Source organism: Lissotriton vulgaris, chromosome 3_1 (assembly GCF_964263255.1).
Source record: "Lissotriton vulgaris chromosome 3_1, aLisVul1.2, whole genome shotgun sequence".
NCBI lineage: Eukaryota > Metazoa > Chordata > Amphibia > Caudata > Salamandridae > Lissotriton > Lissotriton vulgaris.
Genome location: NC_141689.1, coordinates 880,111,759 through 880,183,847, shown reverse-complemented (window position 1 = coordinate 880,183,847; position 72,089 = coordinate 880,111,759).

The window sequence follows — 72,089 nt, the reverse complement described above, 5'->3', positions numbered from 1 at the left end:
ATCATCATTTGTCTATATGAAGTTTTTCAGTAGATTGCTTGGGTATTTTCTTCCTCAGTGCATATGTGTTTCAGAGGTTTTCTAAACGTTCAAATTGCATTCATTAGCTTTGTCAAAGTGATTTGCCTTACCCAACAGAATCACTACTGGTTTGACGCTTGGGCCACATGTGAATTCTGCCCTGGATTGTTGCGTACAGTGTTGGTCTGCCCAGTTGTGTGCCTCTTCAGTTTTTGTGAAGAAGATGGTAGCTCCATTATGGATAATTTTGAGGCAGGCAGGGAATATTGTATAGTGTTCAACCGCAAGCGATGTTTGACTTCCAGGAAAGAAGACCTTTTTTGCTGCACTGCTCGCGCGTAATCGGGGAATATCATTATCTGTTTGTTGTCGACATGCAAGGGGCCTGCTTGTCTGGTGGCTCAAAGTATCGCATCCCGGTCATGGAAATGTAAGAATTTCGCCAGCATCGGTCTGGGGCGGACCCTAGTGGAGGTTTGAGTGCTGGGACCCTGTAGGCAAGTTCTATGGAGAAGAATGCTGTCCGGCCTGCTGCAAGAGTGTAGGATCTCACCCATGTTTCTACGTACTCCAGTGGGTTCGGACCTTCAATTCCCTCTGGGATACCCAGTATGCGGATGTTACAGTGCCTTGAACGCCGTTCTAAATTGTCCGCCCGCTCCTCCATGGTGGTCAGACGGCGCAGGACATCTTGGAGCACCGTTTGGTGCGCCTTGATGGCGGGTTGTAGGTCGGCTAGTGTCTTCTCCCCGTCCTTCACTTTGTCGGACAATTTTTGATGGTCATCCCGGATGAGGGTGATATCCGTTGTCAGGGTGCCAAGTCGTTTCTCCATAGACACCCTGGAGAGTTCAAAGGCTGCCAATACCTGATCCAGTTTGTCCGAGATTGACGAGTCAGCTTGAGACGCGGTAGCCTTGGCCCATGTCCTGGTGTTCGGCATGTTCTCCGGTGCAGTCTCGGGTACTATGGTATGTTGTGATGCTCTCGGCTTCCCCATTGTGGTGATTGAGGGGGTCCCTCATGCAGCGAGCGTTGTCAGTAGCTGAGCCCTGTTGGAGCGGCTCAGTGCCTGGCTTGATAGTCCCACGGGTAACTTACACTCACCAGGTGCTGCATGAGGGTTGCAGCAGGCCCGTAAGGGTCTAGGCGGGAAGATACCTGCATGCCAGTCGTTCCCTGAAGAGGCCCGCTTCCCTGCAATTTTGGTAGAGGGCCAGGAGGGGTGAGAACTGCGTGCGTTGTGTAGGAAAAGGTTCTTTGCAGGGGTCTTAGCCGGGGTGGCAGGCGCGCCCCACCTGGAACTGGGCCTGTAGGCCTATGCAGGCACGACGTGGATCACTGGATCATGGAGCCGCCATGTTGGGGTCAGGCATCATCCATCCCAGGTGCGCTCAGTTCCTGCAGTGATGGGAGGGGGGTCGCCTTAACATTGCCTGCCGATTCAGGAGGAGTCGCCTCTCACCTCTGTCTCATTGGCGCTTTGTGCTCTGGTGGTGCAGATGAGTCAGTTGCTCAATATTAGTCCCGTTGTCTGCCTTGGTCTCTGGCCATCATTTTGAGGTCAGGCGGCCCCGGCTGTGGATCGTCCCATGAGTTGCAGTAAGGTTGGGGTGGCAATCAGCTCCCCTCCTCTGGGTCGCTGGAATCAGGGGCTCATGGGCTGTCACCCTCCGGTCCCACTCGGTTGAGGCACAGGTCTGAGGGTCTGTCTGAGCAGGGCTGCCGTGTCCTAAATGGTGGGCCGTTTCTAGTCACCGCCGCTTGTGTTCGTCTCTGTGTGCATATTTGGGGCGAACGTCAAGAATCTCTGATGCCGGGCTGTTCCCTCGCTGCCACCTTGGTCCTGGGATGGTTGGTTCACAGTACCCGTCTCCGGTGTATGACTCTAGTTCGATCTCCTTCGGTTTGCCGTCAGGAGCGGGCGGGCGCCATCTTGCCTCCGAGGCTTGGGCCCCAATATTTTGGTGTTCCGTCGGGAATAAGCTTAATTGTTAGAGTAATGAGGCACCACAGGGTGTTGTGGATGTTCCTACACCTGGATGCAGGCTCAGTGGTCCGCTATGATGCATATAAAAGGGCAATGCGCTGACCCTATCGTGGAGCCTCAGCAGGACACGTCTGCCATCGCAGCCTGCTTGGCCACGCCCTAGTGTTGGGATATATATAGACCTGCATCAGTTTATACGCAGTTTAAAATTGCGAAAGCAATTCTTCAATGTTCGAGAAAAAACACCAGACAAACCCTATGATGATGGAAAATCATGTCATTCATGAGGGAAATGGCAGTGATGGACAATGATGAAGAGAATGTGTGTTAAATACAGAAGAAGCAGCATCACGGGCAGGAGTCAATCTGTACATGACGACCCGACCCCATTTAAACCAAAATCCGTATTCAGTCCAATCATGCCCAAAAACAATATCGATATCTTTTCAGACAAAGTAACTAAAGATCTCAAAGAGATGGCCATCGAAAGCAGTCAGGACTTCATGAAATTGAAATACAACCAAAGAATGGAATATTCGGCTGTGATGAAAAAGATCAAAGAACGCACAGATATATTGGTGAGATGGTCTGACAAAGGGGGCAATGTGGTCCTTTGGCCTCTAGAGATGTATCACAGAGAGGCAATGATGCAACTACAAGATAAAAATTGTTATGTCCGTATCAGTACTACGAACATTGTCAGCATACAGGAAAGATTTCACAGAAGCCTATATGACTGGAGAACAGCAGGGTTACTTTCTAAAAATGAATTTGAATTTTTGAAGAACAATTACCCAGTCACGCCGCAGCTGTACCTGATCCCCAAAGTACATAAGAATGCGCAGTGCCCTCCGGGGAGACCAATTATATCAAACATAGGCGGACTCTTTGAAAACACGAGCAAATACATTGACTTTTTTCTGCAGCCGTTTGTAAAAACTTTACCTGCTTACATAAGTAACACAGGAGATTTCCTGACAAAAAAATCTTTGATTGTAATTGGCAAAATGATTATGTGTTTATGACTCTTGACGTACAATGTCTTTACACAAGCATCAGGCACACGGATGGCCTTAATGCAACAAAACACTATTTAAGCACCCGAGATATAGGCCTGTACCAGCACACTATGATGTTATTACAGATGACTGAATGGTGTTTAGACAATAACATCTTCATGTTTGACAGACTTCAGTAGAAACAAACACAGGGCACAGCCATGGGTACTTGCTTCGCCCCCAGCTATGCTAATTTGCAAATGGGCTGGTGGGAGGAACAAGTACTCATGAGGACACACAACCTCCAAATGTCTGAGAATGTAGTCCTGTACTACCGCAACATTGATGACATCTCCGTCTTATGGAAGGGCAGTGAGCAGAGCGCCATTGATTTTGCTAAAGAGATCAATGACAATGCGCTCAATCTAAGGTTCACCTGCACCACCAGCATAACTTCCATTGTCTTTCTAGATTTGGAACTTTACATCTGTAATAATAAAGTACAATCCCAGACTTACAGGAAACCAACATCAGGGAATGCTATTTTGCACGCCGAGTGCTTTCACCCCACTAGCCTAATAGCAAGCATACCATATGCGGAATGCTTAAGAATGAAGCGCAATTGCAGAACGAAAGAAGGCTATACCAAATCCAAAGAGGGCCTATTCAGCAGACTGAGGGACAGGGGATATAAGAAACACACCCTAGAGACAGCAGAACAGAAATGCCTCATTAAGAACAGAGAAGATCTGATTGACAAAAGCAATGCCTCAAAGTAAAAACCAAACAAACAAAATGAAGGCACACCTAGGTTGATCACATGTTACAGTACATACCATTCCAATCTTCGCAGGATCCTCTACAAACACTGGCCAATTGTCCGTACCGACCCTACCATAGGGGCCTCTTGTGCCAAACTTCCTTAATTAACATTCAGACGAGCTAAGTCTATGAAACAGGAGTTAGTGATCAATGCACCTATACATGAGAAAGGTTCCACCTGGCTAAAATCCCAGAATGGCTTCTATAAGTGCACTAAATGCAAAGCCTGCAGGCACGGCATCAACACAAAGAAAGTCACCTTACCTCTCAGAAAGACCCCACTTGAAATCAGGGAGCACTATATGTGCAAAACAGAATTTGGAGTCTACGTACTGGGTTGCACTTGCAACAAGCACTATGTGGGCAGCACTATTCACCCCGCACATGTGAGGATCCTTCAACATCTACGGGCAATTGCCAATGACGATCCACCTACCCAGTAGCCTGCCACTTTAATACACATCATGGAGGTAGAACGGAAGACCTGTCTTATTTTGTCATAGACAGTGTCAAAAAGAACATCAGGGGTGGCAATCGTCAACTGGCACTAGGAAGATTAGAGTCCAGATACATATTTCTTCTGGACTGCAAAACACCTAACGGCCTGAATGCTGATGAGTCAATGAGTGTCCATCTCTGAGTAACATTCATGCAACTGAAACTGAGTATAGCAGCACCCTCCGCATCCTTAACCCGCTCCCCTAAACATCAAACTCACATTAGGCACTTTTTCACATAATCATTTCCAAAATTTTGTTTTCTGAAAATTTGGACACTCACGTACCTTTTTTTTTTTTTCGTACTTTTTTTTTTCAAGTTTTTATTATTGCAGGAAGAACATCTTCATCAAATTTAAATACAAAAAGAAAGAAAATACAATATCTCCTTTAACAGCTAAAGCAGAGAATAGACTTATATAATTCTAAAAATACTTTTTAGCAAGGCGTAGTTACAAAAACAGATTTAACACTGGTCTCTAAACATATTTACAGTTCAAAAAATGTTCCCCCAAATTTTTTCTTTCTTTTTCAAGGCGTTGGGTCCTCTAAGTCTTGCTAAAGAGAGTTCCATAACATTAATTTCATTTATCAAACTCCACCATTCCATTACACTAGGAGGATCTTTAAGATCCAGGATCTAGCTATGACTAGCCTAGCACATGCATATACTATAGTTAGTAGATCCCTATGCTGACTAAGGTTATCTTAAAAGTCGAGTAAGATCAGCTGTGGCGATATCGGCGGAGTATTAATTTGTTTCCTTGACAGAACATCAGTTTTCCCATTCCAAAATATAGATAACTTTGGACATAAAACCAACATATGCTCGATACCTGCTGCTTCCATATCGCATTTCGGACACTTGGTACAATCATTAGTCTGGTTGCCACGTGTCCAGCTAAATATTCTTTGTGGAGTATAGTATAGCTGAGTAACTGTTCGATATAGCTGGAGCCTCAAATTGGAGGATTGGACTACCCGGTTTATTTGGCATAATGAGGCTGAGATCTGTTTAGGGTTGATGTTAACTCCTAGTCTGGATGACCATTTAGCCGCTAGTTTCCCACTATCGTCCATTTTGCTTGCAATCAAATGACCATAGCTTAGGCTTATAAGGGATTTAACTTTATCTGAGTAGAGACATGTTAAAGAGTCTGAATGTGATACTTCTACAATCTTCATCTTGCGGAGTAGAAAATCATTTGGATATATTTGAAATAAATATCATCATTTAATTCAAAAATAAGTTTAAGTATGCCAAAATCTAGAAAACCATTCGGGCCATAAAGGTCTCCCAGAGTGGTAATTCCATGCCTAGCCCATGTCTTCCCTAAACCGTCTGAAAAAATACCAGGTAGCCCAGGATTACCCCACAGTCTAAGCTCAGCATTGTAATAAGAAATTTTTCCTAAAGTCATGATTTGGTCCCAGATTTTCTTGATATGCCTAGCGGTCTTAAATTTAACTCTTTTGAAGTAATTAGGATCGTGTACATGAAATAAGAATTGGTTGCAGTCAAGTCCCAGCATGTAGTGGTGGTAAAATAAAGAACTCTCATTTTTCAGCAAGCTTAGTATACGTTGAAAAAAAGTAGCGAAATAATATAGTCTTAAATCAGGAAACATCAAGCCTCCCTTTTCGATTGGTAACTCCAATAATTTGATAGATCTACGCGCTTTTTTATAGCCCCACACAAAGCTACTACAAATGCCTTCTAGTTTCTTAAAGAAAAATTTGTTAATTTGCAAGGGGATTGATCTAAATAAATATAATAATTTGGGCAGGATCTTCATTTTAATTAAATTGATACGCCCACTAGGCTGAGCGGTATCGTGTGCCATTTTTTTAAGAGTAACATAATTTCCTTTAACATGGAGTCATAGTTAATAGTTATCACCTTGTCTATGTTAGCTGCCAACTTGATTCCAAGATAGGTCGCGCTTTGACATAAACCCAGAATTGGTTCCGATGGTTTATAGTTATCAATAGCTTGTGTCTTGCTTACATTAAGTTTATAGCCGGACACATCTCCAAAATTTCCGGCCTCTTGTATTATTGCTGGAATTGCTGTAACCAAGTCAGTAGTGTATATCGCTATATCATCTGCAAAAGCAGTTATCTTCAGACTTTTACCACCGTGTTGTGCAGGTATAATACTATCCTGAGCTGTCAATGCATTTAAAAAAGGCTCCAAAGATAGCGCAAAAAGTAGAGGGGACAGAGGGCAGCCTTGCCTTGTTCCCCTCTCTATCAAAAACGTAGCTGACTCCGTTCCCCCATAACTGATCTTCGCCCGTGGTGTATCGTAAAGCGAGCATACCCAATCAAGATAGGGGCCCTCGATACCAATCTTCTTCAAAACCTCCCACAAATACTCCCACCCCACTCGGTCGAATGCCTTTTCCACATCTAACATTACCATCCCGAGTGGGGTGAGAGTAGTTGAGGCGACATCAAAGGCTGTGATTGCCATATTTACAATGGCTGTGGTATCTCTCCCTGTCACAAAACCATGTTGCTGGAAGTTAACTAAAACTGGCATTATAGGGGCTAAACGTTTAGCCAAGATTTTGGCATTTTTTTTTACATCGGAGTTAATCAAAGAAATCGGCCGATAAGAGCCGCATTAATCCGGGGGCTTGTTTTTCTTTAAAAATAAAGCAATTTTAGCAATTTTCCAGGACATGGGAGCCTTTCTAGACTCCGTTATAGAGTCCATCACTGTTTCCAGAAGAGGGAGTAGTTCTTGTGCACATACTTTATATAACTATAGGCAAGCTATCCTCTCCTGCCGCTTTACCAGAGGGTAGGGCGAGAGTTGCCTCATTTATTTCAGACACTGTTATTCTAGAATTAAGCTACTGCACAGCTTCAGTATCTATAGGTGTAGGCATATACTCATCGAGATACTGAAGTATTTTGGCTGTAGTAGGGATGTTGTCGGGTGTGTATAGTTTGCGATAGTATTTAGTGAATTGGTCAAGAATCTGATCTGTTTGTTCATAATTGCATAGATCTGGACCTTTAATTTGTTTAATTCTAGTTCTGGCTTTCTTATCAGCAACTTTGTATGCAAGTACTTTGCCAATTCTGTCTCCTCCCTCATACTGAGCCAATTTATATTTATGGATTTTAGCACTGTACCCTTCTCTTAGTGACTTTTTAATGGAAGATTGTAGTTTTAACAGCGCCATTCATAGTAGTTCAATATTTGGTGTTTTTTGAGTGGCAGCTTCTGCTAATTGTTGCTCAACCCACAAAATATTAGAGATGGTTAGCTTAGTTTCTCTACGACTTTCAGCGTTTTCCTAAAAATATACTGTTGGGCAAAGCCCCTAATGCTGCACTTACAAGCATCCCAAACTGTATTTATCAGAGCCGTGTTGATGTTTAAGTCTATATATTCCTTAATTTGTTCCTTTAAAAGTAAAACAAATTGTGAGTCGCTAAACAAATACCTTGAAAATGTAAAAAGTTGAGCAACCGGACGTTGCTCAGTAATTTTAAGTTCCATTGGTATCGGGTTGTGATCCAAAGTAACCCTCGGGCATAGTTCTATAGTGCAATTTTCTATTATATGATCAGAAGCCCACACCATATCAATTCTAGAACAAGATCGATGAGGCGCAGAATAATAAGTGAAACCACCTAGTTTTGAGTGTTTTGAGCGCCATATGTCTTTCAAATTATGAATTCTACCCAACTCCGATAGACCATCCTTTTCTTATAACTATGAGCACACTCAATTCATACCACTGGTGGTAACTCATTAGCTTGAGGTCACTTTTGCGGTAGATACCACTATGCCCACTTGGGCTCAATGTCCTTTCCTTATGTGGAACCTTTGCGCAACAAACATCAGTGCCGGCAGGTCAGCAATCAGGATTAATTTTCCACGCAAATGCGAAGATGTCTGACTGTACACTTATAGATCAACACATACAAGACACTGCTCTTAAAACGGCACAGTATGTATACATGCGGCCTCGCACACGCACTAGACAATAGATCAAGCCAGGGGAGTAACACCCTAACACACAGTGTACAAGTGGGCTCATGAATAAATATCACATAACTCCTATACATACAACATTGTTGATTGGTGGTATGTTCTACTTTTTCTCTAAATATCATTTTGTACAGGTTTGTGCTTTATTAACAAACAAATGTAAATATTTATATGATTTGGTTCTTCTAAAGGATATATAGACATTTAGAAGAAACATTGCACAAACTCAACATGACCAGCGTTTTTTCATTGTATGTATTTCTTCTATGTCCTTGGTCACGGAGGTGGTTGCTATGACAATTCACTTTCGTTCACACTAAGTTGTTTACCATATAATGCACTTCACTGCAGTGAGATCTGATGTTGTGAGCAAGGCGGACACGTCCACCGAAACGCGTCGTCCATCACGTTTGGAATAAAAACCTATCCTTGAAAGCACCGCAAACCCATGGAGTCAGCGCCTGTTTACTATTGTTTAACCAGGATTGGCATTAATAAACATATATATATATATATATAGTTATAGTTAGGACCTATTATGCATAGGAAATCTGCAACATTCTATTGACAATAACTTTGGCGCTGATTGATGAATCTGCGTTGAAGTTTCCAAACTTTCGGCCAGCTCAGTTCCGCTCCTTCCCTGAAAGTTTGAGGGTGATTGGTCAAGCGGGGGATGAGAAAAACGTGTTTTCCCCAAGCAATTTCCCATAGGACCTTTAGCCACAGCTACAGCCCGAACGGCTGAACGGAACTACACCTAAATTGGCAAAGAGGTAGTTCTCAGTTCAGACACGTGCCTTTAGCTTATTTGGTGTAAATCTGTTTAGTAGTTTCTGAGAAAATGACATTTATATGTACATATATATCTATTGGTTTAAAGGGTCAGCGTACTTTACGCGGAGCCTGCACGCACCCTGCCGTGCACGAGCTGCTTTTTATTTGGCTGTCAACACTCCAAATCAGGAAGTGTTGGAAGCCATCTTGTGCCTCGATAGAACCGAGGCACAAGAAACCAAACAAAAAACGCGAAAAGGGGGCAGGGTAGACACACCCTGACCCCCTAGGCCTGCTTAGGGGGACCCACAAGGAACGCATCCTAGCGATATAAAAAAAAAGAAATGTGGTCTCCCGTAGTAAATATGTTAATTTGCCCCCAGGGGGGCCAAATCCTAGGGGTATTATTGAAAAAATAGTGTGGGGTCCCAATATCCCCCACACCGCCCCAGGGACCGCCACCCTGGGGCTCTAATTTAATATATGCGGGGGGCTCACAGGGCCCCTCGCAGCCACGGGGACCGCCTCCCCCAGGGCTTCTTCAAATAGGGTGGGGGGGCTCTCAGGACCCCCCAGCCCCGGGGACCGCCACCCGCGGGGCTCGATTTTTATGTATGCGGGTGGCTCACGGGGCCCCCCGCAGCCCTGGGGACTGACACCCCCCAGGGCTATTTTGAAATGGGTGGGTGGGCTCACAGGCCCCCCCAGCCCCGGGGACCGCCACCCCCTGGGGCAAGAATGTAATGTATGCGGGGGGCTCACGGGGCCCCCCGCATACCTGGGGACCACAACCCCCGGGGCTTCAAACAAATGGGTGGGGGGGCTCTCAGACCCCCCAGCCCCGGGGACCGCCCGGGGCTTAAGAAAATTGGGTGGGGACTCTGAGGCCCCCCAGATCCGGGGACCGCCACCCCCATGGCTTCTCAAAAATGTGGGAGGGGGGCTGAGCAGCCCCCTCCTGTAGCCCTCGATGGCACTGGGGACCTCCACCCCCCAGGGCCGGCTCCTGCAGTGTCCCGGGGTGCCCACCCCCGTGACACTGCTGTTTGCAATGGCAGGGCGGGATCCTCGCGGCTCCCACTGTGTCATTGCGAACTGCTTTCCTATTTGGAAGAGAGACCAGGAAACCTGGTCTCTCTTCCAAATAGAAAAGCAGATTGCTTTTCCATATGGGGAGCAGCATGTTAGCTGGTCTCCATATGGAAAAGCAATGCCGGCTCCCGCAGTATGCGGGGAGTCGGCTTTGACCGTGGGGGATTGGGGACTCCCCATGGTCCCCAATGGAGTGGGCCAGCCCCGGGGGATGGGGTCCCCGGGGCTATTAGTGGCCCGGGAGAGGGGCCACGCGGCCCCCCTCCACCCAAATTAAAAGAAATAAAATTAAAATTAAAAAAAGGGCCGGCCCCGGGGGATGGGGTCCCCGAGGCCAAAAGTGGCCACAGGAGGGGGGCAAGGCAGCCGCCTCCTAATAATTTTTTTTTAAAAAGGCCCATGCCCTGGGGATGGGGTCACCAGGGCCAAAAAATTATTAAAAGAATTGGCTACACAGCCCCCCTTATTAAAAAAAAAAATTAAAAAAAGAATTATGGCCGGAGGCCACGCCCCCTTATTGCACCACTCTGCAAACGCGCCCCCTGGTGTATTTGCAGAGGGGGAACAAATTCCCCTTGAATATTGGGGGTCCCTGGGGGCCAAATAGCCCACCAGGTACCTCCAGTATGTGTCAGGGGGCTGCGTCGCAGAGAGGTGTTCTGAGGCCACTCCCCTTTTTACACCTCTCTGCAACGCATTTCTGTGGCGCTTACTGGAGGTAGCTGGTGGGCTAGTTGCACCCCAGGGACCCTCAAGATTCAAGGGGAGTTAATCCTCCAACTTAAAACGCGCCATGGGGCGCGTTTGCACAGAGGTGAAGGGAGGTGGTGGGGCCTGAGGTGACATGTGTGCAAACACGCCTGTGGCACGTTTTAAGTTGCGGGATTAAGTGCCCTTGAATCCTGAGGTCTCCTGGGGGTCATCTAGCCCATCAGGTACCTCTAGTAAGCGCAACGGAGCTGCGTTGCAGAGTGTTGTAAAAAGGGGCGTGGCCTCAGAACACCTCTTTGCAATGCAGCCCCCTGGCGCATACTAGATGTACCTGATGGGCTAGTTGGCCCCCAGGGGACCTCAGGATTCAAGGGAACTTAATCCTGCAACTTAAAACATGCCACAGGGCGAGTTTGCACAAATGTCACCTCAGGCCCCTTCCTTCACCATTGTACAAATATTCCTATAAAATCAGCCGAACTACAAATTCCGATTTACTCACCTGTTATCAGGAGAGAACCCAGTGCCGGATCTTTTAGCCCAGCACTGACCCTGAAAAGTAATTCTAAGCGTACTTACAGTAACTTGTATTTTCTTCCATAGGAATCCATTGTATGGTTTTCAGCAGAAAAGTTTCGAAGTGTTGATTTTTGAAACGTACAAATATTCCTGTAAAATCAGCCGAACTACGAATTCCGATTTACTCACCTGTTCTCAGGAAAGAACCCAGTGCTGCATCTTTTAGCCCAGCACTGACCCTGAAAAGTAATTCTAGGCGTACTTACCAGTAACTTGTATTTCCTTCCATAGGAATCCATTGTGTGGTTTTCAGCAGAAAAGTTTCTAAGGGACACATGCATCAATATTGCATTTTGCGATTCCTTAATTGCGAAAAATAAGGAATCACAATTAAGGAATTGCAAACTGCAATGCATCAAGAAATCGCTAAAAAAATTGCGATTTCTAAAAATTCCTTAATTGCGATTCTCTAATTGAGAATCGCAATTAAGGAATACCTCCCCATCCATTCCTATGGGCCTAGAGGCCCATAGGAATGAATGGGAAGACATTCTTAATTTGCGATTCACCATTAGAAATTCGCAAATTGAGAATGCAATTTCAAGGGTGCAGGGGTATCCAAAGGACACCCTGTTGCACCCCTTAAATCTGCCTATAAGTACATTTTGCACACACACATGCCCCAAGGGCATGTGTGGGTGTAAAATGGAACTTTGAAAAATGCACTTTAGTGCATTTTTCAAAGTTTTCGCAAATTACTATGAAGGTCAACTTCATGGTAATTTGCTCCCCTTATTTGCGAATTCGCACATTTTTAAAGTTTGATGCATTGCATTTAAGGAATCTCAATTTGAGATTCCTTAAATGCAATCGCAATTTAAGAAATCGCAATTTTGCGATTTCTTAAATTGCGAAATTACAAAAATGATAATGCATCCCAAAAATTGGAATTGCATTCGCAAACAGCCGAATTTTGCGATTCGCACCATTTGCGAATGCAATTTCCATTGATGCATGTGCCCCTAAATGTTAATTTTTGAAACATACAAATATTCCTCTAAAATCAGCTGAACTACAAATTCCGATTTACCCACCTGTTATCAGGAGAGACATCAGTGTTGCATCTTTGAGCCCAGTACAGACCATGAAAAGTAATTCTAATCGTACTTACCAGTTACTTGAATTTCCTTCCTTAGGCGAACATTGACTACTTTCACTTGGAAATTCTTCTAAGTGTGGAGTTTTTGAACTTTAAAAAATTCCTATAAAATCAGCAGAACTACGAATTCCACTTTACTCACCTGCTATCAGGAGTGACCTCAGTGCTGCTTCTTTGAGCCCAGTACTGATCCTGAAAAGTAATTCTAACTATACTTAGGTCACCAAGGGTGTCCCGCAAGGATCAGTGCTCTCTCCTCAGCTCTTTAACATCTACATGGAACCGCTCGCCAAATTACTCAGGAACGCCAACATCCACTTCCACCTCTACGCGGATGACACGCAGATTTACCTGGAAACCTCTTCTCTTAAAGACATCCACAGACTTAACGATGTCCTAAATGAAGTTCAAGACTGGCTGACAAAGAATCACCTGAAACTCAACCCCGACAAGACAGAAACACTCCTCATCTCAAACAAAGAAGACAACCCTCAAATCACCGAGTGGCTAAAATCGATCGATGCTCTCAAAGGCAACCTCACGCTAGCCGACTCCGTTAAATCCCTGGGCTTCACCCTAGACCCCAAACTAACCCTGACAAACCACATCAAGAACTCGGCGAAAAGCGCATTTCTCAACCTCAGACTTCTGAACAAAATCAAACCTTACATTCCCAACAAGGACCTCAAACTAGCCACGCAATCTCTAGTTCTTTCAAGACTGGACTATGGGAACTCAATCCTAACAGGCATCCCCAAATCGCACCTGGCCCCTCTAAAAACAACACTTCATGCGGCAGCGAGAATGATCACAGGCTGCAAAAAATCTGACCACATCTCCCCGGCACTCAAAGAACTCGAATGGCTCCCTGTGGAAATGCGGAGCACCTTCAGAACGGCCTGCCTCACCCACAAGGCCCTCCACACCGGCAAACCGGAATATTTGGCAAACAAGCTCAAAAAAGCAGGCCAAGCCAGAAGCTTGAGAAGCTCCAACTCCCTGCTGCTCATCCTACCAAAAACTAGAAAGAAGAGAACTGCGGACTGCTCGTTCTCAGGAAATGCTCCCAAAATATGGAACGCCATCCCCCCGCACATCAGAACTATACCGTCCTATTCAGAATTCAAGAGCCAACTCAAATCCTTGTGCCTGATCCGTTCCCTTGGTTGCGGGTAACCTGGATCAGCAAGCGTCCCCTGAACCCATGCAGTAACATTGAATCCTGCTACCAAGAAGTCCTGCTGTCCGAACTTTTCCGCATTCCAAATTGTCGCTCGCTGATCGCTTTATTGGATTTGTGTCATGTTGTTCTCTTTTCATTCCCTCTATTGTAAAGCGCTCTGCTACCTTCGGGTCTTGTTAGCGCTATAGAAAACTTCTAAATAATAAATAAATAATAACTTACCAGTAACTTGTATTTTCTTCCGTAGGAATCCATTGTGTGGTTTTCACCAGACAAGTTTCTAAGTGTCTATTTTCACAAACTAAAAATATTCCTAAAAAATTACCTGTATGACTTAAACGCATTTGTTTGACTGTTTACAGGAGATGCACGCGTGCTGGAACCAGGATCCACCACTGAGTAAGAAAAAGTAACGTTAACACTACTTACCTGATAAGTGAATTTCCTCCCATAGGATAACATTGGTGATTCTATGGGAAAAAGTTCTGTCATCTTTTAAAATACAATAAAATTCCTTAAAAATCACTACTGTAACCAAAACGCCTTTACTCAACTGTTTACAGGTGATGTCTCAGGACTGAATTTAGGATCCATGTCCTATGGTTAGAAAAGTAATCCAAAAAGTAATTAATTACATTTAACTAGAAATTCACATTGACCTCAATGTTGCATTGTGTTTGAAATTGAGTTGCCCATTGCAACAACTGTAACTACTGTACTTAAAAGTCTATTGCCTATTTGCAAAGTATTTAAACTAAAGTAATTCACTCTGAGAAAGTATATTTTGTAATGTAATGTATATTGTAATTTAAAAAATAAAATATCTAAAAATCTGTTTAAAAAAATGTAGAAAATCAGTATAAGAAATAAAAATAACAATAAATACATTTAAAAATTGTCATTTACAAAACCTTTGAAATTCACTGAAAAAACATAGGTTTCAGACATGTTATAGTTAGGAATTAGCATTGAAAAAACCTTTGCAATTCACTGAAAAAAACATAGGTTTGAGGCCTGTTATAGTTACGAATTAGCATTTAAAAAACCTTAGAAATTCACAGAAAAAACCATAGGTTTCAGACATGTTGTAGTTTAGGAATTAGCATTTAAAAAACCTTAGAAATTCACAGAAAAAAACATAGGTTTTAGGGGTGTTATAGGTGGACATTTCACTCGTACAAAACCATTGAAATTCCCACGTTATAGTTAGTTGTACTAACTATAACTCGCGCGCCCGCAATCCACTGCTGATGACGTCACATATTACATCATTCATGAATGATGTAATATGTTACATCATCAGCAGTGGATTGCAGGCGCGCGAGTTATAGTTCGTACAACTAACTATAACATGGGAATTTCAATGGTTTTGTATGAGTGAAATGTCCAACTAACTATAACACCCCTAAAACCTATGGTTTTTTCAGTGAATATATATATATATATCACCAACAGAGTCGCAGATCTCTCTGCCACTTCTGACGGCGGGCTCGAGTGAGGTCGCAAACCACTAATACTCGTCTCTCCACTCTCGTACGTCCGCCGAAAGTTAAACTCGAGCCCAGATTCTTCAAGCATGAACGTTTATTCAAATAAACATGAAGCAAGCAAAACACCCGACGCGTTTTGGTGCAGCCGCACCTTGGTCGCGGGTAAGGAACGTTTGTTCAATCACACAACATATAGTGCAAAATGTATCAAAATAAAGTTAGGACTACTTATTCACAGAAATTGATCACCATCTTGGAATGGTCGAGTGAAATGCATTACCAGCAACAATCACTACATTGTTTCATGAAAATAAACCAATTCATGATGCAAAGAGTATTTTTATATGAAATAATCAAATCACCATTAATCAAAACAACATTAATTGTGGGTAGTTGGCTAATATATTATCATATTAACAATACCTAGTGGTATATAGCAATTGATCTTGAGAGGATGAGTGGTAGTCATTTCAGGCCAAGATGGAGATCAATTTCTCTTGACATGTGGGTAAGTAGTCCTACCTTTATTTTGATGAATTTTGCACTATATGTTGTGTGATTGAACAAACGTTCCTTACCTGTGACCAAGGTGCGGCTGCACTGAAACGCATCGGGCGTTTTGCTTGCTTCATGTTTATTTGCATAAACTTTCATGCTTGAAGAATCTGGGCTCGAGTTTAACTTTCGGCGGACGTATAAGAGTGGAGAGACGAGTATTAGAGGTCCGCGACCTCACTCGAGCCCGCCGTCAGAAGTGTCAGAGAGATCAGCGACTGTGTTGGTGGTTTTGTTTCTATTGAGAAAAAACCTCTCTGCCCGCATCAAATTCAAGGCAACCGGGACAAAAAGAAGAGTCTCGATATTCCCTACTTCCGGGAGATCCGGGGCGGTCGGGGGACAGTCGCGCATCGGCGAAGGACAGGAAATCTTTAAGAGTCAGCACAAGTCCGTAAACAGTATTTCCAGGAACCCGGGGGCGGACGGAACCAACGCGGCTACAAAGCAAAGCTGCAGCTGAGGAGAAGAGCGTGAACGGTTGGTTAGCGGTTAACTACGGGATTGAAGAACCACATCTCCCATAATCCCAGAACATGATTTCAGCAAGCAGGAAAGCTTTCAGAAGGGAAGCGGCAGAAATGCTGTTTATACCTCTGAACAAAACAACCATGCACATTGATAGATCAGGCAACACTACAGCCAAGGACTCTTTTAATAAGAAAGAACTTTGGGACAAACTCTGGAAGAGTGCCAAAATAGAACAGGTGAAGTGGTGGGAGGCTACCCCTCTCCAAAAATAAGTGGATTGTGGACAAGTTCCGCGGAGATTGCGCATTTTTGTAACGCCAACTTTCAGTGACCCCGATCCGGACTTAATTGAGGAATGGGTGGAAAATAATCATCAGTGTTCAACAGTTATGTTGAAATTATTAATTGAATATGCATTAAAAGATACAGCAAAGCTAGCAGAGGAAATCGAGAAATTAACCTTTCAACTCAAGGCAATGTACCCAGAGAGCGAATTTGAAATTGAATTAAAGAAAATAACTTTGAGGCTTGAAAAGTCTTAGGAAGAAATTACATTAAAAAAATAAAGAAAATTCTATAGAGACCAACTCGATTAGGAACTGGGCCAGATCTTTACCTTTGGCCAAAAATTTGATCAGTTGAGAGAACAAAATCAGACCAAGGGTACACCTGGACTCCCAACAAGTGAGAATATTAATAATGTATTGGAAGAGGCAAGGATGGAAAATGGCAATCCAGACACTACGGCAAGGCCTGAAATGGATGGGGCATTGTCAGTAGCCCAGAATGAAAAAGAAAAAGAACAAGAAGGAGTAAAAACCAAAATTTTAAAGGAATTCTCACTAATGGTCCAAGGCAGACAGGGTTCAGCAATCCCAGGACCACAAGACACGCCAAATCGAGGTCGCAGTGCCAGAGAAGGAAGCAGAAAAGGCGCAAAGAAGCAGAGATCATTGGACGCCTATATGTGAATGACAACAAGAGGCAAGACAGCTACAAAATGAAGGACACACTCACAGTGGTCAATCTTTCCAATATTCACTTAACTCTAGACCAAATAGATGTTTTATCGTTAGGGCTAACATTTTGTCCCACCGGCAAGTTCAACTATACACAAGGCAGAATGACCTATTCCATTTCGTTAGAAAATTGAAGTTGAAAAAACGGTTTGACACTAAATTCAGAGAGATTAATGTTATACCTCCCACCAGCAGTAGTCATTTACCTATTGGTGATATTGATTTGTTAAAAACCATGACATCTTTGAAAAGTGGGGTGGAGAATGTTGATACTATTTCAGAGTTGGCAACTGATGAAATGTTGGATATTGTGAGGATGAGTGGTAGTCATTTCTGGCCTAAATCTAAATGTATGCCCCACATCCACAATGAGGCAATTGAGGTTTTTGAGAAGGTTGTGATTTCTGACTTCAAGAAACTAGGCAAATGTACTGTTAAACCATGCAGCAATCTAACCCTTAAACAATCTACAGCAGTTAAAGAACTGCAGGAAAATAGAAAGATAGTTATAAAACAATCTGACAAGGGTGGGAACATTGTTATTTGGCAGAGGCAAATGTATTTAGATGAGGGCAAACGACAAATGGAAGATGTAGAAAGTTATCATGTGAGCAATGGACTCAATTATGAAAAAAGTAATGAGATATTTTCTTCTCAATTGTTAAGGTGGAGAAATGAAAAACTATTATCAGAGGATGAATACATGTATCTTAAATGTGATCATCCGAAATTGCCGGTAATGTACTTATTGCCGAAAATACACAAGGACAACCGAGTACCACCAGGGAGTCCGATTGTGTCTTCAATTGGCAGTACATATGAAAACACATCAAATTACATTGATTTTGTTTACGCCCATTTGTACAGGCACTACTGTCTTTTATTCAAGACACTAGGGATATCCTATCGGTGATTGAGAAAGTTAACTGGACTGAGGGAATGTTGCTAATGACATTAGATGTCAATAGCTTGTATACCTGTATACCACACACTCGCAGCGAATCAACATTTTTTACAACAGAGAGATGTAGTTTATTTTAAACACACTGAAATGTGGCTCGCTATGATGAACACTTGCTTGACCAATAACTACTTTCTGTTTAATCATGTCATCTATTGCCAAACCCGGGGGACCACAATGGGAATTTGATACGCCCCCAGTTACGCGGGTCTTTACCTGGGTTGGTGGGAGGAGCAGGTGGCCAGTAACATTGTGGCCTTTACCCATAATGTGATCCTCTGGGTAAGGTACATGGATGATGTGTTTTGTGTCTGGAAAGGAACTGAATTGGAGGCAGCACCGTTAATGTTAATGTTAAAAAAGCTTGTATAGCGCATGGCTACCCCAGCAACGGGCCGTCCCAGCGCTTGCAGACAGTTTGAAGCAAAGCAGCTTGGCCCCAAGAGAGGACATGTAGCGTTACTTGAATACTTTAGGTAGAAGGAAACAGCCACGTTTTAATTTGCTTTCTAAATGACAGGTAGTTGTTTGTAGCACGCACCTCCGGGGGGATCGAATTCCACAGTTTCGGAGCCAAATACCTGAAGGAACGGCTCTGCTCCTTCTCCTTCTGATTTTAATGGTACAGGCAAGATGGAGGTCCGCTGAACGGAGGGCACGTGTGGGAACATAAGAGGAACAAAAACTCTGCAAGATTGGGGGACCAGAGCAATGGAGGATTTTATGAAGTAGGCAGAGGGCCTTAAATTGAATGCGTTGTGTCACCGGAAGCCAGTGTAAACGCCGCAGAATGTGAGACGTGTGACAGTGTTTGAGCAGAGCAAACAAAATACGGGCCGCTGCATTTTGGGCCCTTTGGAGTCTGTCACCGTTCGTGGACACACTAAACAGTTGTCAATATAACTTGAAGTTTACCACTGCAGTACACCAGGAAAGTATTGAATTCTTGGATGTGAAAATTGATGTACTGGAAAACAAATTAACCAGCAGACTGTTTCGCAAATCAACGGCAGGCAACAGCCTGCTCCACGCTAGGAGCTGTCATCCAAAAAACCTGATCAACAGCATACCTTATGGCGAGCTTTTGCGGGCCAAAAGGAACTATAGCTCAGACCAGACCTTCAAACTGGAAGTAGAACACATGTCTGAAAGATTTTTGGCAAGAGGCTAAAAACGGTCAAACAAGCCTGTGAAAAAGTATTGACCATTGATAGAGCAGATACACTCAAAGTGAAAGAAAAGGATAAAAATGTTGAAGAACCTTTAAAATACAAAACTACCTACAACAATAGAGCGTGGGAGATTAGAAGAAGTTCAAGCAAATTTTGGCATGTGCTTAAAACTGATTCAGCATTGTGCAAACACATAGGTACTCAACAACAAATAACGTACAGAAAACGTACAGCATTAAAAGATGTTCTGTGCAGTAATACACTAAAAGATGAGGGAGATCCCAATCCAGTACAAGGTTTTTATACCTGCAGATCTTGTAAAGCGTGCAGGAACAGTTCCAAACGTTTGGAATTAGTATTATCCAAAGAACAGAAAGCGTTTGAGATAACTAAGCATCTCACCTGTAAATCTGACTTTTGCATATATGCTTTGAGTTGCCCTTGCTCACTTGTATATATAGGAAGTACTATCCATCCAGTAAAAAAACGTATTATGGAACACATGAGGGCAATTGATAAAGAGGATAAACAATACCCGGTGTCAAGACACTTCAAAGAGTTCCACTGTAAAAACACCGATTTGTTGCAATTTTGTGTTTTGGACATAATTCCTAAATCTGAAAAAGGAGGAAACAGAGTGAAGGAACTGAGGTGTCCAAATTTATCATGAAATACGATACAGCACATCCAAAGGGATTAAACAAGGATGAGGAGATGTGGGTCCATTTGGGTTCAGATTATCCTAGTGTATTGCGGTATGAAAATAGGCCTGATTTATTCTATTGTGCATGTAATATGTAATTTGGAAGCTTTGTTTGTTTGTTTTTCTATATTTTGAACAAATATTTATTGCACTATTTAAATTTTTTGTAGGAGACAGAATTATCAGCTTGTCAGGTTGAAGAAATGCATCAGATCGTGTAACACCAATGTGACATTTTTAAGTGAGCTGACAGGATGCTACAGACATTTTTTTGATTAGAACACAATGCAATCAACAATGTGTTCTAGGAGGAGCTTCGCGGGCAACCAAGATGGCCGCGTAAGCTCGGAGCTCCGCGGACCTTCCGATCCTCCGCAATCATCCTGCCCGTAATCCTGATCCACGTGGGTGGATATTTGTTGCCGATGGTCTACTGAGGCGAGAACCGTTTTCAGATCCCGAATCGGTGTCTCCTACGCTGAGCTACGTCGAGTGGGACTCCGTGCCAGTGCAGTGCCATTGTCTCTCCGGACTTCACCACTACGCACGACCGATCTGCGGAGTACCCGCCTGCTTTCACCAACGGCGAGGTGAACTGGACAGCGGAGCGGCCCTGTGACGGCATTCTACAGTCTGTCCCGGACGAATCTCCGGGTCCCTGGGCCCGGACTTGCCTGGCATAGCCCTTTGTTCTTTGGACCTAATATGGCGGGCAAAGGGGACCCCGATAAGACATCGAACAGAGGCGTCCGCGGCAAATCACAGCAACAACAGAACAGGATTGAGCGCTATACCCAACTAAAGACATCGCCTGTTACTGGGCCCTCTACCAAGGACACCCCGCACTCGGGCTCGCCGGCCGGCTCTGAGCCCACTTTGAGTGACATTATGGGGGCCATTACAAGTTTCCGGGCGGATATGCAGCAGCAGCATGAAGTCCTTACGCATAAGGTGGATGGCATGGCCGTCGATCTGACTCTCATTAGAGCCGACTTGGGTAAAACTAATGATCGAGTCAAGAATTTGGACATCAAGACGTCCAGTCTGACGGGAGACGTCTCGGACTTACAAACTGAAGTCCGGAACCTGCAGAGAACGGCGGAGCAATTCGCAAGGCGGCTGGATGACTTTGAGAGCCGTGCCAGGCGGCAGAACGTCCGCATTGTCGGTGTACCGGAGGGTTCGGAGGAGGCAGCTACGGACCTCCTCGTAGAAGACCTGATCAAGACTCATCTGGCGCCGCCTGGACTCAGCAACTTTTTCTCGGTGGAGCGAGCCCACCGAGTGCCGGGTGGCCCGCCGAAGTCGGGCGTGGCACCCAGACCCATCGTAGCCCGGCTGCTCAATTTCCGTGACAGAGACGCTGTCCTGCAGGCTTCCAGACGACATGGACCGCTTAAATTCCAGAATGCCGATGTCCATTTCTATCCGGACTTCAGCAGGACGGTTCAGCGACAACGCCAGAGCTACGCAGGGGTGAAGCGAAGACTGCGGGACCTGGGGTTCAAGTATTCCATGATGTTCCCTGCCAAGCTCCGGATCGAGCACGAGGGTCGTGCCCTTTTCTTTGACTTTGCTGAGAATGTAAGTGACTGGCTGGACACTTTATCGACGCGCCGAGACGCGCAGGAGGACCATGAAGGTGGCGCTGCTGGCGGTCCGGACCTATGAGACTTGGCTCTATAGTGGGTGATTCCTCGTCTGTTATATTTGCCTCGATTGACTATCGAATGTAGCGTTTGATTGCCGTATTACCTTTCCTGTCAGTACATGAAGGGTGGCGGGGGGTGTTCGCGGAGATTCCTCACTCCTCTGGGTGTCTTCTTGTAGAGTAGTTATGGGGCGACAGGCACACTGCTGGTTGGGGGGGCTTTTTAGTCATATGCAGGGGTGCAGGGTGGGGGGTGCAACTATGCAAGTTTTATTGTTTGTTTGTTCTTTCTCTATTTCTTTCTTGAGGCAATGGACTGTGTGTTTTACTGTGCAATTGATAATTGAGTTGGTTGTATTCGGGTGGGGCGGGTTGCTGGATGATGGGGGGTAGGAAATTGAAAGTACTTAGCTGGAATGTCAATGGACTAGGTGACCGGGTTAAGAGAGGGGTGGTAATTCAATTGATAAAGAGGCACATGCCTGATGTTGTGCTTTTGCAAGAAACGCACTTGGTGGGAAACTCCTGTAGGGCCCTCAATCGTAAGGGTTACAAAATGGTTGCCCACTCTGGGTTCTCCTCGGGTTCCCGGGGGGCGGGCATCCTTGTGCGTGCGTCCCTTCCTCTCGAAATAGACGTCACACTGCTTGATGACAGAGGACGCTACGCAGCTGTGGCGGGGAGATGGGAGGGGCGTTCCTTAGCGCTGCTTTCGGTTTATGTTCCCCCAGGCCTCCAATCTAGCACCTTCCAGGACCTTGGTGGCGCCATCTTGTCCCTGCCTTCGGGCCTATTGATCCTGGGGGGCGATTTCAACTCAGTCTGCTCTGGCACCCTTGATCGTCAGCCGCCGAGGGACCTCCTGGGCTCCCAAATGTGGCTGCCGACCTTCCTTGACTCTATGGGTTTGGTGGATTGTTGGCGGCTACTGCATCCTGCGCTCCGCCAGTTTTCGTTCCTTTCCGGTGGCCATGGGAGCCTTTCCCGTATAGATTATGTTCTCACCCTGGCGGCGCAATCGCCTGCCGTTTCCGAGGCCCGTTTTCTGGCGAGGGGCGTCTCTGATCACTCGCCGTTGTGGGTCTCCTTCGACTTTGGTGTCGCCCTGTCCAGCTGTCCGGCAGCGGTGAATCCTTGGTACTTCCGCAACCATAAAACACGAGCACTCCTGGCTAAGGTCATCGACCTATATTTCACTGAAAATGTGGGCTCCGTTGGCTCGGCGGTCACCCTGTGGGAGGCATTCAAGACTGTGTTGCGGGGTGAAGCTCTAGCTCTCATTGCAGAGGCTAAGCGAGCTCGTGATGCCGACCTTCTGCATGTTGAAGAGGAAGTCTTGGATCTCGAGTCCCGATTGGGGCCTGAGCCTGACCCTTCTCTCCTACACGAACTCTCCCTGAAACAGTCGGAGTATCATGATCTCGCTACGAATGCTGCCCTGGTTTTGGCCAAGGAGCAGCAGGGCCGCATTTATGATGTCGGTGATAAGGCCGGTAAATTGCTGGCCTGGTTGGACAGGCGGGAGATGGCAAGCCGGGTGGTCCCGGAAATCCTGGGCGAGGATGGAGTGGTGGTTACAGATCCGAGTGCCATTGCCGAGTCTTTTGCTGACTATTTTCGGGGTGTTTATACAGCCGGCTCGGATCGTTCCGAGGCCGATTCAGCTGAGTTCCTCTCGGCGATTGACCTCCCTTGTCTTTCGGAAGAGGAAAGAGTCGATATGGACCGGGATATCACCGCGGACGAGATTGCTTTGGCGATCCGCGCCCTGCGAGCGGGTAAAGCTACCGGCCCCAATGGCATACCGGTTGAGTTGTACAAGATCCGGCCGGATGTGATCTCTCCTTATTTGAGGGGTATGTTCCTCCGGGCCCGTGAAGAGGGTGTCCTTCCCTTGGACCAGCGGCTGGCCACCATAGTGGTCATCCATAAGGAAGGCAAGCAGCGGGATGTTTGTAGATCCTACCGCCCCATTTCTCTCCTTAACGCGGAGCCCAAGATCCTGGCTAAACTACTGGCTAATCGGCTGGTCGGGGTTATCAGCGACTTGGTACACCCGGACCAATCCGGTTTTATTCCCCGCCGCAACACTGCCCTCAACCTGAGACGCCTGCATGGGGTCATGGCCAGAGCTCACGCCCTTACGGAACCGGCGGTACTTGCCTCCCTTGATGCCACGATGGCCTTTGATTCCCTAGAGTGGAGCTACCTATGGGCGGTACTAACAAAGCTTGGGTTTGGACCGGGCTTCCTGGGCTGGGTGCAACTTCTTTATGCTTGCCCTCTGGCCGCTGTCACAGTTAACGGCCGCATGTCTGCTCCTTTCGCTCTCCATCGTGGTACCAGACAGGGTTGCCCCTTGTCTCCACTCCTGTTTGCGTTGGCCCTGGAGCCACTCGCGGCTATGCTACGCTCGCACCCTGACTTACATGGGATCGCCTGGTCCCCGGACTTCGAGGACAGGGTCTCCCTGTATGCGGACGACATCCTGCTTTACCTCACCTCCCCCTGTAAGTCGCTTATTGTGGCGTGTGACGTGCTCAGGTTGTTTGGGCGCTATTCTGGCCTGATTATTAATTGGGCCAAATCCTCCCTTTACATCCTCAAGGGTGACACGCCGCGCCTCCCCAGAGGTTGCAACATACAACTGGCCGGGCAAGGCTTCAAGTACCTGGGGATCTATATATCGAATAATCCCAAGGCGAGGTATGACCACAACTTACTCCCTCCGCTCCAACGATTGCGGAGGGATGTGGAGGGTTGGCGCAAGCTCCCCCTCTCTCTCCTGGGCGGGGCGGCACTATTTAAAATGATGTCCCTGCCCAGGTTCCTATATGCCTTGCAGAACACCCAGGACCTTGTTCCGGCTCGTTACTTTAGGGAGGTTGAGAGCCTGCAGCGCACCCTGCTTTGGGATGGTCGGCCCTGCGTCGCTGTCCAGAAGCTTACGTTGCCGTGGTATGATGGGGGCATTGCGCTACCAGATGTGCGAAGGTACTACTGGTCCTCTCAAGTTACCGCTATTAACCATGGCCTCTACGGTCCTGTGGACAGCCCGGGCTATGCTATGGATAGATGGCTATTGCAAGGGGGCAACTACTACCGCGCCCTTTATTCTAAATCCTTTGATCGGCGCCTCACAGGCCCGACCAAGGCGGCGGTACAAACGTGGCGAACGATCAATAAGATACAGGGCTGGCAGGGCAGACTGACGAAATTCACCCCTCTATATGATTCTGATATCTTAGGCAAGCTCTGGCATACCAAGGGTTTCGACAAATGGGACCTCATAGGCATTTCGAGAGTGGAGGACATGCTGGCCAGGGGGGAAGTTAAGACTTTTCCGCAACTACAGGCGGAATACCGACTGGGTGGCACGGAGTTTTTCCGTTATGCCCAACTCAAGCATGCGATAACTACCGCTGGACCGGAGGAGGGCGACATCCCCGAAAGCTCCCCCTTGGAGGACAGAGTCCTGGACGGGCATATGCCGGATAGCACCATCTCTCTGTCCTACAAGAAGCTGATTAATGTTAGAATCGACCTCCTCCAGCGCTTGCGGGAACAGTGGGTAGCCGATGGCCTGGAGCTGGACGACGGGGACTGGCAGAGTGCTGTGTCCTCCCCTAAGGAGGCCGCCATTTCCTCGCGTTTGCGGCTGGTGCAGTTTAAAATCCTCCACCGGGTGTATGTTACCGGTCCCCGGCTTGTGCGTATGGGCTTCTCGCCTGATGGCTTTTGCCGTCGTGGCTGCGGAGCCCTTGCTACTTTCATGCATATAATATGGGAGTGCCCCGTTATTGCCCCTTACTGGGAGAGAGTACATCGAGTGATGAGGGAGGTGACAGGAGTTGAGTTGGCAGCAGAGGCGCGTAGGTGCCTCCTCAATGTTTGGGAGCCGAATGACTACAACACGGCGCAGACTCGTTGGGCTACATTGGGCAACATGGTCGCTAAGAGGGACATAGCGCAGAAATGGGGATCCAACACGGCCCCCCTGGTGGTACAATGGAAGGCCAACATGGATTGGTGTATGCTGCGTGAGAAGACTGTTTATACTGCCAGGGGGCGGCCTCAGACATGGAATAAGGTGTGGGGGGCATGGAATGCATACAGAGGTGACTTGTGCCTGCCACCAGAGCCGATTCCTCGCGACGAACACCTGTCGCCATAGCCGACGACACCAGCTATGCTACTAGTGTTGTAATTCTCCTGTTCCTTCCTCCCCCCCCCCTTCCTACATCCTACTTACGTTCTTTTCTAAATCTTACCTGACCTCTGACGCCTCCTACTGACTCATAAGCACTTCTCCTTCTCCATTGCCTTTCTTCTGCGCCCTAGGGCGCCTCTGTTTAGGTTCTTATTTCTATATAAAATAAAAAACAACCTGCATTGTCCTGATATGAATCGATTTGCACACTACTTCTTCTGACACCATGCTGCCTTGCCTCCGGGATGTTAGGCTGAATAGCTGTGTGCTTTACTATAATAAAGGTTTTAAAAATGTAAAAAAAAAAACAAAAAACAATGTGTTCTAAATAGATGAATTGTGTGGATCTTAGCCCACTGGGGCAGAATTGTACAAGGACATTATTGGCAAATTGAATTATAGGACTGATCAATTGCGGAAACATCCATTCTTTACACATTATAAGAGAAACCACGAGGAAAAGAAAAAGAAAAAAAGCATATTACACTAAAAGCAGATCCCATCCCAATTAAACACATAGGATCCACAGAAAATGAATAACAATCCACAATCAGCAGAATTGATCCCAGATCCTTGAAAATTTCTTTATTGCCCCACCCACTTAGCATAGGCCTCTTCAAAACATTTTGTTTGTTTCATTTTACTCATCGATTTCTCAAACAAAGGTATTGTCCCTGATCTCCAGTTTTGTAAGATCAATGAACGAGCAACTAACATCGTGATAGCAAGAAAGCGCCCCTGGGATTCAGAAAGTATCATCTCCTTGCTACCTATACCAAACATAACTGCTTCTGGTGAAGGTTTATAAGTTTTCCCTATCGCACCACTAAAATATACAAATATTTGTTCCTAAAAAACTTGTAACTTTGGGCAGGAAAAGAAAATATGATGCCATCCCCCTGCTGCTAAAGTACCACAATGAAAGCAACTATTAAGCACCTCTGGATAGATTTGATTTAGTGCTTCTGGAGTGTAATACACCATCCAGTTGGCAAAGAATGCCATTCTCTTATAATTAGCAGCTCTTAAAACCTTATTACCTAAAGATGAGATCCTTTGCCATTCCTGATAGGAAAAAACACATTGTGAATGTGCTTCAACTTTCTCCAGCATCTTTAATACCAAAGGAGATTCAACCTGATGATTCAGTATATGGTACCAGTTTCCCATTATGGTTAATCTCGCAACTTAAAGTGCAAAAGCAATTTTGCCAGGGGGTATGCTATAAATAACATTATACTTTTTTTTAAATTATAATTTGAATAAATTCAAAAAAAGCATCTAGCCTGGGCTTCCTCCCAAGTAATTACCCTGCCATGAATACCTAAATAACTCAGGACTCCTAAACCGGAGTCATTCCATTTTTTCAGTTGAGCAGAGTAAATATATAATCCTAAATCATGACACTCAGTTAATTTAAGTGGAAAAAAGCCAGAAAAATATTTTTGTTTGAAAACCATACATAAACGATTTGAGAAGTCTACTAGTGTCTTATAGCGAGTTTTTGGGGAAATTTTGAAGTCTTTAAGTCGGAAGTTGTGTTCCGGCCTCTTGGATCATCTTGCTGATGAAAAAATTATCTGACTGATAGGGTTTAGATAACAAACATGCTTTATAATCAAATAGTGCTGCTTCATAGTATAATCGAATATGCGGGAGTGCAAGCCCCCCCAAATTAGTGTCTAATTGCAGAATTGGGAGCTTCACTCTAGCAATCTTTCTATTCCACACAAAAGCTCTAATCATAACATCAATTTGTTTAAAAAGTTAACGTTTACTTTAATCAGGATATTTGTCAACAAAAAAATCAAAAGGAGTAAAATAGACATCTTAATTAATGCTACTCGTCCTATCAACGTCAGGGGGAGTTTAGACCATTTATTCAAAAGATTTGAAATCTTAATACTGGTCGTTTCATAATTATTCTTAAAAGAATCCCTGTATTGAGCTGTAACATACATTCCCAAATATCTGACAGGATCAGTTTTCATTGCCTAGTATTTTAATTCTTCCGGCAGACATGTCAACCCAATATTTAGCATCAAAATCTCTGTTTTAGAAGAATTTATTTTATAGCCCCCTATTTGTTCAAACTTCCAAAATTCCACCAATGTAGACTGTATATTAAATTTTTCCAGATCTAAACATAAAATAGTGTCATCCGCGAAAAGTTTTAGTTTTGCCATCCCATCAATAGGGGCTCTAATATTGCTTTTCGTGCATATGCTGATCGCAAGGGGTTCAATAAAAAAAGTGAACAAAAGAGGTGATAAAGGGCAGCCTTGCCTAGTTCCCCGATTTATCTTTATTAGGCCGGCTTGATCCCCATTAATTATAATCTGAGCCTGTGCCCCCTGATAAAATTTTTTGATCATAGCTATTTCAAATGGTGGAAAGCCAAATCTAAACAGTGCATAAAATAATGAATCCCAATTAACTAAATCAAAGGCCTTTTCTCAGTCTACCATCACAAAACAAGCAGGGGTTTTATTCACATTAAAGAAATCAAGAGCTTTGGTCAAAAAGTGGGTATTAGTTTACATCATTCTGCCTGCGATAAACCCAGTTTGATCCCCATGAATCACTTCCTTAGCTGCAGGGGTCAGACGCAGGGCCCAAATCTTCAAAAAAAAATTATAATCTGTGTTCAATTAGCTAATTGGACGGTAGGAGTTCCAATTATTAGACGGTTTGCCTTTTTCACGAAGCTAACTACTATCGCTTTTTTAAATTCCAAAGGTACTACTCCGCCCATTTTAATATAATCAAATACCTTTACCAAAAAAGGGGTCAAATCTTTCATAAAGCATTTATATAATTCACTTGGGAGCCCATCCTCACCACAAGCTTTTGCTCCTGCCAGAGATTTTATCACTGCCTCTATCTCAGCTCCAGTTATTTGCATTTGCAACATTGTCACTAAATTGTGTGATAATTTAGGGACTTGAAGTGAATCAAAATAGCCCTCAATTAGCTCTTTATCAACCGAATAATTGGTGGTGTAAATTTGTTGATAATGATTGAGAAATATTCGAGAGATATCTGCTCTATCAGTAACTATTGAATTAGATTGATAATTTAATATTTCAACAATACAGGTGGATTCTTGTCGAGCCCGAGTTGACCAAGCAAGCATCTTACCCTCCATTTGGCTCTCTTCATAAACATTCTGAGAGTAAGTCTGAGAGCTATTTATTTCTTCTAAAAAAAAGAAATCTCTTAAAGCCTTCCTAGCCTGTTCCAGCAGGGTCCGATTTGAAGAGTCCACCGGATTAGCAGCATTAATTAATGACTGCTGAAGTTGTGCTATCTTATCAAGACGTTCCCTTGTTTTCTTGGCGATAGTGGCAATCATCCTCCCACGAGCTGCCGCCTTAAAACCCCCCCAAACTGTTAACAGATCTTAGCGCTGGGATACTTACGGGTGACTACGCGCTTTATAAAATTTAATAATAATAATAATAATAATATCAGCAGTCCCTTCATTAAAAAGAAAATACTCTATTATCCAGTCTCTAAATTTGTCAATCCATACTGGATCTTGCAAAAGAAGTCGGTCCATCTGCCACTTGGACCTAAACCTTTTGGCAAGACCCAGTTCTATACATACACATAACAGTCAATATCTGCCTCTTTAAAACTCATGGAGCGTGATAGCAATAGAAAATCTATACGAGATGCAGTTTGATTTTGACGTGAAAAGCAAGTATATTTACGATCAGTTCGATTTAAAACTCGCCATGCATCAAATAACTGAAGATCGTCTATCAAAGCATCAAAGAGCTACTTTGTTTTAGGTTTCAATAGTTTTTTCCCTCTGTTGGAGGTATCCATTTTCAAATCCTGAATATAATTAAAATCGTCTCCCAGAACAATTTGACCCGTAACCCCTATCAATAGTTTATAAAGTGAGCGTAGTGCTGATTCATCGTCATATATTGGCCCATAAAAATTTACAATGCTTAAAATCTGGATATTTAGTGACACTTGTACCATATTCATCTCCCTTGAGGATCTCTTTGTTCCTGAAGAAATGCCCAATCAAATTCACAAAATAAATAAATTGCCATCCCCCGCTCTGCGAACCCAGCAGAAGCAAAAAAAAACAACCTTGAAAACATTCCAGGGATATAACATTTTGGAGTATTAGATTTCAAATGAATTTCCTGTAGAAAAAGAATTTGAGGTTTTAAAGTAACTAACCACCTGTTCAAGCCCCCTTATTTACGTTTGTTCAAAATACCATTTACAATCACAGAAAGAATTCGACAATTACTGAATAAACTAATTTTTTGTGAAATATGAAAAAAAGAGATCAAAAAGCTCCACATACTGCAATTCTATTCTCAACAAATTCCCCCACCATTTCACGAGTTCCGTATAGCACCTGCTCATTTTTCAATACACCCCAAACCACCCTAACCCTCCCTCAAAAAAGAAATACAAACACCCACCACCCCTAAGGAAATGTAGATGTTCCCGCTGTCCACATATTCCATCCCGCCAGCACATTCAGGTGCCCTGATATTACACCTCAAAGTGATCTCCCTCCGCCTCAACGAAAGAAAGAAAGCCCCCTGAGAGTAAATGTTTTAAAACAGAAGATTCTGTTAATCCTAAAGTCTTCAAATCGGACTAAATGAAAAAATAACTACACCATTAATTTCCGACAGAAATTGTCTTGAGCAGCTCTTGTGCGTCGGTGAATAAATGAAACTTGCCATGAACAAGAACTTTAAGCTTTGATTGTTGTGCAATTGAAGCTTGTGCCCATTGAGCCTTAAACAAATATAGTAGCTTAACAAACTCGTTCCGTCTTTTTGCAGCCGTTCCTGACAGATCGGAAAAAATTCAACACCTTCTAGGTATTGTTAATATGATTATATATTAGCCAACTACCCACAATTAATGTTGGTTTGATTAATGGCGATTTGATTATTTCATCTAAAATACTTTTTACATCATGAATTGGTTTCTTTCATGAAACAATGTGGTGATTGTTGCTAGTAATGCATTTCACTCGACCATTCCAAGATGGAGATCAATTTCTCTTGACATGTGGATAAGTAGTCCTACCTTTATTTTGATGAATTTCGCACTATATGTTGTGTGATTGAACAAACGTTTCTTACCCCTGACCAAGGTGCGTCTGCACCGAAACGCGTCGGGCGTTTTTGCTTGTTTCAAGTTTATTTGAATAAACTTTCATGCTTGAAGAATCTTGGCTCTTGTTTCTCTTTCGGCGGACGTACGAGAGTGGAGAGACAAATATATATATATATACATATATATATATATATATATCTCCCAAGGTTGCCTCTGGATAAAGGACGCACTCTGCGGAAGGGTGAGTTTCTAACCCTTTATTTGCAGAAGGATGCACATCACGGCTTTTTAAACCACAATCCCCTACGCGTTTCAAAGCCACAGGCTCTTTGTCCATTATTTGCATTCTCTCTCCAGTGAGAACATGCTGGTAACTGTAGTCCGGTTCTTCTCCCTCAGTGGAGTCAGTCCATTTCCCCGCAATTTCTTTGCCTCATAAATTACTTCTTTTACTGCCCTCCAGCGGGCTTCAGGTGTGATGCGCACCCTTCTTATGGCATTACCTTCCTGCGCCGATTTTGCTCGTGCAATGACAGCCTTCAGACCTATTACCACATTCCAAACAGGTGGTTCATCCTACGCAGCTGAGGCAGCCGCTTAACACATCTCCCAAGGTTGCCTCTGGATAAAGGACGCACTCTGCGGAAATGTGAGTTTCTAACCCTTTATTTGCAGAAGGATGCACATCACGGCTTTTTAAACCACAATCCCCTACGCGTTTCAAAGCCACAGGCTCCTTCCTCATGGGGTGACAAACAGGAAATGGCGCATTAACCACAGCCATCTTTGTCCATTATTTGCATTCTCTCTCCAGTGAGAGCATGCTGGTAACTGTAGCTGTTATAGTTAGCTGAGCTAACTATAACTTGCGCCCCCGCAAGCACTACTATTGACATCACATATTACATCACTCATGACGAGGTCAGTGATATCACTTATGTCATCACTGATGACTTCTCAAATGACATCACTGATGACATCATCAAGTGATTGAGTATTTCTAAAAAGTTTAAGATTATTATATTTATATATACACACCAAAGTGTATTGAAGAATAAATGGGTGTATGAGAGTCTGAATGGATGATTTAACCCCTCCCATGCTCATGACGAGCTGAGCTCGTCATGAGCCACGGTGGCCGGGTGCTCATGACAAGCTGAGCTCGTCATAACGGCTGCAACGCTCGCACACAGGGCTAATTCCCCCCGCTGTGCTGAGCGTTCTAAAGAAACGGGTGTGGCCGTGACAAGCTCAGCTCGTCATGAGCACACGGCCACCGTGGCTCATGACGAGCTGAGCTCGTCATGAGCACCAGGGCGCTGTGCGTGCCCCCCAGCACATCGGGGGAATTAGCCCTGCAGGGAAGGGGTTAAAGGTTGCATGAGTGACTGTATAAGTAAGTGATTAAACATGTCTTAGTGAAAGCATGGCTGAATGACTAATCTGTGTGTATGTCTGTATCAGTCTGTCAGTTGGTGTGTAAGTGGCTGCATGGGTTGGTGAGTAGCTATATGATTATGTATATGGGTTATTGATTGGTTGTCTGAGTACCTGTATGAGTACAGAAATATCTGTGAGGGTGGGTGGAGGAGTGTGTGACTCCCTGCATGGATGTGTCAGTGGGTGATATGCTGGGTGTATGGCTTCATGGCTGTATCTGCGAGGGGCTGTATGGGTTAGTGAGTGTGCATATAGCTGTGTCTCTGTCTCAGTGATATGTGTAGTAGTGACTAGATAAGTGAAAGGCAGTATATTTGAGTGTTGCAGTATATAAGTGACTATATGTGAGAGAGTGATTGTGAGAGTGGCTGTATGGATGAGTGTGTGCTTGTGTCAGTGATTGTATAAGATAGTAATTATGTCTTAGTATCTGTATGAATAAGTGAGGTGGTGTGCATATAACTGCATAGGTGAGTAAATGGCAGTGTTATTGATTCTTTCGATGAATGACTAGGCGTGGGAGTAACGTTATGGGTGAGTGGTGGTGTGTAACTGTCTGTATGGTATATGAATGCATATATCAGTGGCTGTATTGATTAGTGACTGCATGAATGAGTGACAGTATGGGTTAGTGAGTGGATGTGTGTGTAAACATATGAATCAATGAGTGGGTGTGTACTAGCTGGTATTGATGTGTGCATGGTTTCGACAATGGTAGTCTACATTTTAGAGTCGTTGTATCAAAGGCTATATCAAGGTGTTAGGAGGTGCATCAGATATTAAGTGTATGATGTCATCAGTGATGCCATCAGTGATGTCACTGGCAATGTCATGAGTGATGTAATATGTGACATCATCAGCAGTGCATTGCGGGCGCGAGTTATAGTTAGCTTAGCTAACTATAACGGACGAATTTCTCTGGTTTTGTGTTACTGAAATGTCAGCGTAACTATAACGTCCCTAAAATCTGTGTTTTTTTCAGTGAATTTCTAAGGTTTTGTAAATGCTAATTCCTAACTATAACGTCCCTGAAACCTATAGTTTGAACTCTATGTTTTTTTCAGTGAATTTCTAAGGCTTTTTAACTGCAAATTCCTAATTGTAACATCCCTGAAAACCTATGGTTTTATGTATGATTTTCTACCAATTCTTTAAAAAGATTTTTTATTAAAATATGTTTTTTTTTATTTTTCGTCTATCATTTTTTAAATATTTTTTTAAAAAATTCAATATTTATAAGCAGTTAAAAAAATATATAACATAGCTGAGCTAACATTTATATTATTATTTCTTTGAATTATCATTGTTTTCTTGTTTGCAATTTTGTACAGTGTGATATTATATTACAGAATTTTGAAATTATTTTTTTTTTTAGAAAAAAAGGTTTACTTATTTTTTTAAACAATTTTTTAATAAATTAAACTGTGTATAATTACTATTGATAGTATACAAGTTGAGGGGGGCGTTGTGGGGGGGAGTGCTGGAGACCATTTTCACCCCGCCCTCTAGCTACACCACTAAAATAAAAGGGTTCCACACCGTACGCAAACTTACACGATGGATATGCAGATCCGTTATATAGAAATATCACTCCAAAACACATTTTTAGAATGAATTAATATACTTTTTGACATAGAGCTTTATTACTAAGTACAATAGTAATAAAGAAGTTATTCTTTTGTTTAAAAATGTTTTACACAGATTTTTATGGAAGCGATGGTATCATGCATAGATTTAGCTTCAGGGAAATAATGAGTCAATACATACGACCTGAGTGAATAATTGAGTGCAGGAGTAGCACCTGGGTGATTGCATGTTTGCGTTGGTAATGTCCGATTGATTGGATGTGTGTATAGCTAGTGCATCCTTCAGTGCAAGAAAATTACCCCGTTGCTACATTTAAGTTCCTTGGAAGTACTTTTATTTGTGAATTGTATTAATTGCTTTTGCATTTCGCTGTGAGCATGAAGATGAATAACTTTTCCTAACAGGGAATCACTGTGTTTCTTCCGTACAACATTCTTTAGTTTGTAAACACATTAAAATTCACAGACTCCAGGGCCTACCGTTATTCCCACGCACATTGAGCTTTCGAACAGCAGTTATCTTTTCCGAAATAACCACAACTGCTATGGCTTACGAGCATGCGTCCCGCATATAGTGTAGTGTCGTTCCTATTTTCCCAATATGCTCTGCGCATTGGAATAACATAAACAGCAGTGTAGACGTAGGACTGAGGTCATCTAGGTCTCTACTGACTATGTTAAACTTAATTTAGGTTTGCACCAGCTAGCTCAGAGGTCACTAGAAACTTTCTTGAATGAATAGGGAGGTATGAACTTCCCTGACTCAGACAAGAAGGGATTCAGTTTCTGACAACCGTATAAACATGACAACTTTGCTCCCTCAGAATAAGAGTGTATCTCTAGAGTTGTGTAAAAACAATAGGCAGCTATTTCAGTCAACCGTGCATACTTAGTTTCACCAGAGTGCAGAGAAATAGAGAGACGGGCATTTTCAATAAATGGTGTTATTTAGTGAGCAGTCTTCTTTCTCATGCAAGAGAAATTAATTGCCACAATTGCAATACTTATCATAAAGTAAAGTGCGTACAGTAAAAGTAGTATTATGAAATAATACTGTAAAAGCATTGATATGGTTTCTTAGCCATATGATACTTTAAAATGGATAAAATATAAACATATATAAAAACATTGACTAACGTACTCAACTGGTGCTTCTAACTATGCCTACCCCGGTGTACCTAACCTAAGCCTAATACAGCAGTTTAAGTTAAGTTGGTTAAGATTGTTTTGCCAAGAATCTGCATCAAGAATTCTCTTACGGGTTTAGTCAGCTCCGTACCTTGGTAATAGAATGTGGGAGGTCTGGTATCTCTTTCCTCAGGACTCGATCTCCCAGCAACCCGCAAGGGTAGGCTGGAAACACCGGAGCTGGATTTTCTCGGCTGGAGAAAAAGACAGCGTCTCTCTCAGTGCGTCAAACGGGAGGGGCGGCTTCCGTGGGCTCTCGCATCAGCTGGGCTCTCGGGCAAGTAGATGGCCGCTCTGCTCCAAACCACTGTGTGTTTGCTTAAGGCAACTGTTGGTTTTTTTTATACCTGGAAGGTGCCGGGTTTGACATAAGGTTGGACATAAGACGTCACTAAGAACTAACAGTTCTTTCTGGACTTCAGGAGTTCTTGTTCAAATCAAAACAAAAGCAGGGGGGATTTCCCGGGCTAATGGAGGCTTGGTTTGTTTAAAGAACGCGTTGTGCTTTCTAGGAGTCGATGGGAGTAGCCGTGCTGTGCTTTGGACTGCATGGGCTATTACTGAATATGGATATGATTCTTATGCCTTTCTCAGGATATTATTGATTATAACCACATAAGGGCAAGAATCAGGAATATCAGAATCTAGCAACTCTTTCACAGCGTGTTACATCTAGCACCAATGTCTTTTGTCCTCCCCCACATGGTATTGTAGTTTGCTATGACCTTCCATTCCCACTTTGAAAACAGATATTAATAATATATGCTGACTCAAAGTGCTATTGTTTCAACAAGAGCTGCCACTCACATCAGCTTGTGAGACCTTCAAATAGCAGGTGGCTAAAACACCAAGTGACATTGAGTCACTGCTCTATACCAATCTCCCACTACATTCTGCAGAATGAATACACCAAATATTTAATGCTTCTGAAACCGAAGGCCTACTACATTTTTTTAAACTAGTCGACTCCGGCCTCGTTATCTCTTTGCAGACTATTTTTGGAGTAATACCAGCTTTTATTCATTCTAATTTTCCCAGCGCCGTTGGGGGCTATTCCGTGGTGCTCTTGCTGGTTTGCGCACTGCTCGTTATTCTGCTCCTACTATGAAATGGCTGCACATCCTGTGGTTGAGCCCCATCCAGGCCATTTGCGGCTGTACTGTGAACGAATGCTGCAACTTTTTGGATGCTTGCCATTGGCGACTCTTGGCATCAGCTATAGGCTAAACTTCCGGTATGTCTATTTCACATGTGTGCAACCTGTGTTCTACTGTCTCCAGTGCCCCTTTGAAAGTGACCTGGATGTCTGCCTCTCCACTTCTTCAACCGCTGACCTAGATTATAACTGTTGGTGAGTCCATTACTTGCTCATGACCAGGACTGTTCCGGAGACACATGCTTGATGGATGCGTTTAATAATGCAATAAGGGGAAGATGGAGTATGTGCGCTCATGTGCAATGCCATTTGTAGCGCAGCATCATCGAATATTAAGCAGGTTGCCCTGACATGCTCCTGGTTGCACGAGATTACGATGATCATGTATGGTTTTTCGTCTTACTCAATTGGATGGAGACCCTCTTTGCTTGGAGAGGTCCAGATGACCTTTTGGAGCTGATTGCATTCCGCGGTGCCTGTGAATTGTTGCATTTCGATGAATCTCCATTAGTGCGCATGGGAAACTGATTTTATTGCCTATTATTTCTACATGGTGTATATATAGGGGGGTTTACCCAAACATAGTCACTGGGACCTGGGTTATATAGGTACTGAGAAGAAGGGGTCCCAGCGTGGGTGTAACAAAGTATATGCAATTCAAAAAAAAAAAATTTTCTACAGAGACAATGAATGCATCCACATTGTTTTATTCACAATGGGACTAGGTATATTAAATATACTGAACATTGATTACATATCATAATCGGTTGTACAGTGCCCCAGGAGGGAGGAGGAAGTGATTGGGTGAGGATAGTGTGATGGAAGGGAATTTGTGACAGTAAAATCAGCCAATTATCAAGAATGCATTGGTAAGTTAATTTCTATACACAAAACATAAGACCGTTGGTTCAATGCATAAATTAAAGAATAATCAATGTTCAGTATATTTAATATACCTAGTCCCATTGTGAATAAAACAATGTGGATGCATTCATTGTCTCTGTAGAATTTTTTTTTTTTTGAATTGCATATACTTTGTTACACCCACGCTGGGACCCCTTATTATTTCTACATATCAAAACACCGTTTTTTTCCTTTTTGGCTCTGCTTATCTTTGCATTTTCTTTGCCTAACTGCTACAGAACGGGCAAAGGAGAGGGTGCGACCTGGCCGTTCAGGACATTATCGACTTCACTAACTTAACATAAGCCCTGCAGCCATTATCCAGCTTTTGCACACGATAAAACAAGGCTTTCTTTTTGCAAAATACCTCGTTCGTACTTTTCACAGGAGAGCTGTGTTTCTTCTCAGCATCTTTCGGAACTTTAAATTCAACATTGTGGTCAAAGTCTGCTCTGGACAGGCCCTACCACCTGTATAAAACATAGCAATGCAGTTGTTGTTGAACACCCATACTGTGATACAATTGGTATACACGAATACGTGGCAGACACACTTGGAGAGAAACGTTTCCAGGGACACCAGCGAAACAGCACCTATAATTTAGATTTACCATCTATATTCAAGATTATATAGTCTGCAAACAAAGCCCAGAGGCCCTTTATTATATAATAATACTTATTTTTAGCAACAGGAGGGAGCTTAGGCAGTATAGTCTTTTCTGCATTGTCTGTTTATGATGACATCTCCGTTTATGACATATCGACTAACTGATATAATATTATATTTCTGTCATACATTCTTGTTCTTGTTGTGGCACATATACCTCACGTTACGCCACATTACTTAAAATAAATATTTTAAAATGTTTCATGTCTCTGTCAAATCTTACAAGTACAAGAGTGACAGTGAAAGGGTGTGTCTTGTTACTGTGAATCCTGATAGATGTGGGAGTGTTGTGTTCTGCGTTGTCTAATCACTTGTTTCTCTGTAAGGGATTCGAACAGCAAATGAGACAATGTAGCAAGTTGTCCCAGAGCTTATAGGCACTCAGATAATAGGATGAGTCAGTCCCTACCAACTAAGTTCCCATAATCGTACACATAGTTGTGATCTTAGGCAGGATCCCTGCAACAGCTTGACTGAATGAATGACTCCATGGGCAGTGCCTGAGTGAATAGTTGAGTGCAAGACTAGTGGCAGGTTGATTGTATTACTGCATTGGTACTGCCTGAGTGAATTGATGAGTGCACGAGTAATGTCTGGGTGCTTACATCACTGCATTGGTAGTACCAAAGTTTAAAGTAATCCCTGGGGCATTGTATGAGTGCATGGGTAGTACCTCAGAGAATGGATGACTGCATGGGTAGTGCCTGACTGAATAGTTGAGTGCAACACTAGTGCCTTAGTGATTGCATCATTAAGCAAGTAAGTAGGGGTTTTATATAGCGCTCAATTGCCGAGGCGTCTTGGCGCTGAAGAAACATGGAAAGAAGGGTAAGTCCAAAGGTACAATATCCACTGCTAGACCTGGAAGAGCCAGGTTTTTAAATGTCCAAAGAATTTGGAACGAGCTGGCTGAGATCTAATATCCAAAGGCAGCCTATTCCAGAGTTTGGGAGCCAAGTATGAAAGGTATCTCCCACCCCATCTGGCCTTCCTCCATTTTGGGATTTTAACCAAGGCCTGATTAGCAGACCTTAGTGAACGCCCTGGACAATACCATTGAAATACTTTGCAGTACGCCACAGGACCTCCGCCACACAGGGTTTTGTGGACTAGGCAAAGAGCCTTAAATTCGATATGCTGCTCAACCGGGAGCCAATGAAGGTTCCTAATGGCCCCGGAAATATGATTGAATTTAGGTGTGTTGAGTAATTTCCGAGCAGCCGTATTCCGAAGGGATTGCAGCTTAGTAAGCTACCGTTTGTCGACCCCTTGGTAAAGGGCATTACAATAATCAATGCGAGACAATACAAGAGCAACCACCACGGTTTTCCTCAGCTCCATTGGAAGAAATGGTAGAATCTTCCATAGAATGTTTAATGTAAAATAACAAGCTGAAGTAACTTGATTAATCTGAGCAGAGAAATTAAGCCTTGTATCCCAAACCACACCCAGATTTCTCACCTTGTCCACTGGTGACGGACCTGCTCCTGCCCCAGTTGGCCACCAGTCTATGTTACTGATTGGAGTGCCATTGCCAAACTCAATGATTTCGGTCTTCTGTGAATTTAGTTTCAAATAGTTGGTGGGTATCCACTGTATGATGCGATCAAGACAACTATGAAACCTTGCCGACTGCACCTCATTAACTTAAGATATTGAAACTATGATTTGGGTGTCGTTGGCATATGACACAAGGGAAAAGCCAAAGTCTCTAACTAGTTTGGCCAATGGCATCACATAAATATTGAAAAGGTTGGGTGAGAGCGCCGACCCTTGTGGGACTCCACAAGGGAGATGGAATATGTCTGATTTAAGGTTGTCCCAACAAACCTTATGTTCTCTGTTTGTCAGGAATGATGAAAGAAGAGCCAGCGCCTTATCACTGATCCCACTTGCCTTCTGCCGTTGCGTAAAAATTAGATGATTCACTGTGTCAAATGCGGCTGACAGGTCAAGTAGGATCAGGACCGCCCATCCACCACTATCAATTTGCATGCAAAGTTCCTCTGTGGCCATAACCAGTGCAGAATCTGTAGAGTGCTCTGCACGGAAACCATGTTGTGAGGTATGCAGAGTATCATTGTAGATGAAAAAATCCTTTAGTTCCTGATTTATGGCTTTCTCCAGAACCTTGGCCGCCAGAGGAAGGCAGGAGATAGGTCTATAGCTCTTAACATTCCTAGCGTCCATGGAGGACTTCTTTAAAATGGGCATAATGCAAGCTTTCTTTCAAACTGTAGGAAAATCTCCAGATCCTACAATGGTGTTTAAAAGGGGGTCAAGAGAGAGCTTGTTAATCTAGAGGCCTCATGAATTATATTCGGTGAACAGGGGTCCTTTGGTGAGCCAGACTTGATGGACAGTAAGAGATCATTTACCAAATCCTGAAAAACTAGATAGATGGTTAGAAATTGCTGACCCCTCCTCACCATCCTGAGTGGGTGGAATAAGGGGGGCCAAAATCCGATCCCTCCAGTTCATTATTAATTGTTTGCACTTTTGACTGAAAGAACCCAGCCATTTGGTCACATAAATTTTGGTCGGGATAGAACAAGTCTCCTTGTTGGAGCTTAGATAGGGAGGAAACAGTCCTAAAGAGTTCTCTGGTAGAATTATTTGCCTTCTCTATCTTGCCAGTATAAAACTCTGTTTTGGCTCTACAAGTAGCTTCTTTGTACTCTGTAAGCGATGTATTATAGCTAAGCTTGCCTTCTGTGGTATAATGCACCCTCCATTCACGTTCACTGCGCCTGCATTTTGATTTCAAATCTTTCAGCTCCACAGTATACCAGGGGGCATTAGGTTTGTGTCTGCGCTGGGACACCACTGATCTTAAAGGAGCTAGTTGGACTATTGCTTCTCTAATCCAATTGTCGTAACTGCATCCAGATTAGAATTCGAAGTAAGCATGGGAACAGTATTCATTAGCCTCTCAATGAGGGTCTCTTGATTAAAATTACACCGAGACCATGCAAAAGTTGTTGGGGGATGTTGTGCAGGGGAAAGAGGGGTGGTTTCAACAAGGAGATTAATAATGATTGCCCTATGGTCTGTCCAGGTTAGTGGCAGGATCTTATCAATCTGAATTGCGGGATAATTAGTACAAATTCCATCCAGTGTGTGTAATGCATTATGAGTGGGGTCAACCACTAGCTGCAATAAACCAAGGGCTTCAAATCTATCTAACAATGACAAGGTCATAGAATCAGTGAGGAGTTCAAGGTGAAAATTGAAATCCCCAAATACAGTAAAGGAGAGGGTATCTGTACAGAACTATTGAACAGTAAGCTCTTCTCTCGTTTCATGTTTCATGAGTTTAGGTGCTTACTCAACTAAACACAACAGAGTCATGCAGAAACACAGTAGTTATCATTCTTTAATGTGTCTGTATATCCATATAGACTTTTCAGCCTCCATCTTCACCTCTAGTCCCACCCTCGAATACGCCCCCGGTTCTGACACGATTGCACAACTATGTCACGCGTCACGTGACTCGGAACTCAATGCCAACTTCCGGATTATAAGCGAGGAGAAACACTGACTTATGGATCTGCACGGATCCTCGGTATTCCGTGCAGGGCTTCAACGTAGGCGGGCAATCGGGCGTCATCGTTTGATGCAGGAAGTACTAGCACTAGACGCTGGTGGGCTCCGCTTTGCTAACGCATTACTCCTAAAACTTAATTTCCACAATGCTTCTTGATTTGTACCCACAGAGTGTGACTAGAGCCAGCGCCCTCCCCACAGTTTCCATGAGGCAGGGTAGCAACTAGTCCTCAGTAAGCCTTAACCTTGTTTCCTCCTTTCCTATGCGTCATAATAGTCCTAACGCATGTGTTGCACAAGTGGTGCATTCTAGTTTTGAATGACTCAGATTTTTAAACACACTCTCACTCCGTGTTGAGCATTGAGACACCCAACTGAAGAATGTTCCTGTGGGTATGTTTGCACTGACAGGGGTGTTTTCACTCCTGTTCTATAATGGTATACTATCACGAATACGTGGACTCGAAAAAGCACTAATATGTCTATGATGCAAGGCGGGTGTACAGTACGTCTGTGATGCAAGGCGTGTGTTCAATACTGCACATTTCACGGTGGATGAGCTCACTTTTTAGATGCGAAAGAGTTGTCTTGATCACCATACAGTAATAACATGAGTTATGTGTGATTGTTCGTTTCTCTTTCAGATTGTTACCTTTCAATGAAGGCTGGGAGGGGACCATATAGTTACAGTCCTTTCAAAGAAGGCTGCGAGGTAACCATACATGAGTACACAATATGGTTCACATGTGACTCAGAGACATGGTGCACCTTAGTGTGTTGATACTGCTCGGGTCAGCTATTTGGTCCTGAAGAAAACCTAGTATTACACCTACAGGTTGAAACATGTAGACCACCACGATCACTTTTGTATGTAGATACCAGAGGTCATTTAAGCCTCCTAGGTATCACACACTGGTTTCAATCTTGTCTTATTGCTACACATTAAACTTTAGGGAGTACAATAAAGACATTTATAATTCACTTAATTTACTCACTTGCACTATTGTTGTGAACAACCAGCTCCACAGTAAATCAGGTGTTGAAGCACACCCGGGTAACATTCGGTTATTCGGGTGGGACCCCTATGATGAGGCATGTCACCAACTAGGTTGGTGAGTGAGGGGTCTTTTTCAAAAAAGGAAGAGTTTTTCCTTTTTTCCACTCTTGTCGTATCTTGCGGATTTCATTGCTGATTTCTTCGGGGGAATACTCCTTCTATTGTTTATGCAGGTATTCAATCTCCAACTGATGTTTGCTTACAGATCTAACATTAAGCAAAATAGCCTTGAGCTTATTAGCATTTGTAGCCAGAACATTATTGTCCCTTGTGTAGTGAACCGGCGAAGCCCCACCTATTACCCTATTGTTATTCCCTGAGTTTGAGGCATCTGGGAGATAAGGGTGCTTACCAGGACAGCACGTGGCATTGGTCGAAGCAACCGGATATTTGCACTTGGGGCAGATAAAAATAGAATTGTGCAAACTGTTAATATCCAAAGTGTGATTGGCGCACTTACCAATATTTAAAGCCTCTAGTTGACTCCTTGAATAAGCTATTCTGTTAAAACCAGCAGGGGTACTGGCGCTGGGCGCCGTACAGGCGCGGATGGGTGTTGACGGGCTTGCCTTTGTGTCCGCTGCGCGGTCACGTCAGCCTCACAATTTATCACCTGAAGCGTGTAACAACTAGCACACTAACCATTTGAATGCGGGCAGTTCTGACTGACCGGCACCGCAGGTCAATTGATTAAAGCACCAGATATCAAGAAATAAAATGCATGAGCAGGTAGGCTAAAAACAACTTTTAAAACAATTAGAAAAAAGTGAGAGCGAGAGTGCAATAGGACAGCAGGAGATAATGCCGCAGCGCTCCTTACTTGTAACTTGGGAACTTCCTTCAATCTATGCGTACTGTCTGCATGATTCCATGACTCCAGGATAAGTGCCTGGATCATTGTATGTCTGCCTGGGAAATATGTAAGTGACTGTATGAGTACAAGGGTAATGTCTTAGTCATTAGATAAGTGTATAGTTAGTGCATGAGAGAATAGATGAGTGCATGGGTAGTACCTGAGTGAATGGATGAGTGTATGAGTACTGCCTGGATGATTATATGAGTACATGGGTAGTTTGTTGGTGATTGCATAAGTGCAGGGGTAGTCTCTGGGTGATACCAAGAGTGCATAGGTTGTGCCTGTGTGAAAGAAAAAATGCAAGGATAATGTCTGGGTTATCCTATCAATGCTAAAGTTCTGCTACGGAGATTACATCAGAGCATCAATAGTGTTTGTGTAAAAGAATGACTACCTGGTTGATGACAACAGCAATACGATCAAAGTTTTCAAATAGTATAAAGGATCAAGAATTTTTTAGTTACAAATAAATAACATATAAATGAACTTCAAATATTGTTTCACGTTATTATACATATTATCTATTGTGTTCTTACCTTTTTAAGTAATTTAGAAACATGACTCCATTGAACTATTATAGAGTAATATTGTCCTAAACAGGATTAAAACTCTTTTCAAAGTTCACCACTACCTACCACAAAGAAGAAGAAAAACTGTTATGTAATGTAATGTATTATACAAATTATACAATTACATTTTTAAGAGGACAACATCATTTTAGAATTACATAACATTTTCAGTTTCCCTTTTTTACTGTTCTCAGATTCTACTTAACTTCACCATACACAATGATTTCAACGTAGCATAATCATGGAACAGCGGGGGTAAAAAACAATCATCTAAATTTTTTAAAAATAAAAAAACAGCATAGAGCATTATTTTCAATATCTGTAGCTATGTGTTTTCCTAACTACAGTTTCTTTATTACATCCTTCTTGTATATTACATCTATTATTTATCTGAAGGACACTTGCCGGAATGTACACTCTCATTTATATATGGTACAATATACACAACAAATATATAAACTATTTGCTTTTCAACGTAATATTCCAAATACAATACCAATTATCCAAAAATAATAATCCAAACACTAATTAGAAGGAGTAGTTCTTTGCAGTGGTGTCTACTTTCTGTTCACATCTTCCCAATAGGCCAAATTATGTATTCAAAACTTTGGCTTCCAAAATGTCCAACTTGAATTTGTTAATTCGTGTTCACATCTTCCCAATAGGCCGAAAGATGTATTCAAAACTTTGGCTTCATAAATATCAAATATGAATATGGTAATTTGTAAGGCGATCTAGGTTTAAATTCCAAGTGGGCATCATTGAAATGTGTCCATCCTTTATTACACTTTAAATACACAGTATAGTGTTCAGATGTGGTAGTAGGTCCAGCATGGATAATAATAGCCACTATTGTAAAAGTTCTTCCACAAATAGATATTTGACTTGTAACAACATTTTTAATTTTACTTTCCAGTTTTCTTCCATTTGCGTACAACATTGTAGCATTAAAATGAGATTGTTTCCATATCTTTCTATATGTAACGTAGACAACATCTCTGATTTACACTGCGAACATTTCATATCATGATTGGCTGCTTTTACTAATTTGTTAAAAGGTACTGATTTGCAGTCTGGTATCGTTAAGTATATGAATCGTCTATTTACGGAAGTAAAGCAACACTGTTCACATTTATGTTCCCATCTGTAACTTTGGCCAGATAAGTTGTCAATCTGTATTCCTTCATCTTCTAATACACCAAGCGTAAGCATTAGAAATTCTTGTGCATCTTGTTTTATATTCAGAGTAAATCTCAATGAACCAGTACATATATCCAAAAGATGCTCAATGCCAGAACCAGTATGGATTTTACTTATGTCAGTTACCAACTTTTGAAATACAAACAAAATCTTTTTTCATGATTTCCCAAGATTTCCTGATGAAGACCTTGTAGATAAAACACAACATTCAGGATCACATTAGCATAACAGTTGATACCTTAACTATTTTCCAACTGGTATCCTACAATGTCATCAACAGTTTCCATTTTCTGTTTCTTTACACCTTCAACTTTCTCTTCAATTTTTTTATTTTTTTTTCAACCTCACTTGAATCTTTGACATATTTCCATTTTGGACACACTACACATTTCTCATACATGAGATATTCACCTAAATCCGGTGTATAAAGTAATCTTAAACGATTATACTCTTTTACACAATTTACATCAGCACTAACCTTTTTCTCATTGAAATCAATCAAATACAAACCAGACAATGTCCTTACTCGAGTTAATGCAACGTATGCCATTCCCTCTTTAAACACTGTACTTCCAATATTTACCAAAGCATTGCCTATACTTAAACCTTGAGATATATAAATAGTTACTGCATATGCTAAAGACAGAGGAAACTGTTTCCTGCGAACATACAAGTCTTTTACAAGCAAAAAACATACAACACAACGCCCAATCTCTTTTACCTCTTTAATCTGATCAGATTTTACATTCAAAAATTCTATTCCATCTCTGTTCTCCAATTTTACTAAATCAACAACTTTGCCCATTGCTCCATTTACTAAACCTTCTTCTACATTCAAATTACTCTGTAAAATGACCCGACAGTTTATACATACATGTAAAGTTTTTTCTAAGCCTGCAGTTTTAAATACTGACTTTTCCAAAGAGTGCAATTTAGTCTGTAGTTTCTCTGTAAGAAGAATAGTCACTACCTGGTGTTCAATTTTATCAATAGCTTCAATTTCAACTATTTCTTGTTTTTCTAGTTTCAAAAGTTCTTGATTGAATGTAGAAAACTCTTGCAGTGTAGGCATTAGGCAAACTATAGACCTATTTTCTCCAATCTATATGTACATTACTTCAGCCGCTGTTTTTTCAGTTGCAAACAAGTTCCTTTTTAGCCGATTTTCTAAAGCTTGTTTATCACGTTTCGTCAAGGCACCAATTCTTATATCTGTAAGAATATTTCCATAATCTTCATCACTTGTTTGTCGCATATTCTTTATAAGTTCTTTATATTCAAAATATAACCAAATGTTCACATTCCAATATTTCCAAACGTTTTTTGAGTGTCTTCATACAGAAGTGTTTTAAAAACTGGTTTTCCTTTTACAGGAGTTAGTTGTGGTAGATCTCCAAATACAATTAAATGTTTTCCCCCAAACAGCACATCATGTTCCCCTCATCAATGATTAAAAGTTTTATTTTCTTCAGTACTCTTGACTCTTCATAACTAGCTTCTCTAGACAGATTTTGATATTCCAATTTATTATCATGTTCGAATGGTAGCAAAAGTGATCTTTGTAAAGTAATCCCTTTAATATTGTGTGCTGCTAATCCAGTTGGAGCGGTTACAACATAAGTTAAATGTGAATCTGTAGTTCTCTGTAGATAGCTGGTCAAAACTTTAATTAAAAACGTTTGGCATTCTTTTTTTTCATGCAACAAACCATGTTGTATCTGTTGTGTCACTTATACATATATTTTTTTCTGTTCAATACTTAATTGTTCTTCTAAGTTTTCCAACGCTCTGTTCAATTCAATTCAATTCAAAGACCTTTATTCGAATTTCATAAAATTCATAAAAGTACAACATTAAAAACAGTTGAGATTCCTTGCAATTAAAAATACAATATTCATAATAGTTAAAAATCTATTGCAGCTCTCATAAGTCGATTTTCAGGGGTTTTCCATCATTTTATGTGCGCGTGTTATCAATCTCAAGAAAGTGCTAGTGCGAAAGGTTAATTCATCTGTGTCCAGGGAGAGCAACATTGAATAAGACTCCCCAAGTGACAGGGGTCTTTGTTTTCTGAAATATGGGGTTAAAAACCAGTTAATATACTTTAAATAAAATTTACAGAAAAATAGGAAGTGCAAATCATTCTGTGTGCTAGTACCATCACACGGACTTGGGTTATATTGTGTTGTATAGTGAAAACCCAAAGGAAAACCCAATAGGAATTTCACAGAGCCCGCCCTAAGGCGAAATAACAGTGATCTTTCCCAATTGGTCATGGGTAAGGTGAGGTAGGATGGAAGTGGTTGCCTACACAATTCATTCCCCATGTATGTCACAATAGTAGATTTGAGTGTTTCCCTTCCCATTCGTTCTGAATTATAAAGTGCATATAGTGCTTGTTTGACCTCAATTTTGTCTTTAGGCTCGATCCTGGATGGGTCGGAAAAATGATCTCCTCTGTCCACGGCACGCAGGGTTTTTGAGACTCCCGCGAGCCAGGGGATTGCTAGGCCATGGTCACATTTAAGACAATCTTTTATAATATCTTGTGTTAAAGTGTCTGAATTATTCCTCCAGATCCTGATCCAGAATAGAGCTGGTCTGGCTCTATTGAAATCACTTACATAGGGGAGGTTTAGTTCTTTGTGACAAATAAATTCAGAGGATGAGATTGGGGCGCCCAATATTTTCCTGCAAAAGCGGCTTTCTTCTTGCTGAATACTGGAACTTTTCCCCAATCCCCAAACCTCAGCCCCATATGTAGCTACTGGTATGCACTGTAATTTAAAAAAAATTAAATAGCTCTAGTGGCGCCTATTTTCTTTGGGCGGGACAGACTCAGAATGGAATTGGTGGCTTTTGAGAACTTGCCCATGGCGTGGGCCAAATGCCCACTCCATGAGCCGTTCGCAGCGAAAACCAACCCTAGGTAAGGAAATGTGGTTACAGATTCTAATTTATCTGTCCCTATGTGTATAGTATTAAGCTTTCGTTTTCCAGGCCCGCATGGCATAATAAAAGATTTTTTTAAATTTACACGCAGATCTAGGCCCTACATATATTGAACAAAAGTTTTGACAAGTAGGCGGAGGGCAATTGGGGTGCGGCCCATGAGGACCACATTGTCTGCGTATGATAGGACTGGTAGTGGTTGTCCCTGGATTATTGGTACATCTCTAGTCACTTGTTTTATGGCTTTGGCTAGACCATTGATATAAATAATAAACAATAGGGGTGCTAAAATGCACCCCTGTCTTACCCCCTGCCAATTTTAATGGCTCCAGATACTTCTCCACCCATCCCAATCCTGACTTGTGCCTTAAGGTCCGTATGGAGATAGGCTAAGAAGTTAACGAGAGCCTCATCCAGTCCATAGTTCAGGAGGATGGCCCAATGTTTAGATCTATTGACTAAATCGAAGGCGGATGAAAGATCCATGAATGCAAGGTAGATAGGGGATGATCTGGCAACGTTATACTTGTCAATTATCAACTTTAGGTTCAAACATTGCTCCACCGTACCCACCTTGCTCCTAAATCCCATCTGACACGGGTCCAATAGATCTGTATCTTCAGTCCATTCTACCACCCTATTATAGAGAACTCGCCCCAGAATTTTTAAGGTGTTGTCCAAAAGAGAAATCGGACGATAGTTGAGTGGGTCCGACCTCTCGCCCTTTTTAAAAATTGGGACTATGTTACTGGTTGCCCAAGTATTGGGCATGGATACTGTTGGCAAACTATTAAAAACATTAAGGAGAATTGGTGCCCATAGATCCGGACTATGCTTAATAACATCTATGGGGAGTCCATCGGGACCAGGAGCCTTGTTGCCAAGGCTCTCTCTGATGGCTACTTCCACCTCATGGAGATCAATCTGTAAGCCGTATGGCTGTCCAGAGGCGAAGCTAGTTGTTTCCACAGATGGTGCGGCATATATTTTGGAGAAATGGACCTCCCATTCACTGCTGGTTATACTACAGCTAACTGGGGTTAATTGTTTGCCCATGTCTCGCATTTTTCTGACAGCTGACCAGAATGGGCCGCTGCCCTTCAAATTTGCACTTCCAACCAGCGACTCCCACTGTTCTGCCAGTAATGCAGCCTTTCTTTCAGCTATCTTTTTTTGTAAAATTTTTATTTTGCAAGTTATATCATAGAAGAAGAAAAGAGAGGAAAAACAGTGGAAGAGTGAGCAAGAGAAATAGGAAGGAACAGGCGACATTCCGCCATGTATCCCCACACAGGGGGTGCTTTAGAACATGTTCTCAAGAACCTCGAGCGACAGCTTAAGCAACGCCAAAGTCTTATGTTGGAGCCTCCAGCGGTGGCGAGGCACGCTCACTGTGCCGTAGTAAGTCCCAAATCTCAAAGAGGAGGAGCGACTCAGTCTCGGTCACAGACCAAAGATAGGCCAAATCGTATGCCCATGTAAGCAAAACCTGTCGCAATAAAGAGATAAACATTCCCAACATGACAACCCACCCCCCCAGCCCCCACCCCATCCCCCACCCTCAACCCTGGTGGTGGCGACCAACATTCATTCAAATCATCACAACATACGCAGGTGGCTAAAATTGGAAGAGGTGGAGCGCACGAAGCGCCGAGGGACACACTGCTGAGGGCAATCCACGGGACAGAAAACGGACCAGAGGTCCCCAGGTGAACATGAAGTTTTTAAAGTTCCCTCGAAAGATATCTGAAAGCCTCTCCATGCTCAAGAGTCGCCATAGTCGGGCATGCCACAAGGAGATAGCCGGAGTTGCCGGACTCTTCCAGGCAGCCGCCAGGGTCAGTTTAGCCGCTCCAAGGCACAGCCATAGAATGCGTTTATCCGCCCTTGTCTGATATTGGAGCAATGGATCCCTCAGCCCCAGTAGGACAAAGTCCAATGAGTCCGGGATCGGATAGCCCATTACCTGCCTGATGTGCGAGAGAATCTCAGACCAGAACGGTCGGATAGATGGGCAATCCCACCAAATGTGGCGAAAGTCCCCCAGCTCCCCACATCCCCTCCAACATCTATCAGAGGAGGCTGGGAAAATCCTATGTAGTTTAGATGGATATAAATACCAATCGAAGATGAGCTTCATGTGCGCCTCCCTAAGATCAGTGGAATGGTTATGTGTCGTCACATCCCTCCATAGGGTCCTCCACTCAACGTCAGTTATGTCCCGTCCTAGCGTAGTCTCCCAATGTTCCATATACCGAGGCCGGGGGGACACCGTGGTATCAAGGAGCATCTTGTACAAAAAAGAGATCGTCCCCTTCATGGTGGAGGTATGGAGGATAAAGCTTTCAAACTTCGTCAACGGTCTCGTGGCTGCACCCACCACCCCAGGCGAAGTCGCCCAGTGGAGAAGTTGAAGATGACGAAAGCGTTCAGTAGGTAAGACACCGTAATCCCTCATGCAGTTATGGAACGTAAGAGGCGTCACACCATGGAATAGGTGGGTGAGGGACCTGCATCCACCCTCTCTCCAAGGCCCAAAGGGTCCATCCGTCAGAGCTGGTGGGAAGGCCGGATTGAAGTGGATAGGAGTGAATGGGGACGGGAACGTTGTCCACCGGTCATCGCCACTAAGAGCGTCCCAGACTTTCAGCACCGTGCTAGTGGGGGTGCAGATGTATGCATTCCTGGGCCGGTCCGCCCTGGGCTTCCAGGCCAGGTCCCAAATGGACCGTCCCACTACACTCCGCTCCATGTGGAGCCAATGCTTTTCGGACAGCTGCTGGGACCACTCCACCAGAACCCTCAATTGGGCTGCCTTATAATATAAGTGCATATCTGGAAATCCCACCCCTCCCTCCGCCCGTGTACGCCGAAGTACCGCATAGGAAAGCCGTGCCCGACCACCTTGCCAGACAAATTTCAGCATGAGGGTTTTGAGTCGCCGGAAGTAATCCACCCCTATCGGGATGGGCAGTGCCTGAAAGAGATATAGGAGTTTGGGGAGAAGGACCATCTTAAGGGCATGAACCCTACCCAGCCATGAGATAAATTTGGGTTTCCACCTCTCCAGCTCCGCCCGGATCACAGCCAGCATTGGCGGGAAGTTCGCCTGAAACAGCGCGCCCAAGGTAGAGGTCAGTCGCACCCCCAGATACAACAGGGAGGAGGTCGCCCACGGGAGTGGGGTAAGCAAGCTAACCCGTTGAACCTCTGGGGCGGAAGGGTCAGGTTCAGAATGGACGATTTGTTGAGGTTCACTCTGAAACCAGCCACGGCTTCGAAGTCCGAGAGTTCCGTGTGGACGTGTGGGAGCGACAGCGCCGGGTCTCGGATAGAGAGCAACACGTCGTCTGCGAAGAGCGAAATCTTGTGCTGTTCCCCCGTGAAGGGGAGTCCCAGGATCCGTTCATTCTCCCGAATCGCCAAGGCCAGCGGCTCAATGCTGAGGGCGAAAAGAAGCGGCGACAGCGGGCAACCCTGGCGTGTGCCGCGGGAGTGTGAGAACGGCCCAGATCTACAGCCATTGACCAGCACCCGTGAGGTAGGGCTATGGTAATTGGCTTCAAGCATTCTAATAAAGAGAGGAGTAAATCCAAAGGCCTCCAATGTACGGTGTAGAAAGCCCCAGTCCACGCGGTCAAACGCTTTTTCGGCGTCGAGTCCTATCAGCACAGCGGGGATGTGGAAACGCTCCGCCTTTTCAATCAGATGAAGCACACGGCGTAGATTGTCATGGGTCTGGCGTCCCTTGATAAACCCAGACTGGTCCGGGTGGATCAGGGCCGGCATCAAATCCTTCAGTCGTCCAGCAAGGATAGCCGAATACAGCTTAGCATCCAGATTAAGGAGCGCTATCGGCCGATAGGAGGCACATTCGGAGAGGTCCTTCCCCGATTTAGGGAGAATGGTAATCAGAGCCTCCGCCATAGACTCCGAGGTTCGCCCTTCGGATGCCATCGCGTTGAAGAGGGAGACCAAGAAATCGCATATGTCCGAGGCAAAGGTTTTATAGAACTGGGCTGTGTAACCGTCGGGGCCGGGCGCCTTGTGGAGCTTCAGGCCCTTGATGGCGGCTAATACTTCCTCCCTGGAGATGGGGGAAGTGAGCAAGTCGTTCCATTCCTTGGAGACCTGTGGAATAGGAAGACCCCCCAGGTATGCCTCTTGGGTTGCGGGGTCCAAGGCCTCCGCCGAATAGAGGTGCGCGTAGAAGCGGCCAAAAACGGCCGCCTTGTCCGCGTCCCTATGCCGAATAGCTCCCGTGTGGTCACGTATGCCCCCGATGTAATCCTTCTCACGCTTATCCCGGAGTTGCCGGGCCAGGTGACGCCCCACCTTGTTCCCCTGGGAGTAAGAAATCCGTCTGAGACGCAAGAGGGTATATTCAGCCCGGTTGTTATAGTGCGCCCTCAGTTTCCCCCGCACCGCCGTGAGGGGTCGGAGGGTCAATCTAGAGGGGTTCGACTTATGCGCCTGTTCCAATGTAGCCAACTCCGCCTCCAGGGCCTCCCTTTCAGCGCGCCTGAGCCTATTAAGATTCGCGTTAAGAGCGAGACACGTACCTCGTATAGAGGCCTTGCACGCGTCCCATGTGGTGTATACCGACGTGTCGGAGGGTGGGTTGAGAGTAAAGAAGTCTGCGAGTGCCCGTCGTAACGCGGTGCAAGAGACCTCATCCCACACCAACGCCGCAGGGAAGTACCACTTCCGCCAGCCGTCCCCCCCCATCGCCCAGTGTAGCCCAAGCACCACTAAACTATGGTCAGATAACGACAGTGGGAAAATACCAGCTAGAGTGATGTCCCCCCTGAGAGCCTGACTGACGAAGATGTAATCTATGCGGGAATATGTATGATGTACATGAGAGAAGAACGTGTAGTCCCGCGTGTGAGGGTGCATGAAACGCCAGCTATCCACTAAACCCAGGTCGCTTACCTGCTGTTGCGTAACCCCTGAGAAGACCCCAGTGTCTGCCCTGCGTGCACCCGAGCCATCCAAATCCTTGTCCCATAACATGTTGAAATCCCCCAATAGTATCAAGTGCCCTTCCACAAAGTCTCCCATTTTGTCCATCAGTCCTTGTAAAAACCCATTCTGACCAGAATTCGGAGCATACACAGCCACAAACGTACACAGGCGATCATACAACAAGCCTTTCACCATGAGCCAGCGGCCCTCCCTATCACTGCTCACTCCCAGTGGCTGGAACTGGAGAGAAGCCCTAAACATAAGGGCCACCCCCCTATGTTTAGTGGACGCCGAAGCCCTGTAGAGAAGAGGAAACTGTCTGTGTCGAAGTCGCAGCTCATCTTTCCTGGCCAGATGAGTCTCCTGTAGAGCAACTATATCTAGATGGTGGTCCAGCAAGTACTTCCAGAGTTTCTGGCGTTTCTGCGGGGAGTTAAGGCCCTTCACGTTCCAGCTACCTATACTAACAGGCATAAGGACAGTAGAGGAATCTGCTCAGCACCTGCAGGAGGGACAATCAGGGCGTGGAGCCGGAACTTCCCCCCACACTCACCCACTACTCCCCTCAGCAATGCAACAGCCAGACAGCCCCCTTCACCCCCTAGGTCATTCCGCCGGGCCAGCCAGACCCCGCCTCCAGACAGCCAAGCGCCCCGTGGGCAAGAAGACATAGGAAGAACAGCAATCCCAGGACATTTAGACAATGGACTCGGGCTCAGTATCCCGGGCATCCCCCTCCCGCATGGGATCCCACTCCCCTCCCCCCGAGGGATCAACCAGCATGACCTGACAAGGTAAACAGAGAATGGACAAGACCCAACCCAGCTCCTGATATAGGAAGCGGCATAGAACATTACAAGCATCAACCACACCCAGCAGTGATTCACCAAGGTCGCCACCACACACCCCCCACACCCCAACCCTAGCACCAACCATCCCCCCCCAACCCAAACCCCCATAACTCCCCAGAACCAGAGCCCCCCCCCCGCTCCCCCCCCCTGCAAAAAAAGACAACAGCAAAAGATTTAAGACATAGGACCTGAGTCGAACAGCCATCAGGTCCTGTAGATCACGATCCGAGGAACTCCTTCCGGATCGAACAGGGGAAGAGGGCACCAGATCAGTAGCCCCCTGGACCACGGCCCGGTGTGTCTTCTCCAAAGTACAATAGTACTCCCGGGCCTCGGGGTCAGAGCCCCTCCGACGCCATCAGCGGGAGAGGGGGTCATGCAGCTCCAGAGCTCGTCTGAGAATCAGCCAAAGTGGCGGAGGCCACCGACGCAACCGCAGCATCCCTTTCCTGCACGCTGGTCGTGCGATCCGGCCGTCTCCGCTCCGGAGAGGGACCGACTCTATGCCAGGAAGAAGAGCGCCGTCGTCTCCTGGACGGCGAAGAGCGGCTCCCCTGAGAAGGGGCCACGTCCTCCAGGCCCAGCAAATCGATCGCCACCTGCAACGTGTTTATCTGCACCAGCCGGTTCTGCCAGCGGAAGATGATCCGGAAGGGATGCCCCCACGAGTAAGAGATGTTCTGCTCCCTCAGGAAGGTGGTCACCGGACGGAACTCCCTCCGCTTCCGAAGGGTCGAGGCAGCCAGGTCCTGGTACAGCTGTGGATGGTGGTCTCGAAACTGCAGAGAGGAGATGGTCCTAGCTTGGCGCAGGATACGTTCCTTCAGTTGAAAATCGTGCACACAGACGAGGATATCGGGAGGCGGGCCCCCTCCCCGTCTGGGCAGCCCCACTCTGTGCACCCTGTCCATCCGTATGTCCTGCACGCTCTCATCGCCCAAGATTTGCAAGAATAGGGCCTGAACATATTCACGGAGGTCCCCGGCTTCTCCTTGCCACGGCACAGCCTTGATGCGAATGTTATTCCGCCTGGAGCGGTTCTCCAAATCCTCCGTGTGGGTTTGCAAATCTAAATTTTGTTCCGTGAGACGGATAATGTCCTGCTGCAGCTGATGTACATCATTCGCCAAGCTGAGGTCGTGATCCTCCAGCGTCGCCACACGCTCGCCGATCCCATCCACATCTCTCCTCACCTCCCGCAGGTCCGATGTCAACTGCGATCTGAGTTCCGAGATGTCCTCCCTGATGGAGGAAAAGAGCTCTGTCATGAAGGCTTTAGTGGCAGGCGCCTCATCGTCAGATTGCCTCGAGGAGCCACTAGCTCCCGGTGATGCCGGCTGCTGAGAGTTCTTGGGGGCACCATCCTTCCCCGGCCTCCCCTTGCGCAGTGAGGTGGCCATCCTGAGGGTCCGCCCCAGTTCTCAGCGTGGTGGGTCTCCCGCTCCCGGAAGGCCCTGCAGCGGTGGGAGGCTGGGTCCGCAAGCGGTGAAGAGCACTCCCACAAGCAATCCGTGCAAGGGCACGGCCCTCCTCCGCCAGTAACTGGTACCACCCCGGCAATGCAACAGTCAGTAAGCGCGGTCCACAGGGCAAGGTGGGCTGCCGCCCCGGGGAATGATGCTATGGGCACCAGGCAAAGGCAGTGTCACCACACGAGGCCCCCAGCACTATGATACCCCAGCGCCCTCCACGGAATCTTCAGAATGGCGCCGCTGTTTCACCCGCCGAAACGGCCCCTCCGTGGTCAGGTGGCAAGTGTCCCGAACTCCTGGGCTGTTCTAAGCGCTCCCGCGCTGAAGTTCCAGCGCCACTCACGGGGAACCAATCCCGGTCGCAGAATGCGAAGAGGCCAAGAGAGCTCCCCGGCGACGCCGGCCAGGCCTCTGCTCAACCAGGCCAAGATGCCGCTCCCCCACAAAGTCAGTGGCCAGCTCGCAGGATGTGCTCAAGGGCCTCAGGCCAGGGCCACCCCCAGCAGCTTACTCCAGGGATAATGAGGGACGGACCGCAGCGCTCCACGAAGAAGTCTCCCCCAAAATGGCGCCACAGATGTAGCTGGCGGTCGCGCCTCTCTCTCCAGCAGCTGCCGCGTCCACCCCAGGTGTCCAAGCCTCCGAGTCTCCCTTGCGCCAATCCGCCTCCACACAGATGCCAATGTCCTGGCCCAGAGAGGCAGGGCACCCCACAAAGTCCCCCGGAAGGCGCAGGCCAGCCCTGCAGCAAACTCTAGGGCAGGTCCGCCCCTAGGACAGGCCAGCACAGGCAGCGGCCCACATTACCGCCACTGCAGGGTTCACTCTCTCCCCCACCGTTCTGGCACACTCTGTGTTCGGCAGCTCGGGAACTGTGGAACTGTGCCCCCACGGGCTCCCAGTCACTGTGGCCCTGCTGGGTCCGGGCCTCTGGGCCTCCCCGCCGTCTCCTCCTCGCAGGCCAGCCGCTCCAATCGTCACCCCTCGATGGCCGATCGCCCTGTAGTCCGGACCCGGCTTCAAACAGTCAGGGTTCCCGCCATCTAGGCCCTGCCCAGCTCTGCTCCGATCGACTCTGGGGTCCCCAATGCCCCCTGACCTGCGTTGCCGATGTCTCCTCCCGAGCGCTCCGATGAGGCCCGCCCCCTGCCTTCGCGGGGCGCAGTGCATGGACCCAGGCACTATCGATCTCCACCGGGACCGGAGGCCGCCCCGTCTCGGACGGGCTCCGCAGGTACGCAACTCCGCGGCTGCACAGGCCGCAACTCGGCTCCACTGTACCGGCCTCCCCAGACGTCGGAGCACTCCGCTAATGGCACCGGAGCAGTCCGCCTGACATCTGCGGTTTCCGCCGTCGGTGAAACTCCGGGCAGCACCCCCGGGACCCCCGCTATCCGTAGCTTTGTTGGTCAGGCGTCGGAGAGGCTCGAAGAAGCGTCCTACTCCGACGCCATCTTGGCCACGCCCCTTCTCTTTCAGCTATCTTAAGTGTATAATATTTCCTAGCTGCCTGTACCTCTACTATGCACCTTGGCTTAGTTGCTAATGCCCTACGAAGTTCCCTGTTTGCTAATGAGCAGGCGGAATCAAACCACCTTGGCTCTTTCCCTTTCTTTGGCAGTGGGACTGACAAAGAAGTTTTTATGGCTAGACACAGTTTACCAAAGTCAGCGATTATCCTATGGCCGTTCCCGTCCGTGGATAAACAGGAGTTGATTAACTGGGGGTATTCCTTTTTCACACTTTCTAGTATGGCTCCGTATCAACTCCCCTCCATTTTAATCGCATACCGTCACCCAAGGGTGTAATTTCTCTTGCGCCATTTAAATTAGCATATACCAGGCTGGGGCCTAGGTGCAGAGTGACTGTGAGGGGTTATGATCTCCAAACAAAGTTTCTATCACTGTGGATTTAATTACACGATCTATTAGGTGGGGAGACATAAAAATAAAATCAATGGTTGAGAAGCAGTCCCTGCCTCTGAACGTAGGGGCGCAAAGCGTGCTGGGGGTATGCATGGCATTACTGAGAATATGCTCAGTTAACATGTTGTCTAATTCAATACCCCTTCGTTCGGCTTGGTCTAAATGATTTTTATCCTTATGCCAGCAATTCTTTATGATTTTCGCATTGAAATCCCCCCCGATTAGAATCCCTATCTCCTCCTCTATTTCTGAATTTGATTCCAAATTTCGTAAAATCTTAAAGAGTGCTAAAAAATTCTTATTGGGTAGAGTAAAAATCGTTATTATAAAAATTAATTGAATAAATCCGGGTCTTTCGCTTAAATTCGAGAACCTGTATGTTCGGGTTCCCTCCTGATAAATCTCTGATTGTACCACCAGCCAATATTTTAATCCCAATAAATAATCCACCCACTGCGCGTCCAAAGTCAGGCTTAGGTGCTGTCACACTACAACAATGATAACCCTCTATATGTAAATTCCCCACAGCCCATGTCTCCTGAAACATAATAATGTTTTTGTCATCCAACAGCTGGACCCATTGTGGGTCAGACAATCTTTATTCTAACCCAGCAACGTAACTGGCTTACTCCTAACATTTTTAACAATTTTAACTTTACTCCGCTTAGAGTTAGTTTGTGTAGGAGTTGCAACCTCATGTATGACTGTAGGTGTGGCAGTGTGATCGTGCACTACTATTCCCGGGATTGTGTTGGCTTGTGTTGGAAATGAATATTCCCCTTTATCGTTAGTTGCCTCTTCACATTCAGTATTACTTTCCCTGTTCCCCAGTCAATCCTGATCTTCTAGGTTTGAAAAAGCATGTTCAAACCGATTATAAGTCGGGATGTTATATGTATACCTCAACTCATTCTGGGGCATAATTCGGTTTTGATTAGCCCTTAAATAGGGCCTCTCCCCTAGGTTATACTGGGACAAAGTTGGAAAGTATGGATGTGACATAGGGTGTGCTGGAAATATGGTCTGATGACAGGGCGGAGAACCATTCCTATGGGTAAGATTTTGGTCCTGTAAGCGCAGTGGGGATTTATTCCTAATACCAAAAATTGGGTCCTGGTGATACACTGAGGGATTATTCCCAAAATTAAAGTTAGAATCTATTAAATGCCTGTAAAAGTAGCCCAGGGGGAGCAGAGTGGTATTGAATTCCTAGGGTGAGGGCAGGGGGGCATTGGTGAGGGTGTTTTGGGCCCATTGCGGGGACCTACAGTTTATAATTATACAGTCCCCTTCGACCTTTTTTCTCAACGGGCCCACCCACCCCACTCTTTGGGTATGGATAATTTCCCTTGCTCCTTACATTGGGAAGTTACAGTTACCAGATAACCAGTGGAGAATTCTATTTTTGAGGGTTATATCACTTTCCTCCTGGTCCTTCCTCAATTTGGGCACATTAACTAGGACCAGCACATAAGCCCCACATTCGGGGGTAGGCTGATGCGAGCTGGTATCTTCCTCGTGTTAATTGCCGTGGTTTGATCCGGCTTTGCTATTGGGGGGTTTTGGGCATCATTATTAGTTTGTCTAGTTGGGACCCTTTTACTTTTATCAGCAGTGGGGTCCGTACCTTCTGGGCTAACTACTTTGATCATGTTAGAATTAGGAGCCCGTTTTGCTGGGGGACGAGGATTTTTTTAAGTTTCTACTTGTACTTGGTTTTGGTGTTGGCAAGGGGGTTTTGTTATGGGCATCTGTATTTGTATTAACCCCGTTGTCTTTGGGCTTAGTTCCGCTAATTATCCCCAAATTCGATTTATTTATTACACTATACCCTGTGCCCAATTTTATTACATGCTCGTCTAACGCTCTCAGCCTCTTATCCATATTTACGATTTGTTGGTTAATTGGCCCTAAAAGGGTGGATAGCAAAGTCTCCATCCTCCCCTAAAATCCTTCGTTCCCCATCACTGCGCTGGCCTCAATAGTTTGAATATCCATCTCATTACGTTGGCCATCCCTCTTATCCCCTCTCTGCTCAGCAGATGCAGGAACCCTCCGTCGTTGCTTACGCCCATCCTTACCTCTTTGTTTGTTTACTGATTGCTCAGTGTCTATGTTTTTCAATTTTCTCTTAGCTTTTTGCCCCCTGGTTCGCACCGGTATACTGACACTTTCGTCCCTGTCAGTGTTTGACATTTCAAAGTCCGGGTACGGTCCTGTGCCCTCTAGATGAACCGGGTCATGAACTAAAGGTAGAGAAGAGTCTTGGCTTATGTTTGTATTAGACCTGAGCATAGTGGGCCTACTACCTGTGGGAAAATTGTCCAGGGGGGCCGTATCCACAGTTATATAGTTCTCATTAGAGTCTGCGCCTGGGAGCCCTGCATAAGATGCAGCAAGTAAGGAATCTAATTAATTATCCTGATTCAAGAGTTGGGGCAGGCTCGTGGGAGTTAAAGGCGCCTTTCCGTATTCTGGATGGCTGCTGCAACAACACCAATGTTCTTCTAGAGCTTTTTATCTATCACGGTCAAGCTTGGCAATGGGGTGGTAGAGGTTGTTACGGCCATTTTCTGTTTGTCTTTTGGCCTAGGCACTGCCGGTGTTCTTTTCCCCATGGTGTATATTTAGTCAAGATACACTATGCAACAGTTAGCTCTCTTCCAACAGTGTATTTTGTTTTACTATTTAGTCAAAACATATCACTAACCACTAACCTGGTGTGCCTGTAACAGTGCAAATGGTCCGTGAGGATATGACCTGCGAAGGGGGTGGCCCATCCCAGCCTCGTTCTGCCCCGGACAGCCACAGACTTCCCCGCCCTTGTCCCGGGCTTCTCCCGCGCGCGACTCGTGGGGTGAGAGGCGTTCTGCTGTTAAATCGCGCCTCCGGCGCTGCCGCTGATGGTCCAGGTGCGCCGCTCGCCTCCGGGGCACCTCGGAAGGGTAGTCCCTCACGGCAAGTGAGAGAGTCTCAATGCTCCGGCCGTTGCCCTCACGGCGCTTCAAGGGTGGAATTGGCGGTGAGGACGGCCGTTCCCCTCATGGCGTGTGTGCAATCCTGAAGGTAAGCCCCCCAACGCTCTGTTATCCTGTTGTGCTTGTTGTATTGCAGTTTCTACCACATTCATGGCTATTGCGGCTTCATTTTCGATACTTGGTTGTCCCAGTGGATCTTGACTCAGTGGACCAGAACTTTGACTGTCTTTAGCTATTTGAGTTGCAATTGTATTTTCTTGCTCAATCTCATCATTTAACATTTGTGGATATGTAGGAAAAATTGTACATTCAATGCTATCTTTACATGCATTAAAAGAAGCTTCGTGGCAGTCGAAATCTCCAAGTAATTCGGTTTCCTTAAGCCATGGCTTGAACAGTTGCAGAAGTGCTAAATAGAAAAATTCTCTCTTATCTGGAGTTTCGCAACTGACTTTTCTGTGGTTAATAAAATTTCCTTTGCCATGTTTTACTAAACATTCGTCACATCCAATCATTGCATATTTTCCGTGTTTTGTATTTTCTGTAACATTTCTTTTAAAGCTGTAATGTTGAAGTATTTCATACAAACATAGCTTTTCCAGATGTGCACTCCTTTTGGGATAGTATGTATCCAACATATTAGTTGTAAGAATTTATGTACTTTCTGGTTCATTCAGTGCTAAGTATTCAATTTCTTCTAATGTTTTCAATACTCTATTTCGTGTGCAGGCAAGACCTAAACTTACCCAAATGATTTCTAAGAGCACAAGCGATCTGAACATTCATAGGATCCAATCTCTCGGTGGGAAAGCATTTTCAAGGTAAAGATGTACAATATTTTGCTAAGACTCTTCTCTTGTGAAATTTCTTCCCACATTTCTTTCATTTGTATCTTTTCTGATTTGGTTATATATGATGTAAGATAGTGAGCAACGGCAATTGAATTATCTGCAATATATTGAATATCCATGTTTGCATTCCACATTTTCAAAATAACTGGATTGCAGTCATTAATATACTTTGACTGTTCTGTTCTTTTTAAGTTGTATGCATTCTTGGGAGATTTCCGAGTTATTGTATGCCTTACTGCTGACAAAAAATAGTTTACTCTTCCATTAGAAGTTATTGGACGTGGGAATCCAAAACAAAACTTTGTATAAAATTTCCCTTTAGACTTGTATTTTCGTTGACAATACTTTCAACAGCGGTGACTTTGAGAATCAAAAAAATTGGTTGTCTCAAACTCTTTTCTCCTCCTTCTCTTGGAATGTCATAGGTAACAAACTGTTCGATTAACCCTGGGCGGAGTTGCACTACGCGGAACTTTGCGAAGTGCAAAAAAACGCTGCAGCACTACGCAGAGCTCTGCAAGCGGTGGAGTACGGTAGAAAGATGCCGTTCGCGGTGATTGCACACTGCTGGATGCTTGTCCACACTGTCCAATCATTGCAAACGGCACCATGCATAGCGCAAGCGGTCCCTGCTTTCCTTTTCTGCCGCTCGAGTAGATTTTTACTTGAACAATAGCTTTGTCAAAGCGAACGAGCAGTTTATCAACATGAACGGTCGCGAGCATTCACGACCACTCGCAATGAGAAACCTGACCTCCTGCATTGAGAAATCTCGCAGTGAGATTGATTTTCCATGCTCGCCAACTTGATGTTTATGAACGCGAGTGAGGAAAAAAACTCGGCTCTGATATGTGGAGCGGAGTTTTTTGAAACTCTGTGAGCTCCACGTAATGCGGAGTGTGGAAAACTCTGCAAACTCCGCGAGCGGAGTGGAGTTCACCGCCCAGGCTTATGTTTGCCCTGACGGAGTACGCAGAACGATGGCTGTTTTCCATGTTTTAATCACGGATGGAGAAGAGTTGCTGGACACCGTAGAAGCATAAGAGATGACGCTGTTCCGCTGCGATAGAGTGTAAGCCGACAGACTGTGATTGGGTCCGTCTATTAGAGAAGAATTGGTGGAGTCCCTGGTTGCAATTTGATGCACCGTGAATATTGAGATAGTAGTTCTTTATTCACCCTTGTCCTGAGGAGGCCAAGATTCCTGGAGGACGAAACGCGTCTGCGTCGACATGCCATTTCAGACAAGAGGAGTCTTTTGATATTTTGTAACTGATCTAATTGTTTGGTTGTACACAATCTTTGAATTTAGGTTCAGAACTCATTAGAACCGATTGTGTGAGTACATGACTTCCTCTTAGTGTACCCCCTGATCTAATAGCGGGACATTCCTTTTGATTTAGTACGATCCTTTGGGTTAAAAAAAGAAAAAAATAATTATTTGTCTAGTAGAGTATTGTTTGTTGTTATACATTATTTGTATTTCATTGTGAAATAGAGATGTGTATATATGTGTATTTTGTATGACTAACAGTATTACATATATATTATAAAAAAACACTATTTTGAAGTACAGATTGCTACAAATAAAATTGGTAATCTTGATGACGACTAGGCATGTGATCATTGTATAAAAAGTAAAAAATTTATGTTGAGAATTGTGTTCTCATTGTAAGGGATTTTATAGTCCCTTATCCTTTAAGGAGTTTGAGATTGATCCCTCCCGACCACTTTCTGTTTCTTGCAGCTTTATGTTTGATGAAAGACAATACAGTTTCATCAGTATCAGTTCCAAACTTTGAAGCATTCCTTATCCATAATAGCATGTGGATTTGAGGAGCACCTCTGGCTTGGTCCTCTTTTCACCCCAAAAAAATCAGTAACTTCTCCAAGAAGGCAATTATTTTTATTGACATCATAGTTTGAAACCTATGGTTAAAATACCTGCACACATTTACAGGATCCAAAGAACACAGTTCTCTGTCTTCATTTCAGTATTTCTTATATTTGAATTTATTTCTCGTAGAAATTCAAGTAAATCCTCCCACGCATAATCAGCACAGCTCAGTGTTACACACCACGTTGGTGTACCTAAGTTTCTTAACATACATTTAATTTCACCTTGAAGATGAAGCCAATATTCATTGGTACCACGTTGACATGCGAATCAATTAATTAACTGTGATTCTACATTTTCATCTCTTTGTTGAACTTTGTTCATTAATTCTTTTGTAAAAACATGTGGAAGATGAACTCCTGTTTTTAATATGTGATTCACTGCATATGAAAGAACAGATAAATCACTTTTAAACAGAAGATGAAATATATATGGAGTGCACTGTCGAAATCTTGGATCTTCAGAGTACAATCTTGTTGAGCGGTATTCTGAAGCTGTAATCCGTACAGGTCGCTCCACAAAATCGTCCACCTTCTCCAGTGGGGAACAGCTGTGGAAAACAATGAGTCTTCTAAGCTTTTTTCCCATACACTTATTGGAGTTTCCTTTGTTTTTTTTCATTTGATATAATTCAATACAGTTTCCTATCACTTCTTTTGAATGTAGAGGATGTATTGTGTAACGTTCATAAATCTCTTCACTCCTACCCTTCTCCACTTTTTCTTTTTGGCCACTTGAAATTTCTGATTCATCTTCTAAACATATTACCTGTTCATCAACATTTACAGTTTTATAATAAATATTGTTCTCTGCAAGATATAATGTAGCCTTTGAAAGATTATTAAATTCTACAAACTCTTGCAATATTTTTCGACTCTTTGTTGGGATGCCATTTACTAGAATAACTACTGGCTCATTTTCCTCTTTGTCTCCACCAACAGTTTTAATATTTTCCTTTAAATCTAAAGTTTAGTACACAACTCTTCCTTTCAGACCTCTTTGTAAATCTGTTGGTGGCAGCTTACCTGTTTTAGGCTCTATACGAATTATGGCTTGAAATGGGTGTACAGATTGAATAAGAATGGACTAATATGCATTCAAATCTGACAGTTCCTGAGGAATAGCTACTAACTCTAAGTTGTTATGAACTGCTCTAGCTGGCCTTTTGTTCTCTTCAAATTTGCAGTAACAATATTTACAAATACGTTGATCAGTGCCCAACTCAAATCGAACTTCCACCAAAAACTAAGCAGCAAATTGCTGCCACTTATCATTGTTTTCCTTTTCACTTTCTAGATGTAAATCAACATTTCTAGTTTGACTTCTATAATGAGTATGTTGACAACAGATATAAACATAGTTTAGTTTTTCAGAGGACACTGTCTTAAACTTTGTAATTTCTTCTACAAACTCATCAATACTACTCTCCTTCCTGTGTTCTTCAGCATCTACACTTATCAAGCTCTCACTTTCTACACACTCCTGTTGTAATCCAAAAGAATTAAACTGTATATCATCACAAACTTTTTGTACATCTGATAAAGAACAGTGTAAAAGAGCTGTGTTCATCTCACTTAAACATAATGCAGGAGTTCTTACACAGTACACTTTCCTTATCAACTTCCGCATTCCTGATTGGTGTACTGCTAACATTCTTAAGTGATGAAAAGTACTTTTACACACTTTTCTTGAAAGACAAGCCAAAGCATGTCCGTGCAACATAGTATATTTTCTTACTTTACATGGATCTAGTCCTTGTAACATCCCAATCTTCTGTTTAACACTTTTTCTTGCATAATCTACTGCTACAATCCCACTTATATACAAGAGTTTGTGTACGCTTCCCTTGCACTTCTTTAGCTATTACTTCAACCACACTACTATGAACCATTTCTTATTTTGAAATGAAACAGCCATCTTTCATCTCATAGCATCAACCACTATTATCAACCGAATACACTAAAGCTTTCTTCATTAAAAAAAGACTCACCAGTAAAAGTGTGCTTCCATTCACCAGTGACATTTTTACAAAAGTCACTTCCATTAACACATCTTTTTCTTTTGCTTTTGTCTTTCATAAATTTCACTATTTTATCCAATGTTCTCATTCTCTTCAATATTAAAATAAATAATTTTCGTTACAAATCAAATGCAGTATCTACTACACTTTCAATCTGTTGCTTCTTCTTATACGCTTCTGATCTTTTATACTTTTTATAATCTTTTAATACATTTTGAATTACTCTACTTCAAAAGATTTGTACACGTATCTGTTTAAATTGTTTTTCTCTTCTTCTAACATGTGTTGTTTTTCCAAAAAAGAATGTTTTTTCACCTTTAGAAATGTCGTTCTCCTTCTGCTTTGTTGTAAAACTCTTCTTTTTCATTTCATTGCTATTGTCTATCTTTAATTTCTCTGCAGCTGTTTTAAGAAAGTGTTTAGTGCTCTTACCAGAACAAACTTTATCCTTAGTCACATTTTCATCTTTTTGTAATGTAGTCTTTTTACTTTTCTTTAAGTAGATCTGTTTTTTTGTCTTCTCTTTTCATGTTTTCTTGCCAGCTTAAATTTGTTATCCAAGCAAAATTATTTTCTAAAAAACAAAGATCAGTTTCAATAGTTTGTTACATGAATTAGCTATTTTAAATAATTACATATAAATACTGATATCAACTAGTAAGCAATTAATTACAATTACATTGCTATTCTCTTTATTTTATTTTGTTTAAATCTGTATTATTGATCTTATACAGTTTCATGAAAGGTGACAGTTGTATGTAATGCTTCTTCCAACAATAAAGACATATGGGATAGTTCATGTATATCTGCTGTCCATCAATGCCATACAGAGTTTACTAACGGTTATACAGTTCGCAGCATGTACGTCTGATACACCTTAACAATTTCCCATTGAGAAAGTTTTTACATCTTTTGCCTTCCAGTCGTCGTTGCACATTATGCAGAGTTATAGATAGATACAACTGAGTGTAAATGAAACAGTTATGGTGCTCTGCAAGCGCTCTTCCAGCTCTGTCATATTGAGCCTACAAACAGATGAAGCAACTAATAAAACAAAAACAATAACAGTGACCTGCCTATGTTGTCACTTTCCCCTGTCCCCGCATATGCTTACATTGCACTGTGGTGTTGGTGCATTACTCAGTGTCTCCCATTTGAGAAGTCTACATCTGCGCTTACACTTACTTGGCGTGTATGTGCCATGGAATATGCAGTGCACCCTCTAGTGGCATATGTGGTGCATGTTACCTGCTCGCCTACCTGTCAGTCGGGCAGTCCCTCAGGCCCTCCATCCTCAGCCTGCTGCAACTCATGCAAGAAGACGTCCCAACGTCCTGCTATGGGGTTTTGATGCACTCCCAACATTTCCTCACGCATGATGGTGATGCTCGCTGCCTTGGCACATGCGGGTAACCAATGACGCCATGCCCGTGCATGTGGGGGATCCACTGCTTTCCACCATTTAGTTAATAGTCGTTTAGGAACCACTATCCCCAAATCCAGGAACCTAGATGTTACCTTAGTGGCGGACTTCCTCCTAAATTGATGCAGTAGATCTACTGACCATTCAAAAGGCAGCTCGAGGCCTGTGCATGTGTGTAACCTTCTAGCTACTGCGCTCTAGTATGCACCTATCCGGGGATAGCTCCATAGCATGTGTATCAGTTCAGCCCCTTGTTCAGCACATCTCGGACACATTGCGCCTGCACGGTTAAAATATTGATTGATCATGGCAGGTGTGAGGTAGGCCCTGTGGATAATGTATAATTGAATTTGCCTAAACCGCACATTTCTGGGTATGCCTACCGGGCTCTCCAGTATCCGTGCCCATTCCTTGTCTATCAGCTGCCACCCCAAGTCTAACTCCCACTTGTGACAGAGTGGATCAAGGCTTAGCGGCGCATGGGTCTTAAGGGAGGCGGCAAACCAACGTATAAGATGCCTACCACGTCCCATGACATGTAGGTACTGTATGCTAAGGTGTGGATGCGGTTTAGTAGTAATGTCCCCCCCATCTGGCCATTAATGTGGTTATCAATGAGTGATGCGTGCGGAATTGTCCCGGCGGGAACTCCTTGTCACTCACCAGAGACTTATACGGTATGAGTGTTCCAGGGCGGTATAGGTCCCCTAGTGTCTGGGTACCCCCCTCTAGCCACTCCGTGATCAATTGTGCTGTGAGCACTGTAAGCCTGCTAAGAGACCCCTCCAGTGGTTTCCCCGGCGCATAGGGGTGACGCCTCTGGTGATGTACAGGCATCTGCAAAAGCATTTGTATGCCACCGCAAGTAGTAACAGCGTTGACATCTTCGACTTAGTGGCTGGGTGGAAAAGTCTGACAATTTGTTCCAGAGAGTAGGGCGGTTGTGTGGTAGCTGTGTCTGTGCGATACCTATCTGCAAGCCAGCGGGCTATCCATTGCAGTTGAGCAGCTAAATAGTAATGCTCAAAGCAGGGCACTGCAAGGCCTTCTTGGTCTGTAGGTAAGTACAGTTTTGCTAGTGCCATTCTGTGTCTTGCATTTCCCCACATGAAATCTCTGACAACTTTAGTTAGCGTGCCAATGAAGGATGCAGGGATGTATAAAGGCAAATTGGCAAATTAATACAAACGCCGGCGGAGGATTACCATCTTGGCCAGTACCACTCTGCCTGTAATACTAATGGAAGTGTGACCCAAAATCACATTTGTCACTGGATTGCCATCAGGCCTCTTCCCAGGTTCCCATCAAACAGGTCTCTCGGCTGCCGATAGATCCGGATCCCCAGGTAGCGGAAGGTGTCTTCTCTCCATCACACTTTTTTACCATTAATGGTATAGTCCCGGTCTCGGCCCCCCTCTCTGAATGCATATATACAGGATTTTTAAACATTCACCCTCAGCCCAGAGATTGTGGCAAAATTCTGCAGTAGGTGCGCCAATTGGTCAGGTACCCTCTCTATATCTTTAACATAGACTAGGAGATCATCCGTATCTAGCGATACCTGGTGTACTGTGTCTCCCAGAGGAATACCATCCTCCAGTGTGGTCCGCATCGCCTCTGCCAGTGGCTCTATTGCAAGCGCAAAGAGGAGGGGGGACAAAGGGCACCCCTGTCTAGTGCCTCTGCGCACCGGAATAGTGTCTGATATATATGGTCCCAGTTGCACACGAACCGTAGGGCCTGTGTACAGTAGGTTAACCAGCTGAAGGAGCCTTAGGCCCTGATCATATTTTAATAATGTTGCAGACAGGTAGCCCCATTCTAGAGAATCAAAGGCTTTCTCCAAGTCTAAAATTAGACATTCTGCTCTAGGCCACTCCTGCACAGCATCTGTCTCTTTATTACCAATAAAAAAACAAAAGTGTAGAAACAAGCAAGAGAACTGCCGAAAGAGGAGAAATCGTACTCAGACAGAAAGAAAGGAACAGAAAGAAAATAAAAATTTAGAAACACCTTAAAGAAATACACAATGAACAACACAGCTACTAAAAAATTTGAAAATTCAGAAAGTCGCAACAGAACTGCATAAAGAGAAAATAGCGGTGAACAAAGAGGTGCACAAACATCCAACAGAAGTGCACAAAGATGCAAGAAAGATGTAGAAAGAGGCAACACAACTGCAAGACAGGGAACACAGGTACAGAAATAGGCAAAAGGGGTGCAAAAAGAAGCAAGACAGGTGCAGAAACACACTAATAAAGATTCTGAAAGACGCAACAAAGGTGCTGAAAGAGAGAAAACAGGAGCAGAAACATATGACATTGGTGAAAAAAGAGGCAAGATGACAGACAAAAGAAGCAAAAGATGTGAAGAAAGATGCAACAAACATGGTTAAACTGGCAAGACAAGTGCATAAACAATCAAGAGATCTGCAGAAAGAAAAGTGAGGTGCAGAAAGAAGGGACAGAAGTGGAGAAACATGGAAGAGAGGTGTAGAAAGAGACAAAAGAGGCCTGCAAAAAGATGCAGAAACAAAGAAGAAAAGTACAAAAACATGCATCAGAGCTCCAAAAACACACACGAAGGATGCTTTATATATATATATATATATATATTTTTTTTTTTAGTAAGACATTTATTGCACATTTTCATAGAAATAGTACAGTCAATATCGCCTACAACCTGAGAAGGCCGGCTGTTCATGGTACATAAAAGTAAATCAGAGACTCATCCATACACAGCCCTTCAGCCGACAACCATAGGTCCGGCGGCGCGTGCTCGGTGTCAGTGTAGGCTTGTTATCCGACAATGCATCAGCATGGTGTATATGCCTGGTCAGTCTCACATTTTCAGTATTTTCAGCCAAAACCCCCGTAACCTTCGGGGGATGATACAACAACAAAGCAATAACCCCCTTTAAAACTCAATGCACTGTGTCACAACATTCTCCCCCCCTCATTGCCCCGCCAAGTGTTGCACAGAGTAGCAAGCGACCTGTAGCAATTGAGCACTCAGCACGTGTCGTCATCAGATGCCACTGACACCAGATATTGTCTGAAAGGTTCCCAAAAGTCTCTGGGGCGGGACCCCATAGGCAATTCCTCCTCATATGTGACTAAAGTATCTCTGCAATAGGTCAAATCCTCTAGCCAGTTTTTCACCTTTGGTTTCCGCTTACTGTTCCAATGCAAGGATATTCTCCTCTTCGCCATCAGTAGTGCAATCACACATAGTTTACGCCGTCTCGCTCTCAAGTGCGGCACCAACCCCAGGAGACATACTTTAGCAGTACACGGCAATGTTGCTCCCAACATAGAGTTGAGTGTCCGCACCACCTGATCCCAGTATTGCGCTACCGCATCGCAGTGCCACGCCAAGTGTATGAAATCTGCGTGTTCCTGTCCGCACCTAGTACAGTTGGAGTTGTCCCTCAGACCATATCTATGCAGCCTTTCAGGCGTGTGATACATGTGGTGCAAATATTTATAATGAATCAGTCTAAGATTTCCATTTGGTGTCAGCATCCCCGTTAGCATGCAAGAGGCCTCCCATTCCTCTTCCGTGAGGACATCCCCCAGTGCTGCGTTCCACTTCTCCCTAGCTCTTGTAGTGTTACCCCCATTGCTAGATTGCGCGCTGCGGTACAGTCGAGACACCAAGTGTGATGCTGAGGGGGTGTTGAGCACGAGTGTCAGTGGTGCAAGTGCTTGTGGTTCCGCTGGGAAGGTCTCAAAATGTTCTTTCACCGCCCTCTGTAATCTGTAGTAGTTGAAACTAAACAACAGAGTTGGATTTTGGATGTACGTCAGTTGGTCTAGCGTTACAAAGTGCCCGTCCCTATATAAATCTCCTAGGGTATCTATGCCAGCACGTTTAAGAAGGTCCATCCCCACCTGTTCTTGTGTGACAGACAGTGCCGGATGGTGAGCCAAGGGGAGTGTTGGTGCGTAGAGTGGTGTGCAACGTGCCATCCTACTCAGTGTCCTTCATGCTTCTATCGTGTTGTTCACTGGTTTAATGTCATGATCGTGTAATCTGGGACGTTTGTGCGTTAATATACTCGTCAGTGGGATGGGATCAGCATCCCCTTGCTCTACAGCAACGTGCGTTAGAAATGGAATCTCGTGAAACCAATAATGCGCGAATTGCGCCTGTGCACACTGATAGTATAGATAAATGTCTGGCACCTTGAATCCCCCTTTAGCGTATGGCAGTGTCAGAGTCTGCAGGTCCAATCTGGCCTGCTTCCCCGCCCAGATCATAGAGAGCATGAGAGATTTTATGTTACGAAACACCTCCGCCGGGGGCTTGATAGGTATATTATTGAAAAGATATAAGAATTTAGGCAGGAGTACCATTTTTACTATGGCGAGTCTATCTGCCAGTGAGAGCGGTAGTCCAATCCATCTCTTGACCTTATCCTCCAGTGTGGAGACGGTTCTCCCGTAGTTGGTGCGGATGACTAGTTCCGGGTCTCTGTGGAACCAAATGCCTAAGTATTTCGTCGGTTCCTCCTGCCATTCCAGGGGATAGTCCAGCGCTGTGGGCTGGGTACCGTCTGTCAGCGGGAGTATGAGGGATTTGCTCCAATTGATGTGGAGACCCGAGTATTGGCCAAATTTAATGTATTCCCGCAATAGTGGGTTGAGATTCGTTTCCGGGTTTTTAACGTAGAGGACCATGTCATCTGCATACAAGGCTATGTGTATGGGCCGCGTAGGTAACTGAATAGCTGAATAGTGGTGGTGCTGCCTTATTTTACACGCCAGGGGCTCCAGTATAAGGGCAAACAGCATTGGCGATAGAGGGCACCCCTGTCTAGTGCCTCGCCCGATGTCTATTGGGGATGATAGGTGTTTGTTCACCCGTATACGAGCTGACAGGCCCGAGTACAGCATTGTGATCCAGCCGATGAACAATGGGGGAACCCCATCCGGATTGGGACTGCGTGTAAGAATGGCCAGTCAATCGTATCGAATGCCTTGGCCGCATCTAGTAAGACAGCAACCGCTTTTATATTCGGGGCCAAGTAGTGTGCCAGAGCAAAAAGGGTGCGAGTGTTATGCGTGGTCGACCGATCCGGAATGAAACCTGCCTGGTCCGGTCTTATTAACATCGGCATGAGCGGCTTCAGTCGGTCCGCCAGAATGCTAGCTAATATCTTAGTGTCTACGTTGATTAATGAGAGGGGGCGGTATGAGTCACAGTGTTCTTCGTCTTTGCCCGGTTTCAGAAGAGCGATGATCAACGCCTCTCTCATGGATGGTGGCAGTTTTTGGGCTTCATGCGCGGTTTCGTACAGATTCACCAGATGTGGCGCTAGCGTGTCTGCATACGCTTTGTAAAATTCTATTACGAAGCCATCCGGGCCCGGTGCTTTGCCATTAGGGAGTCTTTTGATAGTATCTATGACTTCTTGTGTCGTGAGAGGCCTTGCTAAATATTCCCTGTGTCCGTCCGCCAGCC